This window comes from Amyelois transitella, chromosome 14, assembly GCF_032362555.1.
Source record: "Amyelois transitella isolate CPQ chromosome 14, ilAmyTran1.1, whole genome shotgun sequence".
NCBI classification, from domain to species: domain Eukaryota; kingdom Metazoa; phylum Arthropoda; class Insecta; order Lepidoptera; family Pyralidae; genus Amyelois; species Amyelois transitella.
The window spans coordinates 4442282-4514370 of NC_083517.1; the positions used below are offsets into that span (position 1 = coordinate 4442282).

The 72089-nt window shown below is 34.0% G+C and overlaps 1 protein-coding gene across 1 annotated transcript; it reads left to right on the top strand.

Annotated features, from left to right (window-relative positions):
- Positions 1-19221: 19221 nt before the first annotated feature.
- LOC106130880 (zwei Ig domain protein zig-8-like) lies at positions 19222-47780 on the top strand. Its single transcript, XM_013329816.2, has 7 exons — positions 19222-19319; positions 28773-28863; positions 37322-37521; positions 42433-42643; positions 44026-44153; positions 46445-46613; positions 47119-47780. The coding sequence occupies exons 2-7, from the start codon at positions 28791-28793 to the stop codon at positions 47244-47246; spliced, it is 909 nt and encodes a 302-aa protein (XP_013185270.2). The 5' UTR covers positions 19222-19319; positions 28773-28790; the 3' UTR covers positions 47247-47780.
- The last annotated feature ends 24309 nt before the right edge of the window (positions 47781-72089 follow it).

Genomic DNA, 72089 nt, shown 5'->3' on the forward strand with positions numbered 1-72089 from the left:
ATGTTACCCTATCGTCTCGAAGAAGTTTGTAAGTTTTTTCTCAACTATTCATCTTTTTAAGATAGGATGAAATGAAGGGTTTAATTAGAAGATGATCAACAAGTTCATTGTAATATCGAGGGATTGAATTCGGCAAATGGCGTACTCGTAACGTACGTGAGTTTCAATACTAACCGATGCTCTTATGGTGAGGGAAAACATCGTGACAACTTGTACTTCAGGCTAATTAACGTGTTACCATGATCCTAGTTGGGTTAGCTTCTATGTTATAAAACTCAGAAAAGTAAGTCGGAAACTATGGCATAAGGTCAGATCAAGAGTACCTGAAACCGCCGAGCTTCCGCATGAAGAGACTTTTATGAATGTCCATGAAGCGAATGAAGTATGCAGGGATCGTGGCAAATGGAAAAATGTAGTCTCTGACTACCCCTCCCGGAGATAGTCGTGGGTTTCGTTCGTAGAATCGTTATTATAAGTGCACCTCTTATTCTCTGAAATTATATGCACATAGGAATAAGATAATAATGATAATTATAAATAAAACAAAATTCTTAGATCATTTACAGAGACTAAGTCTACTAGACAATAGAGAATACACCGTCAGACTCCCACATGGTCGTGAATGTCTGAGGGAATTTACAATTAATCTCCTTAAGTTTGGATAAAAGTTGATTTATATGGCGTCCGTAATCAAATGTGTACTGGCTGGTATGGAGATCTGATGTGCTCTGTTTGCTGAAATTTCTTCTACATACCCATCAAAACATAAATCATGTCCTCAAACTTTACCTACGGTGAAAATACAACCAACGGTCATGAGACTACTACAAAGGCCACGTTTCAAATTTTAAAAATTTTAAAAAAAGATGGAAGGAATGAGGCTGCCGTGTGGTTCCCGGCACCAATACAAAAAAGAATAGGACCACTCCATCTCTTTCCCATGGATGTCGTAAAAGGCGACTAAGGGATAAGATTACAAACTTGGGATTCTTTTTTAGGCGATGGGCTAGCAACCTGTCACTATTTGAATCTCAATTCTATCATTAAGCCAAATAGCTGAACGTGGCCATTCAGTCTTTTCAAGACTGTTGGCTCTGTCTACAGCGCAAGGGATATAGACGTGACCATATGTATGTATGGAAAGAAAAGCGGCTTTTATTCACAATTGTTTTCCGCTACCAAATCAGCATGGGAACTTTACGTAAATCTTTGACATTATTCCGAAGATCAAACCCAGGAAGATCGGATCCAATAAGATATAATAAAATCGTGTTGTTTATTGTGGGTTATCCTTAAATTCAGAATTATGTAAGATATATTCCAATTTCTACATAGACTGGCCAGGCAATTATTAACTGCACCAAACTGAGTGTTAAACTATGACTTCTTTTAACTTCCAATCGCGTTCACGGGATGTGAATCGGAGTTCTGTTCAGAAATCTGAAATTCATGCAATTTTAGTAAAAAAAATTGCAATTTTTCATCAATTGGCATTATTTAAGTATTAATTAAAATAATTTTACATTCAATACATACATATACGTGAAAAACTAAACACTTCTTGCAGATGGATAAAACATACTCAATTATTCAGTGCAAGTTTAAAAATACGCAAAAATGTTTTTACCATACTTCATCACCCTTCACAATTCTCGAACAAAGCTAATATTTCACATGTCGTGGTATGATTTTTATATCATAAAGCTAATGTCAGACCCCTTGTGTAGAAGGCAGCGCCCCGCTGCGGTCTTGTAGCTAATATCATATTTATCGTTTAATATTTCGTCAAAGGAAATGTTGTACCACTTACTTCGCAAGTTTACGTCTTTTAAAAATAAGAAGTTTACAGGAAACTTACTTATTTTTATTTAATAAAGCAATTTCTCTTAAGATGTTGCTGCTGTAAGTTGAGATCATGTCTTTAAAACACTTAAACTCTGACACAATAAAGTTAAATAACTAGAACATACTGAATAATCAAATATATTTTCCAGCTGGCATTGCGCTTATCTGTGACACAGTAGGTTCGAAACCCGGCCAGGTCATGACGAATGTGAACTTTTCTGATTGACTGTTTATAGCTGGCTATAAGTATTTATTATAAAATATAGTATCATTGAGTTAGTATCTCGTTGCACAAGTCTCGATCTTACCACGGCTAACACAATCTGTGAAATTTGTCCCGTATATACATATTTATTTATGTATGGGTCACGCGTCCAATGTTTTACTATCACGGCATAATTAGAAATTATTGAATAGTCTTCATTCTGGGTAGTGTTGTGCATAGTTGGAATATGTTTCATGTGAAATGTAGAGCACGGTTGAGGCAGGAATTTAAATGAATTTATGCGTAGCACGTATCGCTACTTCACCAGTCACCTTGATTGCGTTCAGTACATATTATTTAAGCAAATAATGTTTATAACAAGCGTTCAGATTCCTTCACGTGTAATTTGTTGTGTATGCGGTTTTCATCCGATTCCATTCGTTACCTTAAAACATGACCGTGCATAAAATTAAATAGCGTATATAATTTTTTAAATATTTTTTTTTATTGTACTTCAACAAATCAGGTATTTATCCCTCACGGGGTAGACAGAAGCAATTGAATCGAAAAACTGAACGGCTATGTTTAACTGGACGGCTTTAAGTTGGAACTGAGATTCAGACAGTGGGACCCGTTGTTGCCCATCGCCTGAAAGAAAAATCCCAAATTTTTAAACCTTCATTTCCTTTGACGATCTGAAAGGGTAGATCAGCAGCTGGTACAAACTTATTTTTCTTTACTTACAGAATTGAAGCTTGAACTATGTCAATGTGCCTTTTCTCTAAGTCGTCTTTTATGACATTACAGGAACAGATAAAGTGGTTCGATTCCAAAGTGCTGAAAACCACACGGCACTACAAATCACTGAGTCTGGAACAGGAACGGAAAAATTTAAATTCATTCTCTAACTTGTTAAAATTTTTTACGGAACTCTGGTACGCAGGTCCGATTGTTTTTATTTTGGGTACATACGTTGTTATGAAAAGTGAATTTGAAATAATCAATTTCCTTTGTATGTATTTTTGAATTTTTCACAGATAATTGTATCTTTATAAAGGAAAGTCGACAACTTTTAAAAGCTCGATAGTTATTTCTAAGGAAAAAGTTGCAAGGTTAAGTTTGTGTGTGAACATCATGACACGCGAACACAATTTATTCACATCACGTGTTAACTTGGAGATGCTGTGCAAATGAGCAGATATTTATTCAAACTCGTGCCTTTTGTTATCAAAAGATGAGCTTAAGTTGCAAATTTGTTAAAACTGTCAGCAGCTGTAAACGTTGATGCAATTGTCTGATGGTCTAAAGAGGTAAATTTTTAAATTTTATATTTTGTATAGTTTCTACCGAGATCCTATAGTCACTAAATACTCCTGCGGTTCGACTGCATTGCATAGTGTTAAAAATCTCGCTGATTACTGTTTCCACTGAAATATTTCCGTACTAGCCCTCCCGATACCCCGAAATTTCAAATTTTTAGAAAGATTTGGATTGTGCTTTAATATGTCAGTCAAGTCATCAAACACTTGGGCTCTTCTTCTTCTTCTTTCATTTTTTATTTTACTTGCCCTAAAGCGATATGGCATTTTATATCAAATTTTATAAGTTAACACTTACCGTTACGTTTCTATCTATAAATATACAATAGATATAATGATAATGTGCCGTGTGGTTCCCGGCACCATTACAAAAAAGAATAGGACCACTCCATCTCTTTCCTACGGATGTCGTAAAAGGCGACAAAGGGATAGGCTTATAAACTTGGGATTCCTATTTTAGGCGATGGGCTAGCAACCTGTCACTATTTGAATGTCAATTCCATCTTAAAGCCAAATAGCTGAACGTGGCCTATCAGTCTTTACAAGACTATTGGCTCTGTCTACCCCGCAAGGGATATAGACGTGATTGTGTGTGTGTGTGTTATATGTATGTATGTACGAGTGATAATACTACTTATTACGTCATTCTACAAGGTTATATTCTACCCGTGTACCAAATTTGATCAAACCCGTCTAATAGATTTTGCGTAAAATAGCAACAAACAACTGCGCAGCTTTTTACCTTACAAATATTCGTATTAAAAATAATAGTACGATATTAGAAGATAGATTGTACTTGTCTAAGAAATTGTTATATAACATAATTTTCTATATTCCAACTGCCCATGTAGCAGGAAACAGCTCATTTACGATTCGTACAAGATACTAGGGTGGAGCGAAAAAACTTTTTTTTTATATTTGTTTTGGAATACCTGTAAAAAGTTGATGTTATTGCTCACAAATATACACACAAAATTTTATTTGCCACATGATAAATTTAGAGGTGCCCCCGACGTCCTGAAAATTAGAGAAAATCACAAAATTTTGTCTATAGACACCAAAGCCCAATATTGTCAAATTAACGCTTAAATATAATCTGTGTGTCTTCCCGTTAGCAACAGTTTAACCTTGAATAGTGCGCGAATAGTTGAGGGCGTGGGGAAGCGGGAGGGGTAATTTCACCGCACTTGTCTGTCGTTGTTTGGACGCCATTAAGTGTGCGCGACAGTGCGCGTGTTATTGTATTCTACTTGTTAGAAAAATTGATTTCAAACACTGCCGGCAAGAAAATAAGACTCATGTAAGTTATATTTTTAATTACTCGTTTACAGATTAACACTTTAAGTCGTATAATTAAATATTTTCAATGTAATTTATACCTATTATTTTCTTTTTATTACAGTAAAATGTCGCAAGTCAAAACGCGAAATACGACATGTTGTCCTGTGTTTGGTTTACCGGAGAAGTTACCATTGTCTCAATTACCGACTTATAATGCTGTAATGAAGAATTACTTATTTATTAAATATGAATTAAAGCCTGACAAAACAACAAAAGAACCGACAGTTCATGATATATCCGAAAGATTGACTACGGAAATTTTAGATATATGGCGTAAAGCATCGCTTCCTACTGTCAGCTTTAAGAGAGTTCTTAAACTTATTCGAACTTACCATGACAAATATAGAGGATTACTAAAACCTTATCAAGGCCGTAAAATGAATAAGAAATATCAACAGAAGATAGCTGAATTTGTAACTGAGTCCCAAAGGTTATTTGATGTTTGCAGTTGCAAATGTAAACTTATCTCAGAGTGTACTTGCTCAAAAGATAACCGTGTTCCCAGGGAAGAAGTGTCTTTTTTACTTGATCAAAGAACAACAAGAAAAATGATGATAGGCGGTGTAGATTTGGTTGCGACTGAAAAAAATATAAAAAAATTCAAAAGACATGAAAAAGAATTACTACGTAAGAAAGAAATAGTGGATACTAACCAACCGTCTTGTTCTCGTTCTTTACCTGATAACTTAACGATCGAAAGCGCCAGTTCAAGCAATAATAGCGTAGCTTCTAGTCCTTATCAATCGCCTAAACAAACAGCTGCTCCGCCAACAAAGAAAAAGAGATTAAATTTACCATCATTAGCCCTCGCCTGCGATCGTACGGGGGTCTCTGATAGAGCAGCTGCTATTATAGCTTCTTCAGTGTTAAAAGATGTTGGAATTATTACATCAAAGGATCCAAGTGCTGTTATTGATCGTTCAAAGTTACGACGTGAAAGAACGAAAGTCAGATCAGCTTTATACGATGCAGATCGCAATAAAAGTATACGCGGTATTTATTTTGATGGCAGAAAAGATAAGACTTTGGTTAATATTCAGAAGGAAGGCAAATTTTATAGAAAAAGAGTAATAGAAGATCATTATGTGATTTTATCAGAACCAGGAAGTGATTATTTCGGGCATGTTACGTGTGAGTTGGGAACTGCTAGAGGTATTGAAAGTAGCATAATAAACCATTTAAGAACAAAATCGGTGGAATTGGATAAAATAGTTGTTGTTGGTTGCGATGGTACAGTCGTGAATACAGGTTTCAAAGGAGGTGTTGTTCGTTTTATGGAAGAAGAGCTTAACAAACCATTACAATGGTTTGTCTGCCAGTTACATTCAAATGAGTTACCATTGCGACATCTTTTATTACATTTGGATGGAAAAACTACAGGGCCTAAATGCTTTTCAGGTCCTATTGGATCCGAATTACAAAAATGTGAATCAATGCCAATTGTTCAATTTACCACCATTCCCTCCATATTACCCGAAGTCACTAGAAATGAGTTGAGCACTGACCAAAAATATCTATACGATGTGATGACAGCTATCAGTACTGGCAGTTTTTCCCTTAATTTAGCTAATATTGCACCTGGACCTCTTAACCATTCTAGATGGCTTACAACAGCAAATAGAATCTTAAGATTATATGCTACCAAAACAGACCCCGAAGAAAACTTAGTGATATTAGCCACGTTCGTAATGAGAGTTTATGGTCCAATGTGGTTCACAATAAAATGTAATCCCTCATGTACAAACGGAGCTAAGCATCTGTGGCAAACTATTGCCCTTTCTCGGTATTTGAATGCACCTTTGAAGAAAATCCTAGATAAGGTAATCCAACGAAATGGATATTTTGGTCATCCAGAAAACATTCTTATTGCTATGCTTGGAGACAACAGAGAAATTATACGTAAACTAGCATATCAACGAATTTTAAAAGCAAGAGCAGAGAAAACTCTAAGGCTTCGAACATTTAAAGTGCCTTCTTTAAATTTCGATGCTAAAGATTACACCGACCTAATTACGTGGCAAGACTGTAAGATAACTGAGCCACCTCTGACTTCCAATTTATCTGATGAAGCCTTGAAAGAGATTGTTAAAAGCGGTTTGACTACATGTCAGGATATAAAAGATTTTCCATGCCACACCCAAGCCGTAGAGCGCTGTATCAAATTGGTGACAGAAGCTTCAAGTGCAGTTTGTGGAGAAAATAAACGAGACGGTTTCATAAGAGCAAGACTATTATCACGTCGGCAAATGCCTAATTTTGAAACAAAAAACCAATTTAATAATTGACTTCTTTCTGATTTTTTCATTGTTTTCTAGTATATATTTTTTAATTTTTCTTGATAAATAAACATAAAAATAACTAATCAGGCTTTTATTTAACTCATTACTATGTAGTTTGTTTTATAATAGATAAGAAATTTAGAGAAATACTATAATTAGAAATTAAAACAAAAATATTAAAAATTTTGAATTTTTCTTATTTTCAATTGGGTTGGGGCACCTCAAAACATCAAGACAAGTAAACAATATTTTGTATGCTTAATTAACAGTTTAAAAGGCAACTTTTTATCGCTATTCCATTTAAAAAAAATAAAATTTTTTTTTTTTTCATACATTATCACTCCACCCTAACAAGATACATTTGTTGGCCAGAATCGAAAGCAAGATGCCCATTAATCATCAGAATAAAGGCGATATAACCGCATTCGATGTGTATACAATTGTATTGATATTATTGTTTTGTATTTTCGGAATTTTCTTTACTATCGTTAGCCAGATTAGAGAAAAGAATGATTTCATTTCAATGTTGTTCATTACTAGTTCTTTTCCAGGACTTTACTTTCATGGGAGATTACTAAATCATACAAACATATTATCACTTGCGGGGTAGATAGAGACAACACTATTCAAAAACTGAAAGCCCACTTTCAGCTGTATGGCTGAATGATAGAATTGAGTGGTACAAACAATGACAGGTTGCTAGTGCAAGCCCATCGCCACAACCAAGTTCCAAGTTCATTAGCCGCCTTTTACGATATTCATGAGAAAGATATGAAGTGGTCCCATTCTTAAGCGCCGTTTAATCCTTTTATTTCCTACACGAATGTTCTAACAATGCAATTGTTAAAACATTCATAAAATTATACTTTATCGTTCCAAAATTTTGATCGAGTTGAAAAATTTTAAACTAGTTTATAACAAAATTTATTCAAACTGAAAATTTCAGTAGCATAGTAGAACATATACATCACTGTCCTGTTCAAGTAACTAAGATGACTTTATACCCTTCTCTACAAGACGAATGCGTCTAGGTAAGCTTGACAAATGACTTGCTACTACGTGACTATGTCGAGATTTTATACATTCATTCCAGAGGTAGATAGGGAAATATTGCTAAACATGATAATGATTTAATTTAAAATATCGGTAGTCGAATCGGTAAGGTGTTAAAATAATGCGCAGAAATGCTCAGACTCAAATGCCACCACATCAATGTACCAATGACTTTTTTCAAAATTATGTACATTAGTTTGAGTACTAACTGATCCTCTTACGGTGAGAGAAAACATCGTGAGGTAACCTGCACATTCAGGCAACTGGATGTGTAACAATGGATCCAATACGTGTTAAGCTTACCTGCAAAAGGTTTCGGAGGTCAGATGATGTTGCTTCGTGTAAAAATGTATGTAAATGGGAATTATTTCCTTTTATATTGTCACCTTCCATTTTCATTACAATTTTGGATAACCTATTGTCTATAGTCAACTATGAGTATTGTAATATGTATGTTAGAGGTATACACTTAATGTATTAAAAGATTCATTTGCACTTCCTCAAACTTCGTCCCATCTTATTAGGTCTTACATTGATAATAATGTTAAAATTAGCTAAGCATTAGAATTTTAAACACTTCTTTAAGCACCATATAAAGATATAACTTAAGATACTTTTAAATTTGTACATTTCTTGGCAGTTAAATGCGTTTCCGAGTCATTAAGTGCCTTTATAGACGTTCTTGAGTAAAAAGCTTAAGTTTTAATTAAGCTTCATCTTATGGCTTATTTTTGCTAAAATCGGAAAACAAGTGTAAATTATTTCGTAAAAACGATAAACTGACAGCAAATGAATCACAATAATTATTATTTTAACAATGCACGAAAGAAAAAACTTAATAACATTCTAGTACTTTTTTAAAGCTTCTGCAATCTTTTATCGTATCATACTTCAAATCCAGTGCCATGTGGTTCCCAGAACCAAATAAAATGAGAATAGAAAAGTATCGTAAAAGGCGATTAAGGGATAGACTCATAAAATTAGGATTCTTCATTTAGGCGATGGGATAGGAACCTGTCACTACTTATTTGAATCGCAATTCTATTAAGCCAAACAGCTGATCGTGGCCTATCAGTCTTTTCAAAACTATTGGCTCATTTTCGTCGCATACATATAATCACATCTATATATGTGATTATATGTATGAATGTACAAATCCATACAAATATTATAATAACGGAAGTCAATCTGTCTGTCAAAATTTTACGCTCTCTAGGTTAAACCATTGAATGGATTTTGATGAAATGATAAATGAATACCTGTTAATTACCCGAGGGCAAACAAAGGTTACTTTTTTCTGGCGAAGCCCTAGGAAAAATGGCGTTGGTAGTTCCAACTTTTAAACATAAAGTCGGCGACGGAAATGGGAAACTACCTACAGGTCGGGTGACCCACCCGACACACAGTTAACCATTTTGAGAAATTTTCTTTTATTCCTCTCTAATTACTCGAGAAACATGCCTAAATTCAGTTAACTACAACCATTTCACGGCTGAGCGTTTTCTGTCAGTAACTCGTTAACGTTTTTGTAAAGCTAATTCTTTTAGGCAGTATTTCTTTTTCTAAGAACGTCAATTCTGGTTTTTATTTTTATAGTAAAATATAATAGTATAAAATAACTATTTCATGCTAGGAATGTAACTATTCAAAAAAATATATCACAATTTGTTCCGTACTTAGCAGCGAAAAAAAAACGCGGGAAATTAAGTGACATTAACAATGACAATTGGAGCGATTTTTTTTTTCTTTACACTGGCTGGCACAACGCTTGTCGCCAATTGACATATATTTCGATAACACAATATAGGATATTCAGACTAATACAAGGATATATAGACCTACTTAGTAGGATATTATCATAGCCATTCAAATTTTCTGTCGATATATCGCCCTTATTTAGTAGACAATCCAGTATTGGTTTGTAACCATTACCAATTCATTATGTAGATCTGAGATCAAACATGGTTCCTGATATACGGCTATTGTATTGTGATGGTACTAATTACGCTCAGCGTGTGATACGTAATATTGGTTATTAGTTACAGTATTTATTACATTAGAGTATTTCTTTTACTTATTCTTAACGGCAGGGATATCTTGGTAACTACTTAGTATAGTTAGGTGTTATTTTAAAAACCTTTTGAAGTTAATATATCGTTTTTTATGTTAAGTTTTTGTGGAGCAGATGTAATTCTTTTAAGAAAAAATATAACAGTTTTTTGTGTCTTGGATTTTGTTTAATTAGTAAGGAATACAACCCATACATGAACTTCAAATATTTTGTATTACGAGTAGTTTTTAACCAAAGCATTCACCGTGTTAAACTTAAATTCCCGTTTTTCCATTACATATTTGTATGGAAAGTATGCATATGGTAGTATAGCGTGTATTATAATAATGCTCATCATTGGCGCGACACGTTTCTTATAAATAAAAAATTCAAACACTAAATGGCTTACTAAGTGTCTCTCATGATAATATCACCAATGACTTTAAGATGATCTAAGCCCCTCTACGAGACTTAGATGATCTTGTCTAAGAATGCGATCTAAGCCCATTCAATACCCTAATTGGCACAACACATTAAACCTAAAGGAAATTGTAAGCTCCAAGTACAGTGGCGTTTAATAATTTATATCCGCATTGTAAGTGTCTAAATATAGAGGGATCTTTCACAAATATACAGATATAGAGATCCTAAAAAAATGTCCTACTTCTAAGCAAAAAACGTTCTATCTATGAATCTCATTCATAGAATGCTAAGGCCATTCAGTAATGGGCACAACACATTAAACCCAAAAGAAATCGTGAGCTCCAAGTACAGTGGCGTTTATTACGTACTATATCCGCATTGTAAGCGTCCTAAATCTAGGGAGGTCTATCGCAAGTATACAGCTATAGAGTCTGACAAATGACGTCCGAATATGAGGGCAGTGTCGGATAATGATAATGTCGTCGGTAACAAATGGCGCTGTGAATGGCGGACGCCGTGATTTGAGAATTACGATATATTATTGCCAGACACTATCGCCAGCTGATGTCACGCTCGCTTTATGGAAAATTAGCGTTCTGTCTGCGGCACTATGATTGTGGAATAGGAAATTTAATGTTTGTTAGTCAATTTGTAACTGAAATTTTACTTTTATTTAGTTAATACCGGTGTTGTTACACTGCCGACTGGAATATTAATACAGACTGGTACATCATCAGAACCACTTGCATGCTTCCTACAGTACACTTCTTCTTGCTTCTAGTTTTAGTTCCGTTTGCATCCTCACCAATCTGTTGAGAAGCCCGGGATATCCCTTTGACCATTGATCCTGAATTGGGTGAGTCAGATTTTTACACGAAGCGACTCCCTACTGACCTCTGCAACCTATGCAGGTAACCTAATCCGTATGGGATCGATCATGGTTACACATCCAGTTGCCTGAATGTGCAAGTTTCCTCACGATGTTTTCCCTCACCGTAAGGGCATCGGTTAGTATTCAAACTAACAATATAACTAATGAACGTAACTTCGTAAAATATACATTGTGATGGGATTCGAACCTGTGCCTTTCAGCGCATTACGTATTTAAACCGGGCATCTTACCGATTCGACCACTGACGGTCTGGGCTTTCCACAATACACTTATGTGGTTTATAAAAGGATGTTTAATTTATCCTCCCATATTACCTATTAACCTTATTTTTCAGGAAAAGGATTTTCCAAAAATATATAGGTAATTCTATTAATAACTTGAGCCAAACAATAGAGAAGTTAACACAATATCTTACTTACTAACTCTAAACTACAGCTGTAAAGATAGGTATATGTACACATAATACAATAATATTACTAAGGAAACATGTTTGAGAGCAAATGTTACGTAAACTGATAACGAACATAATCTACAATAATCACCACAAGCGCATTTCGTTGAGTCAGGAAGTGCCGAATTTCCTGGCACTAAATAATGCAGTTGAGCTCAAGTCTTGTGAAGTTAACCGAGAGAAACATAGGTATTCTGTACAAATTCTAACTAGCTTTGTTCTGTTGCTTCAGTGTATTGCTAAGCAGCAACTTCTGAGTGGCTTAATTTAGACCTCGTATCTTGAATACGTCAAAAACTTATGCAATATGAGATTGTGATGCATTTCAAAAGTATAATACTTTAAGAGTTTTTCTGCCTTCTAACGCTTATCCCGGTTCAACTTTTTCCATTTTCTTCTACATTGAGCTCTCCGGATCCAATTTGAGCTATCTTCATCATTATCACGTCGTCTTTCCACCACATTTGTGGTCTTCCCTGAGGATGTTTTTGACCCCACGGCTTTCTTCCAGGCAACAACGTTCGTTCTGTCCCGTTTGCTTATTCCCTGGGTCGATATTAGGTTTCAAAACTTGGTTACCTTGGTAGCATATTTTTCACTCCTCCACCTACACTTTAAAAGTTCAAAACTAAACTATGCAGCAAAAATAGCCATCTCCGCTTCAGCAAAAACGGCTCATAGTGATATATAGGTTAGAACGTGTCCAATCTGGTTGATTTACAGTGCCAATAATCTTCACGTCACGCGACGCGACAGGTTACAGAGGGCCCGCATTGTCACGTAGACTTCGTAAAATATACAGGGAAAATTAGGGTGTATTGCTTGAAATGTCCTTCCGAAGAATGCTCGGTTCCTAACACGAGATTAAAATTGAACTCCTTTAAGTAGCGCAATAGCATTTTAAAAAATATCTTCAAGGGATCAATATTTCACAAAGTGACCGAATTTGTTTAGTTAACATACATACATACATATAGTCACGTCTATATCCCTTGCGGGGTAGACAGAGCCAACAGGCATGAAAAGACAAAAGCTTGAATGGCCACGTTCAGCTATTTGGCTTAATGATGGAATTGAAATTCAAATAGTGATAAGTTGCTAGCCCATCGCCTAACTAAGAATCCCAAGTTTGTAAGCCTATCCCTTAGTCGTCTTTTACGACATCCATGAGAAAGAGATGGAGTGGTCCTATTCTTTTTGTATTGGTGCCGGGAACAACACGGCAAAATGTTAAGTTAACATATAAGACTAATATAAAAAAGAAGTTTTAAATAACAACTCATACTTTACTATACCTAACGAAAATCCATAGACATTCGCATAACTTACCCTGATATAGCGAAAATACGATTTTCCAAAAACATTGATTTCATTTTTTATTTTAATCTCTCTAATAAGTTATTTTCGTTAGATTTCATTCGCTGTTCCTTTTAAACGATATTTTTGGCACCTCGAATGGTTTTTTTGTGAAAACGGCAAAAATTGTTTGATGCAAACTAAAAATGCTACAGTTTCTGAAAACGGCTTTTTTTAATTTGGTAGCGGTATGCATTCCACAACTCAGTTTCAGTTAGTTTTTAGGTAAAACAATGATGGCGATATTAAAATTAATATATTTTTGTGTGATCGACTTTCGGCAACTATTAGAACTTTGAAAAAATAATGTTAAGTCTTTACTAGAAGTTTTAACATGTTTTTTTTTATTCAAAAATACTTTTTCAAAATAAGTCTCAGTTAATGCTAATTCAGATACATACACTTCAGCCCTGTTTAAAATTTCATTCGATATTTTATGTCCCAAAAACTATCTCAAATATTTTTGTTATATTTTATTAAGTTCGTGATCCTCCATAAATAAGACCATCGTTTATTCGATCTAGGATAAAATTGTGACCCTCAGATATCTTTCTCAACTATACTTACATTCAAATAAATGTATTTCAAGGAAAATTATAGGTACATATATAATTAATTATAACAGAAATAGGCAGAGAGGACAAAAAATTCTATTTTCGTTTTCCTTAATGACAAATTACCATGACATAAGAATGGTAAATGCCAAAAAATATATTACACTTTTAAATGTTTGCCTTAAATTTCTCATTCATTGTGAGGAAAATACTCTTGAAAACGTCAATTTATATTTAACATCGAAACAAATATTTACACATCTGTCGTGCGCACGAAAACCTTTAAGTGATTCGGTTTTTATTCACCAATTTCCCGCAATTCATTCACAAAATTAACGGGCCACTCCAATTCCACAAAAATAAGGCTTAATAAAAGGAGGTCGCATTACTCGCATTTTAATACCCAGGACGATGAATAGTACAAATATTTGAGCAGTGAAAGCTCGTCACGTAGACGGCCTACCTCCCCGGAGCTTCGGGAAATGCCAAAGCGTGCGAGCCCGATATGAAATGCTTTCCACATAGATGTCATTGGAAATGGAAGATTCATGAAGTATTTTAGTATTGGTTCTTATAATATTTAAAAAGAAAAATTAAATTTTATTGGTGGTTTAACAAATAATAATTTAAATTAACTCAAATTAAAACTAAAGCTAAACCTAAGAAAAAAGAAAAAAATACAAACTAGAATTTAATTTTCAAATTTAATTTAAAAAGATATATATTGAATAATATGGCACCGTTTTTATTGAGGGAGCAAGAGACGAAAAACATGTATGTAAATAAATAAATAAATATATACGGGACAAATTACACAGATTGAGTTAGCCTCGAAGTAAGTTCGACACTTGTGTTACGAGATACTAACTCAACGATACTATATTTTATAATAAATACTTATATAGATAAACATCCAAGACCCAGGCCAATCAGAAAAAGTTATTTTCTCATCATGCCCTGGCCGGGATTCGAACCCGGGACCCCCGGTGTCACAGGCATGCGTACTACCGCTGCGCCACAGAGGCCGTCAGTGATAAGATTTCTTTCTGAAACGATGATTTTTCAACTGAGAGGCAACGTTCAGCTTGGCTTATTAATGGAATTAAGATTTAAATACGAGTAGATTGCATAGTCTATACAGTGCTTGATATGCATAAAGGCCCAGGTTGGCATGTCCATGTACCAATATCTATTTTCGAAGTTATGTACATTAGTTCAAATACTAACCGATGTTCTTACAGTGAGGGAAAATATAGTGAAAAAACCTGCACATTTAGGCAACTAGGTGTGCAATATGATCCAATACGGGTTAGGTTCCCGTGCAAAGTTCTATTGTAAAGTGCCGAGAACCACACGGCACCTTGATCAATATGTCAACGCTTATACCGCTTCCATTTTCTATATCACTTAAGCTATATAATGAGATACCTTTACCGTCGTCACGGAATACATTCGGGCGTGCGATTTTAACGGTGTCGTCTACCGGTGTGTCGGTTGAAATTGTGCATTTTATTCCCTATCTACATACTTCGATCGCTGACGTCTGCCGCGATAACACCTATGAGGTGTACATTGTAACATTTTTATAGTACCTTACGTAGTTAAGCAAATGGTCGTGTGGTTCCGACTACACCAAGCGACCAAGGGAATAGGTTCATTCATTATGGGTTAAATTCACCTGAAAAGGTTGCGGAGGTCAGACGGGAATAGCTTCGTATAAAAATCTGACTTTCATATTGAGAACCTTTTCTTTGATAAAGTCTGATAAAAATACATGATTCGATCGGGATTATAATTAAAATACACATTATAATTACATAACACTGAGCTAAGAAATACAGTAACCTTTCGGGTATAATTAATGCAATTACCCTATGGAATGCACATCACTAGATGATAGGAATCCATCCAGCAAATACATGGCAATCCCCAGCCTCGTATAAACTGTAATTGCATTCGTTATCACTAAACTCGCAAACAATTAGTAATTCCTCGAGCAATAACAAGTCGTAATGAGGTGTGTAACTATTCCCCATTATACTGCACTGTTGCACATAAAGTAACAATTTTACACATAAAGTTAAATTTTAGTTAATTTTATTTATACTTTACGTACACAATCCGTAGTGTTCGATAGGTGGCATACATCTAAAAATCTGCTATTATGTAATACAGTCCGAGTTTCTAAAAGGTATGAACAAACTTCCGAGTTTTAAGTGGTTAAAAGTAAGTACAGAAACGGTTATAAAAAGAAGGGTCATATTTTTTATGAAACGTTTTCCTGAAAATTGATTTAGTTAACAAAAAGGTGAACCTCGTTAGTAAATAATACACACACACACACATGAGCCATTGCTCACAAGATTCGAAAACCACGGTTGGTTCAATGGTTCTATGATGGAATTGAGAAACTCTAAAAGTAGGACTGATTTTAATCTATCTTTGGCACAGAAACTGACAACACTTTAGGAGTAACAAAGGCTACTTTTAATTTTTTTCCACAGAAGTACAGTCTCGCGAAAAACTAGTCCCAACTTATATCTATTAAGAAAGAAAAGTTGTTTGTTGCCTCTTAAGTTACTTTAACAATCATCTAGAAACTTTGCGCATATATAATTAAGAGTCTGGATAAGGACATGGGTTACCTTTCATCCCAGTAAAAGCTGTAGTTCCCGTGGGATTTGCGAAAAGCCTGTGTTCTTTTGTAGATACAAACCACGCAGGCGAAGCTGTAGAAGAAAGCAAGTGCGATAAAAAAATAACATATGCAATGAGCACTCAGCAGTACGTTATGGGCAATCATGAAACACGATATGAAATTGTTTTGTTTATGTACGTAAGTAAATACCCCTAAAATTTTATTGCTGCTTTTATGCGCAATAAATCATGGTCTTCAAAGTTAGTACCACTCCTGGTATTTTCTATACAAATTGTTATAATAAAAAAATTTTAACTTCACATTAATCTTAGATCATTTAATCTATATTGTACAAAATACAGGTTTATAACGACATTTAGGTATCTATATAAGAAGTTAGTGGCAAATATAACAAATGCATTTCCTACAACTTGCAACAAATAAAAACAGAATTTTCGTTTAGCGTTCGGAGTAAAAAACAGTGTGAAATAGGGAAGGTTCATTGGCAGTAAACACCGAACTTGGGCCGTTTCAGCGTAATTGCGAGCACACACAACCCGCGCCCAGGGACCTAGAGTAGGTAAATCGCATGGAAATGCTACGAAAATAATCTTGGCACGGAATTCACGTTCGTAGAAAAATCTAATTTACCAAACCTTACTTTCTACACACATATAGCTATCACGTATTTTCCCTCATGTGGTAGACAGCGATAATAGTGACATCCGCGAACAGGGACCTAGAGTTAGAAAATAATTTTTGCACGAAATTTGCGTTTATAGAAAATCTTCTCTACCAAACCTTACTTTCCATTGCACACATACGCATTACATATTCAATTTTTTATGGGATAGACGTGGAAGTCACATGACTATAGTCTTGATAATGGAATTAAATGATATTCAAGGTGTGACAGGTTGCTTAAAAAATCCTTTCGTATAACAATAGAATCACCTGTTTACCCAAGTCTTACTCCCGATTTATAATTTTTTTTAACACAATAAAAAATTTTCACAGTTAGTTTCTTACCTCTTTAAGTTTTAACTATTTGAGCAGAAGTCTAAAGTTTTGCATATATATTTACAAAAATTAATTGGATGGGATATTGAGTATCTTGATCGAATAGCCTTCTCTGAAAAACAAAACGCTTTTCTCTTAAGATTTACGAAACTAAACCGAATTTTGTATACCTATTATATATATTATCTTGTATATTCTTGTGTAACCAACAATCTCGAAAAGATAGAAAGGGCTTTAATATTTCTACATGGTGTTTCAAAAAATGAGGATTTGAAAAATTTTGTTAGACACCTGAGTATAAAGTATTTTATGTAAATTTATGTAAGTATCTTAAACCATACATCTGAGCTTAACCTTTCAGTCTTTTCAGGACTATTGGCTCTGTCTATGTCACAAGGGAAATGGACGTGACAACATGCATGTTTATATTGAAAAAGATTTTAAAAAATAAAATCCTATTATATTGAAGAGAGTAATGAATGATGATGAAGCGAAAGAAGTATCCAGAGATCGTGGTAAATGGAAAGATGTAGTCCCTTCCTGCCCCTCCACAAAAGAGGCGCGATTTTTGTATGTATGTAAAATTTTTATTTAATCCTCAACAAGCAAATTTAATTCGAAAAACAAATTAAAAGTTAAATCATGTTTTTTTATTCCAATTCAAGTGTTTAGTTGTACTACCGCGTGGTTGCACTGGGTTAGCGCAGTTTTGGCTAGTTTGAAGGCTAATTAGCTCGGGTTGGAACCATGTTTACTTTTGCTGCTGTATTTTGCTGTTATTTTTTTAGCTTTTCATTTATTTTACTCTTGATAATTTACGTGAATATGGATTAGGCAAAATGTTGTATGCGGAAAGTGGAAGTGGGGATGAAACATCCTAATTTCTTTCCGTGACGGATACATACAGTCATTGGTTTAAAAACTGGCCTGAAATGGATTGCATGGGATATGTTTAATGGTCCGCTAGGAAAACGGCAGACAAAGACAGATATATAATTGGGCATATTTAACTGAAACTCGAAAATCTATCACTAAAAATATAAAAGAACACTGCTTAGGTACTTTTCTATCTAAATAATTCATTGAACATTTCTTAGTACAAATAGGTATCTCGTTATTATCTGTGATTCAACAGCGACACAAAGTCCCAAGTCATTAAAATTTAAACTGATGAAAAGACAGACAGGGGCGGCTTGTTTAGAACTGACGAGTAGGACACTGCTGATAATATCGCACTTACAATTTATGAAATAATATATATATATATATATATAAATATATATATATTTATATAAAATATATATTTATATATATTTATATATTATATATAAATATATAATATATAAATATATATATATATATGACGATAAATGGTTCGCTAAAAGTAAATTGCTCATCTCATATTCCACCACTGCACATTCGACAATCATTTTCATTCATGAAACAAAGTATGAGCGCTTTTCTACTATAATTGAGAATACTCGTAATGCAAAAATATCTTTTGTCAAACTTCAAATGCAACTTTGAATTCCAACGCAATGCACTGCTGGTTCAATTGAGCGTCGTTGAGTCTAATAAAGAAATAATGTTACCGTGGATAACAAATTGAATAAAAAGCGGTTTCTTAAGAGTTGAATAGGGCGCTTGCGCGGTGCGTGGCGGTCTATCCTAGCCTCTTTCCCCGCAGTCTACCGCGCCCGTCCCCGCGATTAGCTCGCGCCAACGCGCCTTATACTCCCCCCTACCCCCTCACACGTCAAAATAATAAATTGATTTATACCCCAAAACACTCAAACGAACTTGGCTGAAACTTCTATGAACGTCTGACAAGTATCAAGATCATCGGTTCGTAATCGCAGCAGTTGTTTACAACTTATTAGTGATATGAAATAGGTAGGTCAAAAGTTTTTGAATTTCCAATCTAAATGGGAACCATCTATCTTCGCGAAGTGACACTAGATGAGTGATTGCAAATATTTCCAGACCTTTTGTAATATGACTGTAACTCGCTGAATCATCATGACAAATGTAAGTTAATGGCTCCCTCCGGAGAATGATCGTCGTAAATAAAATTAAGGACGCTGCGAATATTTACATATTCGCGGTTTTACATATGAAAGCAAATATCTCAGCCTATTTTTTGTTTTTACTTTTAAATAATTTATTTTTAAGGCTACGGTTGTTTCAATTTTGATATGTATCTTTCCATATTTTTAGGCAACAACATAAATAATAATTTATGTAGCAGAAAACTTAAAATTGTATTATTATTTAAATTGTTTTATAGTTTACAAGGTATATGTCACAAACTGGAAAGTAGCAGCTGACGTAGAGAATTACATCGAAAAAGTTGATGCGCAAGAAAGATATTACGACCAAAAATGTAACTTTTTCAGTTTGACCTACTTATTAACTCCAATTAGTTGAACCCACGATATCCACGCACAGCATAAGCCACAGCAAATTGTCATCGCTTTCTTCCATTAGCCAAATTAAATTACACTTGCTAAATATTAAACTCATTTGGGGTGGGACTTAATTTGTCATTCTGTCTTCATTATAAACTTCACGCGGGTGTTGTGTTAAATTAATTACAATTTAATTAAACCCGTGGTTTTGATCAACTGTACGCCTTTGAATTTGGTTTCTACTCTTCCGATTCCAACACAATCGTGTTTAATTATTATTTCATAATAATATGCCAGAATTACGCTCCACATACAAATTGCTTGTTGTTATTTATTTTTGATGAGACATTTTGAAAACGATTTCCTTTCTGCTTGTAGAATGTCGTAAAATTTTAACCCAGATAGAATTAAACATGGAAAGTTACTATAATTTTCACTCGCCACGATAACGTGGACAATAACATCATAATTGTTTAAGCTATAAACTATAAATCTTGACAGATCACAGAGAGCAACATAAAGATGATATTTCGCATGCTGTAAGATGTAATAAACGCTACACTGTTGATAGAACGTCAACGATTTCCTAATACATTTTTCTCAGGCTAGGGACTAACACAAACTTTATATGGGAAACCTTGAAACATTAGTTTTTGGTGCTGGTTCTTGAGCCATATTACAACTAAAGAAAAATAAATCAAAGAGATATCCACAGAAGTACTTTAAAACTTGAAAAAGAAGGGTTGCCATGTTGCGAACAATCTAGTGAACGATACAGACTTATCACTAAATACCTATTGCAGCCACGGTATGTCATCTTTATTTGACTATTAGATAGCATCAAAACTAAAAAAGACTCCTTTCTTTAATATACTAATTTTGAACTTAATCTAATAGATTATTAAGTATCAATATAACGAACAAAATAACCTAATAAATTATTAACTTATCAATTAACGAAAACCGAGCGACTAGTCTCTGCTCCAACCCGACCACTTTCTTGAAGTGTCACTCAGCACCGGCACATCAATCCATCATAATTCGGGCGTCACTCAATCAATATTGAACTAAATCCTTGAACCACGTAATAAAAAGTAGGGGTCGTCGGTTCTGACACGCTCTTTGGACATGTTTGCAGAAATATTACATTTTCATAAATAATGTTTCGGCATTGAGAATGAATTTTAACTTCAGGCTGTTAGTAAAAATGTATGCTGCTCTCTTCGTGATCTTTTATTGCGTATTTACATAATGTTTGTGCCATTCTTATAAATCATTATTAAATGAAAACTATTATTATCTTCCTTCATAAATTAATAGTCTAATATAAAGCTAGAAGACTATGAACCTTGAATCCCGAAGCTTAGCAGCGGAGCATGGGGCCATGCAAAAAAAGAAGGCCCTATAGAATTTTCTTTCCAAGAAAAGCAACATGAACATTTCTTTTTACGTTTTTCTTCAAGCAAGTAGGCTTATTGAGTGTAGGCGTTATGTGAGGCATCATAAGCGATTATGACATCGCCTATCAACACGTCTCATAAGATCGATTTCAGTATTGTGAACGAGATCACAAAAGAGGAAAGGCCTGGAAAAGTTGATCTGCAATTCACTTAAGTACCTCCTTATTTTCATTGGAGTCGCACAATAAAGATAAAGTTATCTCGTGATTGCTTTTGTCATATAAATAGAGATTGTACGTAATTGATTTTAGAAAAGGAGGGTATACAAGATAACTTAAAATTGATTATGGCTTGAATTTTTAATATGGGAATAAGATAAATATGGACACCATTTTTTCATAGATAAAGATACTCTAGTTAAGTTTCTAAGTCTACTTCAAAATGGTACAGTATTAATAAATTACTCACACGTTGTTATGAAACATACATACATAAAATCACGCCTCTACTCGTATCCCCGGAGGGGTAGGCAACTACTGCATCTTACTACTTGCCTCGATCCCTGCCGGCCATTCCTTATCATGAAGCATTTTTCTCAAATTTAAAACTTTGCGTTCTGAAGATAAAATTGTTTTTATATTTATATAATATAAATAGCTTAAAGCTCAAAACAAACAAATTACACTAAAGACATCCACAAATTGAAATAAAACAAATTCAATTCTTCAGTGAAATTATATTAGTCTCAAACAAAACTAATTACTAAAGAAGTACAATATAAGTTATTGCTATGTTTAAATTTCGTTTCCTTTAAATTAAGTTTGGTAACTTAGAAGCAAAATCAAATAACTTGAACTTAGCAAGTTATACTAACAAGAACTCTTGCTTAGTGCAATAAGATAAACATACATGAAGTAACTTTGAAGTTGGTAGGACTAAGCACTGTGTGTTTCTATTTAAATTAGGTATAAGATTTTAAGTTATGTTTATTTGGATAATAATGTAATCAGATATTATTATAGGATCAATTTTGTTAACATTGTGGGAGGCGACTAAAGAATAAGAGCTTTAATACCAAGTTTAGCAACCATGTGCGAATTTTTTTCTCAGCATACAACGTATCATGTTGTAACGTATAATTAATGTAGTATAAATCTATATTTACTACTAATTTTATCAAATAGAACATTTTACTAACGCCAGCAGCAAGAAGATAAAAGGTAAAACTGAAAACAATATAAGTTCACTGGAGCTTGGGGCATTAAAAATCGAGACTTAATAATATCTTGTACGAGTATACAATAGAAAGCATAGAAAGGTTTCCATTAATAACAAAATTTTACTTAATTTAAGGAAACATCAAAAGAGTGTGGTGTTTGTCTTTTTCCTTTGATAAATATATTCAATAAGAAATTAATATTATACGCATTAACTAAGTAGATACCTTAAATACCTTGTGGAAATTACCTGGTTCGATATATTATAGCACCAGTAATGGTATGATCATGAATTATATATAATAATGACAGAACAGAAACCTTCTCAAAGGTAGAGATATAATGTTAAACGTCATTAAAATTAACGAAAATAAATGTTTATTACTTTGATTCCTTTTAAAAGCAGTCTAGCAACCTTTCACTATATCTGAAACTAAATTCTAAGATTAAGCTATGTTTAACCAAACGTCTTGTGATAATTGGCTCTGTCTACCGCGCAAGGCATAAAAACCAGATGTGTATATCTATGCGATGAGCTAGCAATCATTAAGCCAAACAACTGAACGTGGCCAGTGGATCTTTTCAAGACTGTTGGCTCTATCTTCCTCCCAACAGATATAGACGTGATTGTATGTATGTGTGTCTATGCAACTAAATTTAGCGAATCCTCATTTTTATTTACTATGTATTTTTTTTCTGTTGACAGATTTTGTCTAATTTAATAAAATACCATATTGAGAGTAGTTGCTCAAATACCAACAAAATTATTGTCACCCTTACTTGAATTAGATGAAATATTTAACCTTAAGTTATTTGACATGACACAAATTGATTTGTACTCGACATGTAGACATAATGTAAATGTGTTTACGACAATCACCCTAAAACCAATATACACGAACACAAAGTATTGTACTATTCCCGCTTACAATGTCATGTCAATAAATACAATTCAGTACTGTACTATTTTGATCTTTATTCTGGATGATTTAGGACACATTTTTTATCGAGTGTTTATCAGGGACATAACCAAATTGAATAAGAGCGATACAGGAGCCGTAACGGACATTGATTGTTAACCAAAAGAGGCACAATGACTGACAATGGCCAGAAATTAACAATTCATGGTTTTGACAAGATTTTGTTTGGAATACTAGGTGAGGAAAAAATTATGAAAAAACAAAAGGTGAAGGTTTAATATCATAATTAACCTCCAGCTTTTGTTTCTTCATGATAATAATAAAATAAATAAATATATACGGGACAAATTACACTGACTGAGATAGCCTTGAAGTTAGTTTGGGAATTGTGTTACGAGATACTAACTCAACGATACTTTATTTTATAATAAATACTTAATAAACATCCCAGACCCAGGCCAATCAGAAAAAGTTCTTTTCTCATCTTGCCCTGGCCGGGATCCGAACCCGGGACTGGAATTGTAACCATGATCCAACCTTGGTTTAAATTCCCTGTAAGGGTGCAAAAATCGAATGTGAGTAGCTCCGTTTAAACCCTGACGTAAACAGGTACCTAGTACTCGTAGCGGAGTATAAGTGGGCAACACTTATCGCTGTGTTATGGTAACATTGAAACTCCCACGATTTTCTTGACCTAAGATCATGGGTTCACAAAAAAAGTTTCATTACTACATAACCTGGTGTTCTAGTTAACAAAACGATCTACTCTATATGTAATCACTAATGACCCAGTTTGTTTGGGTAGCATTTATCGATATAAACCTCAGAAGACCCTCATTCCAAAATTTCCAACACTTGCAAAATCCGTCCACAACTTTCCGTGGTTAGCGCATACATACAGACAGAGAAAATAGGGAGACCTCACTTGATTATATGTAGTATAGCTAAAGAACGATAAAAATTCCGACAGGTATTCAATATAAAATACCTACAATTCATTTCTTACTTACTTTGACTACATATTTTCTACATTTATGAAGTCGGGTAGAATTTCCGCAACCGCTATGTTAAATTACGCCTCGATTCCTGAGGTAGCCTTTTACAAAATTACTCCATTAATAGAATTTGGGACACAATGGAGAGAGAAGTACACCAGATGTTCAGACAATAGTATCTTTTAACAAAAAGTAATTATAAATGAGATAACACAGACATCTGAAAATAATCGGTACGAAGCAATAAAATTAACTTGTAGGTAATTAAAATGTCTCTTTCTACCCTGCTGAAAAAGAGAACTTATTTGATGTGTATTTTTATATGAAATTTAAAAATTCAATAGATATTTGATCATGTTTACACATCCAGTTGCCTGAATGTGCAAGGCAGGTTTCTTCACGAGAAATTATCTCGCCCTAAGAGATCGGTAGGCAATCGAACCAATTATATAAATAACTCAGAAGGTATTCATAGGCATAGATAGTAGACATGGCCCATAGGATGACATGAAAACCACATTCACCTATTTTAATAAAAAAATTTAGTTTACTTAATAAAAGCACAAAAACAAAGTCAAAAGCTGTTATAAACTAGTCCAAGTAAATCACAAGTCTAATAACTAAAAATCGTACATAGGTAAAATATAAAAGACAAATGGAATTGGAACACTAATGAACACTGAATGACGCAGCGTAAATTTAAGACCCTAATCTCGATACTCAATGATCGATTGCCAATTGACAGCCGATTGCGATGGATTAATAGATGGTTCAATCGAGTCTCTCGATTACAATGAGGATGTTTTCGTTAGGGAAAAATCTTATAGCCGTATTAAAATCAATTAAATACTGTTTTGTATTTTCTTCACATTCCAGTTGTACCTTTTATAATATGGTAGAGTGAAATGAGAATAAACGCGGTGAAAATCATAGCATTGTGGAATATGATTGAGGTGAAATATACGGAGAAGTTAAAGTGATAAGATTCCCATCTGAGATAAAAAGCGTAATTATGTGTTTAACTGTTTCATGTAACATGTTAATCAAGAAATGCTCCTTGATAAACTTACTTAACGTCGACAGTCAGAAAGGGGTATAAGGGAATGTAGGGACGCGTCAAAACCTTTGTTACCAGTATTAACAAAACAATCTAATTCAATTTCCTAAACTTCTGTTAAAGATTTCGTAAACACTATTGTTTACGAAATGTATGATGACACTGCTTGTTCATTGTATAATAATATTATAAAGAGAAAAAATACGTAGGACAAGGAATGAACTAACAAACATTTGGATGACCTAGAGCAAAAAAGGAAACGGCTTATGTAATGAACACGTTCTTGAGAAAATAGAAAAAACTTCTGAAGGCACATTTTTACTAAATTCTCACGGAAACGAATCCCGGACATACAACCTACTACAAGCAGTAAGTAGCTAGACAATGGTAGTAGATTAAAGTCACTCGGGTCATTGCCCACTCGAGCCATGATCGGTCGACCGTGAGTGATCCAATCTTTTCCGATACAGCACCAACCTGACCATTTATACTGACAAAGAAATATGTTATTTGAAATAAATGATCATGGTTATATCTATGTGGAATGCCTGCAAATATTGAATATGAAATTTCGAGTTACTTTCCTATTTCATTGATTTGTTTTTCTCGAGTAAGATTTAATTAGAATTACATATAATTCTCACCTTAAGCGTTACAAATTCTTTTACTTGGTTGTTTCTTAATAAATATATATATTTTTAATTTTGCGAAATTATTTATTGGTGCGCAATTATTGAAAACTGTTTACAAATTTATTTATTTTGTCGATGCACCTTTTCTTTTCCTGATAATTTTATGCAATATTATTTGGGGTTTCGTTTCGATTCTTTAAACCATTTTAATTAAATTCAGTACAGGCTCTCCGTTTTTTGAAGCATGTTACGTGTTGCTTTTATTGTAGAAGCAAAATATTTTAACCAGGAATTACAAACATAATACAAATAATGCAACTTATTTTCGTTAACAATCTGCATCGGAAATCCACTGCAAATCAAAGACCACAAACAAACTGAGTCTGGAAGACTGCATTCCCAACTGAGTAAGTCTTTGACAAAAACTTCTAGTAGTTCCAGCTCGGAAAACCTTTACAAGGATCTTGATTTATGCAAATCTGGCTTGAATATTTTTCCCAACAGACTGAAAAATTGCGCCAAAATTATCTGAGCTAATTTGAATCTTTTGATTGTTCTTCACCACATTTAAATAGTGTCGATGTTTGAAAAAGTTGTCTTTTTACTATTTTTCTTTCATGACAATAAAAATAATTGAAAATGTCAAGTCTATCGATAATTTTATCAATATTCCCTCAAAAAGAAATTGCAGTTTGTTTTTTAATTCGTTTATACAAAAAAACGAATACTCTTAAAATTAACAGTAAATTTATTGTAATTTATCTCAAAGTAGTTATAAGGTTATAACTCTAAATAATACCAAAATGTGGGAAAAATAATGTCGACGTTTCAGAAAGTTCTTAAAGATTCCGCGGTTGTACTGTCCATGCTCCCTTAATTAGTGAAGTGCGTGAATACCGCTAACACAAAAGTTTGCACGTCCCACAAATATTTCCTTCGTCATTAGGATTGTTATGAAATGAGTGACTGGTTAGTGATTTTTTTTAATAACTTGCTTTATTCTTTTTTGCATAAATTGAAGAAGAAGACTACTGTGCAATTGTTTGAATAATTTTAAATGACATCACTATTATTACAATCACTATTATTTGTAAAGTTTGCCTAATTTATTCCAGTAGGTACTGAAATCAAATTTGATATTATTCGTGTTGTTGCTTTTATCACTTTTACGACTTTTTTCCGTTTCCCATAACTAGGGAACTTTCTTTATAACCAACGAAAAAGATTGTCTTTTGCGGTGTAAACATACATATTATATACTTGTAAGTAGGTATACCATAGTATGTTATCCGCATACATTTGTTATGGTGGTTGACTGACCCAGATAAAATACTGCGATCTCTACTGGATATATGGGTTATGTATGTAAATTATGCATACTAGTTTATGTCTGTCTTGTCACAGAAAAGAAATTGTGCCGTATGTTTGGAAATATACGTTTTTTCTTCATTGGTTATTTTTTGGTTAAAATTTTTAAAAAAGTATATTTTTTTTAACAATTAACTTATTTTTAACAGGAATTAAAATATTTTGCCTTCCTTTCTGTTTAAATATGAACTCTATTAAAAATAAATTCCACTTTACCACTTCAAAGGAAATCTAATATGTATATATTTAGAGGCTCTATTCTTAAGCAATCTCAAGTTTGGACCAGTGCCAAATCTACCTGCTTGAAAACGACAAATCTGTAGAACAATTACGTCGATCGAATAGCTGCCAGTAACCTATGGCTTCGGCTCAGAAAGAAAATGCCTACTTTAAAAATATTTTACTTAATAAAATATGTAAAAGAACAACACTACACAATTGACGCTAGAAAACCAGTTTGCATAATTATTAAAGGTTTTCTACTTATAAACGTACTGAACTGCAATAATGTAATGAACATACTAACTTTTTTTTGTAAACCGGTTTAAAATATTATATAATTTTTTTTTATTCATAAATTCTTTTTATGATTAAAAAAATTAAGATATAATTGATAAAAAAAATAAGTAAACAAATAACTTTTGCATGCCAAATATCATCCCAATGAGCCCAATATTTTAAGATCATTTCCAAAAAAAAGTACAAATATTTCCTTTTTATAACACAATTATAAATGTTATACTCCTTGCCCAAGTAAGTATCTATATTCTTTAGCAGCAGTACTCTCTAATTTTGTTCTCGACTCAATTTTCATCTCCAGTCTAGTTAAGAAGCTCATTAAATCTAGAACTTCACTAGTTGGTAACTTGGATCGTAGTAATTTAAGTTCTGTAAAGACTAAGTTGTTTATTACTTTTTCCCATCTACATAAAGAGACTATCAAATTCGTACAGTCACCAAGCTTTTCCTTCCTTGCTATTTCCTTCCTACATCATTGGCATATTTATTTAAAAATTTACCCGTTTCATCTATGATACAGAACGGGCATCTTTTTAATTAATTTAAATATAATTGATTTATATATATGACTTCTGTTAACTTTATTTTGAGGCAAATATAGGGCAAAAAATTGTAAAATTAATAATTTTAACTTTTACGTTGCATGACATTAATGTATGGTGAAAACCGGTCGAAACGTCAAGAAAAAGTTAATTTCATAAAATATTCACTTATTGTATGAAGCCTATTCCCACCTCTCCAACAGTTTAAGTTTTAGGTACGGAACACTTCATGCTTCCGACTCGCACTTGGCCAGTTTTTATCTCATTCTAACCGTAAATTTGTTTCAGGTCATATTTTCTGGCGTTATGGGGCAGGCGATGTGTGACGTCAGAATCGCGTTGCTGCTATCTCTTCTACATGGATACCTCTTTCTCATCGGTAGGTGCCTATTCACTTCAATATTTAATTTCCTCATATTTTTTTCCGCCCTAACATCCATATCAATGCTGCACATACATGTGCCTCTGTAGGAGGCAAAGGTTACCTGCTTTAATTCAACCTCTCAATATTACCAAACCGTTTCTAGAGGCGTGATATCTGTGTTCCTTCATTTGACTTCACGCTATATCTGGTTGACCAATCTTTAATGAAATTTCATATACACATTCTTAGTAGTACCAATAATATGCGCGGTTAAACCATAGAGTTCAAGCTAGAAAATCTTTAAAAAATCATTTCTTGTAGGTATGTAATAATTTTTTTTTACCATGTTGGAATTTAGAACACAGATAGCGGATAGTTTTATAACTACGAGTTTGAACTGCTTATTAAATATACCCATATTTCTGTACAGCCTTTACTAAAAAGATGATGTAATATGTATGCAGAGATCGTGGCAAGTGGAAAGAGGTAGTCTCTGCCTACCCCTCCGGGAAAGAGGCGTGATTTTATGTATGTATGATGTAATAAGAAACTAAATTTAAAATTGTTCTTTTTTGATTCAATTAAAATCTTTTGAATTAATTGCTTAAGGTTATAAGACTTCTTCCATGTATTTACTCCTGTTGGAATATTCAAGAATAAAGAAGCATACGTTATACCTGCACCCGAAGCATGGCACGCGCAGCGACGCCGTTTTTATACTATCGCTGTTTCGCATTTTGCTTTGACGTTTAACGGGAGTTTAAACTCGTAGTTAGATTCAAGACAAAGGCTTAAGCATAAGATGTCAAGGATTTTTTTAAGGCGAAGAGCTAGTAACTGAGTAATCTGTCACTTTGTCTGAATCTCAACGCCATTATTAAGCCATTCAGCTAAATGTAGTCTTTAAGTCTTGTTAGTGCTGGCTATGTAGACAGATCCAACCCTGTGGTAGACTCCGTGAGAGATAAAGCTTCGTAATGTGTGTATATTAGTCTCCGTTTGTAGACTGAAATAAACGTAACTGAAATAAATTTGGAGATGTATAATCTAGGTCTTAGTGATTAAGATAATCTGTCTAACAGAGCCTAGAAAACAGAATATAAACAATCTAAGTAATGGTCCACACTAGATTGGTTATTTGCTCTGTGTGTTTGTATTGGATCAACTTGAACTTCCGTAATGAGAAGGGCCTGTTCCAAAGTGCTTTTATACTAGTAAGATTATGGAAAATAATACCTGGGCCCCGGGGATTCGTTCCTGTTGGAATTTCGGGATAAAATTCCAGGCCATATTCTATCTGTTTAAGTACTAAATTACACCAAAATTCGTCCAGTACATTTTGCGTGAATGTATGACATGCACACATTCTTACAAACCTAGAGTATTATTTTTTTATTTAAGTTTGAGTTAATATCCCATACGTCTTTCTTACTTCAAGGCTAGCACAAATTTGTCCGGTACATACTTATTTATTAACTTTTAGCCAGCCAGTCTAGTGGGACTCATGATCCTAATGACCCTACCCTAAATCCACGCATGTCTTTTCTTAGTAACTGCCATCCACGGAAATATATACAAAGAACCAAACTTAAAAAAACATTTATGTATACCTACATACAAGAAATCACTCCACTTTCCCGGAGGGGTCCTTACATAAACGTCTTTCGCTCTATTCACATTTATTAGGTACTCTCTTCATGCAAGCTCGTTGGTTTCGGTACTCTTGACCTAATCTTTGACCAATAAAAAAAATTAATATAAAAAATATACATTATATTACCATCTCTTTCTAATTACCTACGCAATTTAAAAAAGGAACACAAATTAAAGGAGAAGGGTATCGGAAACGCTGAAGTCTTTTAAAATTCGCAAAAGTGAGAGTGGCTCCAGTCAGTTTTATTCCATCTTTATAAAATTATCTTCGATGATTTGCTTACATTCTTTATTTTTCCTTCCGCAACAAATTATTCTCAATAAATATTTTATATAAAACAAACTGCACTTAGCACTCTCACAAAAACAGAAAAAAGAAATAAATTCAAAATATCAAATATTTATAAGCAACGCGAGTACAGAAGTGAAAGCCATTTATGAAAGTTTTGATAGAGGAAAATTCGATTGAGAGGATAAGATAGGACAAGGTTAAGGTGCGATCAGACTGCCGAACCTTAACCTTGTCCCTGCCTTAAATCTGTAAAGAAAATTTAACATCAAAATAATTAAAGTATTAACATATTCATTTTATAGAAACTTTGAGCAGTCTGCATAACATTTACTTTATTATATAAGTATATTAAGAGTGCAAATGTTATATTATTATGTACGAGTACAATTTTAATAGTACTTAGAAATTTTTCTTCAAAACAAATTCAGAAGGAAACTGACAAGAAAATCGTAAAAAAATATTATTCTATATATCAAATACGTTTCTATATACGCATAAAGTAACTAAGCGTCCGAATTCGTGATCAATCAAGCAAATGTGTCTGCGATCATTTGTCAAATGTAACTAATTAATTAACTTGCCCCGGTTTGCGTAGCGATACCTTTTCCTTTTTACAGATACAATGGTCGTTTTGGGGTGGACGAACGACTTAATAAAAACGTGTTAAAATTATTTTATGAAATAAAATACTCGTATAAAGTGATACAACAAAAGATTCAAAATCATTTTCTACGTGGTAGACGATAATAAAATAATACAGGCGTAAAAGTCAAAAATATTTCGAAATTCCCAAGGGAGCCACAACAAAAAAAGACATGATTACAATGACCTGAACACATGATTTACTTCTATGGGTTTACTCTAGCGCGCTTTTAAAAATGCAACTTCATATAGGAACCTACTCGTACTATGCTTTGGAATCTTAAGGTAACGGTTTATTGCTCTTGTGTACTCGCACCTTATTGTACCATTATTGAACCCCGACATAATTCGATGATTTAGAAGCAATCGATATTGACAGTGAACTTCTGAATGTGAGATAAAAGGAAAAGGAATGCTGAAATAAATGATAATCATAGGTATTTTTCGGAAGCCTATATATGTACACTAGCTTTTGCCCGCGGCTTCGCCCGCGCAAATGTATTTTTGATTATAAGGATATGCCATAAAATTTCACCCATTTTTTAATCCCGTATCGTGCGGGACTGTTTTAAGTTAATATTTGATTTAAATTCATAATGGCTTCTCCCGTCTTGTCCCGTCTCTTCTCGTTCTGTTCCGTCCCGTCCCAAACTGCTGTGTCTCGTCCTGCCCCGTCCAGTCCTATCCTGTCCCATCCCATCCTATTTAGTGCCATCCTGCTTTCCGCAACTGATACGATTTTTTTACTAACCAATATTTAAGACTTCTCGCACTTCGACGCCCATCAGAAAACGAAGTTTCATACAAACTTCCAACCCTCATTTTTCGCCCTTAAGATGCAGTTTTCAAAATCCAATGTTTTAATGATTATTTCATACTAACCAAAATTTAATTCTAAAATTTCATGTTCAAAAATACTAAAACTACCATACACATAAACATACCAAATTTCATCAAAATCGGTCTAGATAGGCTGTAAAAGCGGAACGATGATTCACCCCCCTTTAACTGTTTTGGAGGTTATTTTTTGAAAAAAAAAGTAGCCTATGTTTGAACGCGTATCTTAATCTATATGCATTTCAAATTTCATTAAAATCGGTTCAGCGGTTCAGGCGTGAAAGCCGAACGATGATTTTCATACAAACTTTCACCCCCCCATTTGACTTTTTTGGAGGTCGATTTTAGAAAAAAAGTAGCCTATGTTTGAACGCGTATCTTAATCTATATGCATTTCAAATTTCATTAAAATCGGTTCAGCGGTTCAGGCGTGAAAGCCGAACGATGATTTTCATACAAACTTTCACCCCCCATTTGACTTTTTTGGAGGTCGATTTTCGAAAAAAAGTAGCCTATGTTTGAACGCGATTCTTAAACTATATACATATTAAATTTCATCAAAATCAGTCCAGCGGTTCAGGTGTGAAAGCGGAACGATGATTTGGAATACTTTGGGGGTCGATTTTTGAAAAAAAAAATAGCCTATGTTTGAACGCGGGTCTTAAACTATATAAATACCAAATGTCATCAAAATCGGTTCAGCGGGTCAGGCGTGAAAGCGGAACGATGATTTTCATACAAACTTTCACCCCCCCCATTTGAGTAATTTGGGGGTCGATTTTTCAAAAAAAAAAAGTAGCCTATGTTTGAACGCGGGTTTTAAACTAAATACATACCAAATTTCATCAAAATTGGTTCAGTGGTTCAGGCGTGAAAGCGGAACGATGATTTTCATACAAACTTTCAATCCCCCATTTGACTATTTAGGGGGTCGATTTTTCAAAAAAAACGTAGCCTTTACTTGAACGCGGGTCTTTAACTATATAAATACCAAATTTCAACAAAATCGGTTCAGCGGGTCAGGCGTGAAAGCGGAACGATGATTTTCATACAGACTTTCAACCCCCCATTTGACTATTATGGGGGTCAATTTTTGAAAAAAAAAGTAGCCTATGTTTGAACGCGTATCTTAGTCTATATGCATTTCAAATTTCATTAAAATCGGTTCAGCGGTTCAGGCGTGAAAGCCGAACGATGATTTTCATACAAACTTTCACCCCCCCATTTGACTATTTTGGAGGTCGATTTTCCAAAAAAAGTAGCCTATGTTTGAACGCGATTCTTAAACTATATACATATTAAATTTCATCAAAATCAGTTCAGCGGTTCAGGCATGAAAGCGGAACGATGATTTTGAATACTTTGGGGGTAGATTTTTGAAAAACAAAAAAAGGCTATGTTTGAACGCGGATATTAAACTATATAAATACCAAATTTCATCATAATCGGTTCAGCGGGTCAGGCGTGAAAGCGGAACGATGATTTTCATACAAACTTTCATCCTCCCATTTGAGTATTTTGGGGGTCGATTTTTGAAAAAAAAACGTAGCCTATGTTTGAACGCGGGTTTTAAACTATATACATACCAAATTTCATCATAATCGGTTCAGCGGGTCAGGCGTGAAAGCGGAACGATGATTTTCATACAAACTTTCATCCCCCCATTTGAGTATTTTGGGGGTCGATTTTTGAAAAAAAACGTAGCCTATGTTTGAACGCGGGTTTTAAACTATATACATACCAAATTTCATCAAAATTGGTTCTGCGGTTCAGGCGTGAAAGCGGAACGATGATTTTCATACAAACTTTCATCCCCCCATTTGAGTATTTTGGGGGTCGAATTTTGAAAAAAAAACGTAGCCTATGTTTGAACGCGGGTTTTAAACTATATACATACCAAATATCATCAAAATTGGTTCAGCGGTTCAGGCGTGAAAGCGGAACGATGATTTTCATACAAACTTTCAATCCCCCATTTGACTATTTAGGGGGTCGATTTTTGAAAAAAAAAGTAGCCTATGTTTGAACGCGGGTCTTTAACTATATACATACCAAATTTCATTATAATCGGTTCAGCGGTTCAAGCGTGAAAGCGGAACGATGATTTTCATACAAACTTTCAACCCCCCATTTGACAATTTTGGGGGTCGATTTTTGAAAAAAAAAGTAGCCTATGTTTGAACGCGGGTTTTAAACTATATACATACCAAATTTCATCAAAATCGGTTCAGTGGTTCGGCCGTGAAAGAGGAACAGACAGACAGACAGACAGACAGACAGACAGACTTTCGCATTTATAATATTAGTACGGATACCAAATATCATCAAAATTGGTTCAGCGGTTCAGGCGTGAAAGCGGAACGATGATTTTCATACAAACTTTCAATCCCCCATTTGACTATTTAGGGGGTCGATTTTTGAAAAAAAAAGTAGCCTATGTTTGAACGCGGGTCTTTAACTATATACATACCAAATTTCATTATAATCGGTTCAGCGGTTCAAGCGTGAAAGCGGAACGATGATTTTCATACAAACTTTCAACCCCCCATTTGACAATTTTGGGGGTCGATTTTTGAAAAAAAAAGTAGCCTATGTTTGAACGCGGGTTTTAAACTATATACATACCAAATTTCATCAAAATCGATTCAGTGGTTCGGCCGTGAAAGAGGAACAGACAGACAGACAGACAGACAGACAGACAGACTTTCGCATTTATAATATTAGTACGGATATATAAGAATTATTCGCAGGGTACATTATTGCATTTATTAATCAAATTATACAAGTCTTTATTCGGGAATTCGTTTGCGTAAATCGTGAAATTCTTTGTTATCCCGTTACCGTGAAAGTTTCCAGAATTCCTCTATGTAAAGTCTTCTCCACGAACTCTGTTACTGACAGTGTTGAAAATAATTGACAATGCAAACCGAAACAACTGAGAATGCCGATAATTAAAATAATGGTTTCGTGGAAATTTAATGGGAACTTTCATAAAGGAATTTTTAAGACTGGTTATAATATCATGCGATTTAATTTTCGCACAAAAGCAAATTCTAACAAAAGCATCCTGCAAAAAATAGCAGCTTGTTCAAAAGAGTGAAACTCATAGACAAAGTTGAAACAAGTCTAAGAATTTGTGAGCGAAAAGAATAAAGAAAAACTTAAGATACACATTACTAATAAATTGTGACGAAACTATTAAAGCCTCATGAAGACAGAAGATTACCTATCAACTATTAACCCCGTCCACTGAAGCATTCTTGTACCGTTGCCAAATCCTTTGAACTCACTTTGAAGAATTATTTCATCGAACACTTGGGCTCTTTTATTTTACTTACCCTAAGGCGGTATGGTAATTTATTATTTATCAGATATTTTTATATTTTATATGTTCAGGCGTAGACGTTTAAAAAACTTTAGTTTACACTTTTATCATAGGAAATCATACATTACAAAATCTAATACTAGCTGCGCCCCGAGGCCTCCCTCACGTGAGAATTTCGGGATAAAAAGTACTTAGGTATTACTATATGATTCCACTTTACATTCTACCCGTGTTCCAAATTTCTACAAAATCTGTGCAGTATATTTTGTATGAAAAAGTAACAAACATACATATTTTATAAGCTTTCGCATTTATAATATTCGTAAAACAGTAGGATTATAAATAAGGAATTCTTTATGTCGATCTAAACTCCTAGACTGACGATGATGAACTTCAAGCACAGATTGAGAAATCTTGTTAGTCATCATCATCATCATTTTTGTCCATGTTGCGTTCCTTGGGAAAGCAATGGTGATCCGCCAATGGCCCACGAGTTGGGGAGTTAGGTAATAATGTATCTCTACTCCAGTGTGACCTTCGTGACTCTTAAAAGAGTAAACTTTTATTGTATTCTGAATATCAACCAATAAGTTCTAAATAAATAAACTGTAAGAGATTGCTTTAGAATTAAGTTCTCCTGTATACCATCTGGCTTACTTGTGCGGTTTTGTTTGTTTTAAGGTAAAATAAAGTACCTATATAATATATTGTATAAAATAGTAAATAAACAAGCACAATTTTAACAAAGAGAAACATCCCTTGGCTACATGTGTAGAACAAACAATGTACATAGTTTAAAATTTCATTGTAACTAGTTAATGGTGTATTGTATGTGATATAAATTAAAATAATTCATGTTGTGCACAGAAATCTGTGTGTCATTTATATTGAATTGCACATGTTTCACTACATGAAGTTCGTTTCCGTTGCTTCAAATAATACAAAGAAAAATGCTACTTATATGAAAATGCTTCTCACATTTCACAACCAAATACGAAAGCACTCTGTAAGTTTTTAAAGGAAATTGAGGAATCCTTCAACCTTTTAACGCGTAGTTCTGAACAATATTTGTTTATCACTACAAAGTCCCCTCTATTTTCTCTGTCTGTATATATGCGCTAATCTTGGAAAGCCGTGGACGGATTTTGTTCCTTTTTTAAACGTTGGAAAAAGGGTTTTCTGAGAAATGTTATATCTATAATTGCTACCCGTGTGTAGCCGGGGTGGAAACTCGTATTTTTGATGTTTAACGAATGTTTACTATTATTTTTATTATTCTATGCAGATTGCTTGCCTAAGAATCTCAGCACACTGGTCTAGCGGCAACATAGAAAACATATTACGAATGCGCTCATATATGTTTTACTAAAGAACGCCTGCTGAAATTTCGGGAAATCCTATAGCATAAGGAACACACATGCCTTTCAAATTTCTAGACTAAGCGGTTTGGGCAGTGCATGTCAGTTTGTCAGTCAATCAGTTTCCTCTATTACATTAAGACTACTTACAGGATGTCCGCGGGTTCGCCCGCGTAAAATTAAAAATCACCATACTTCCCATTCAATTTAATTTAGGGAAATCCTCTCTTAGACCATCTGCTACCAGCTTGTAGTTTCACACCAAACAAAGAAACTACACGCCAAATTTCAAATCCCTAAACACAGGGTCAGTCAGTCATTCACTGTCTTTTATATATTTAGATTTAAATAATTATACATTTTCAGCTGGCTCAGGAACACACTCTCCCTTGGAGGATACGACAATGGATATCTCATCACAGCAGTTTAGAGCTGAGTTCCTTCAGGAGTGGCACGGGTCTCCAGATGCCCCGTACTTCGACACTGCCATGTTTGGAAATGTCACCGCGTTGGTCGGCCATCCAGTAAAACTGATATGCCGAGTCAAAAATCTTCATAATAGAACTGTAAGTATTGAAATTCTTATAAGTATTGTTGACGTCACATAATTTTATCGTTATTTTAATTCAATACTTGTAGAAAAATACTTATTTACTACGTGGTTTCCTGCAGCCGGATAGTCAATCTTTATTCATCTGAGCAATTGAAGGTCAAATTCACTAACGGCAAATACACGAAAAATCCATACAAACTGTTTTTGAAAATATTTTGTAATGCAATTTTTTTAATAGTAAGGAAAACACCTTTACTTCTTTGAAACTAAAACGCATTGCAGTAAAATCGTTTACCATTTCAGTACATTCAACTTGAAGACAGGAATCGTATTTCGTGTTTTTAATTTGGCAATTTATGCCAAAATAAAGTCGAACTCAAACATAAACTTGTGATTGACTGGATCCAATTCAGGATCGTATATCCAAAAGGATCTGAGGATATGGGACTCGCAAAGGAAAGGCGTAGATTTATTTAAATCTTGCGTTTATGGTCGTATGTATGAGGCAGTTTCAATACAACCGTTTTAAGATAAATTGATCTTGAAATAGATTTATAATATGTTAACAGGATTGATGCTACTAATGAATTCTTGGGAGTTCTAGATTTTTCAAAAATGTAAACAAAGTATTTTAAATTTGTTTGGTGTACGTACCTATAAAATTATCAGCATTTTTTTTTTAAATGTCAAGTATAAAGTTCTTTTTTGTGTTAAATTAAAAGATTTTAATTCATTCATTCAGAGTATAGCACTTTATAAATGTTATTTTAGCACTTAATAATAAAATGAGATATAAAATAGACAAACAGAATACAGAGTAAAATTAGTTAGAGGCTATGCAATAAAATTCTGAACGAAAACATCGTCCCTCTGTTTGTGTATAGTTTAATAACTTTTTTTGTATCCAAAGATAAAAAGGGCTCAATCCGCATAGTCGGGGTATAATAAAATGCGTGTGTTTATAGAATAACATAAAACAACGTTGTTACAGCCACCGAGGGTCCATATTTATGATTAGCTTCCCTGATAGCGATCGTTACACCTTCGAAGTGGGCACTTAAGGCTTCTATTGATAATGCCAGCCAAACAGCCCGCAATTCATTGTAAAGAATTTAAGGCTGTTCGCGCGTTGAGCCGGTGAGATTTTAGTAAATGTCATTACTAAGTCGTTTATGTGGGTTCAAGTGCCACAAACCTGGGAATTCTGTGATCGAGCGAGCAAGCGATAGTTCTTCTTCTCTTGACTTCAATTTGATTTTAATTTATTTAATGCCTAGCATATTGTATATTTTTTTTTTTAATTTCCCTCTTTGTTAAACCCTGCTACTACTGCATACAACTGGATGTGAAACCATAATTCGATGACTTTGCTATTCATAAATAATACAGGTATTATATGCGCACGTAACGTAGGTACTTTTATTTATCTCGGACGTTCAAAAGGGATAATAATACGAGTACCTGCATTTTTATTTGTAGTATAATGCATTGCGAAAGTTTAAAATCTGACCACTTTGTCCATATACACAAATAAACGCTACACGATTTAGTTTTAAAGCCCGTTCAACCACACATCAACTTATGACGAACATACGAAATAGTTCAACGGTCTTACCGGCCAAATTAAATAACGACCTTACAAGTAACGGTCAACGATCCATTATAAGGAACCCATTCGGGGTTCGCGGAAATTGAACGCGTTTTTTAGTGCTCCTCGAGTTTTGTAGGTTTGAGGCTGAGGCATTTTTCATCACGGTTACTGGACGAAATTTCTTGTTATTATAAGGGATTCTTATAAATAAGCGATGGCAAAGCAATTTAGCTTTTTTATATGAAACATGAATTGGTAAAGTAAAACAGAATCGTTCGATCGCCACCAGAGCACGACGAGTCATGTATTGAGTTATTTTTGTCATGTATTCAGTAGATATCATGTTTTATTTATAGAATAAATAAGGTGATATATTGGGTATATATCACCTTATTTATTCTATAAATAAAACGGTTGCTACATATGTTTTACCAATGTTTAAAAATAAACAATAAATGTATTGTTTATTCATCATCGCTGTTGCCATCTACGTAATGCACCTGTATACTTTGATAAAAGATTTACATATTTTCCGCTAAATTTGTTTAAAATTAACATACTTATATAAAATGAATGAATTTGCCGTGTGGTTACCGGCACTAATACAAAAAAGAATATAACCACTCCATCTCTTTCCCATGGATGTTGTAAAAGGCGACTACGGGATAGGCTTACAAACTTTGAATTCTTTTTTAGGCGAGGGGCTAGCAACCAGAGTCACTACACAGTTTGAATCTCAATTCTATCATTAAGCCAAATAGCTGAACGTGGCCATTCAGTCTTTTCAAGACTGTTGGCTCTGTCTACCCCTCAAGGGATATAGACGTGACCATATGTATGGTATGTATGTATAAAATGAAACTTAAATCCATTATTTATTTCCAGACACTCCTTATAATTCTTATATTAAGATCGTCGGTGGTCGAATCGGTAAGGTACCCGATTAAAATGCGCGATGCATAGAAAGGCATAGGTTCAAATCCCACCTCGGCCATGTACCAATGACTTTTTTCAAAGTTATGTACATTAGTATGAACACTAATCGATGCTCTTACGGTGAGGTACAACATAGTGAGGAATCTTGCTATTCAGGCAACTGGATGTGTAACCATGGGTCAGTAGGTTTACCTGCCAAGGTTGCGGAGGTCAGATGGGTGTTGCTTCGTGTAAAAAACTGACTCACCAAATCCGAATCTAGGATCCATAGTCAAAGGCATACCACGGGCTCCTCTCCAGAGAGGTGAGAATGCAACCGGGACTAATAGCTAGGAGGGAGACTCCTAATTATTCTTGTAACAATTAGATACTATTTTTGTCATATGAATGAATAAGTACTTATCTCTTTGTCGCACACTAGAATAAAGCTTTAGAAAGTATTTAATTTTAAAGAACGAATTTAATTCCATTTAACTTCCGATGTCAAGAAAGAGGAAAGCCTTATAAAAAGTTGTTCCTTAACTATTAATTCAATGTCTCAGTCGTTTCTCGCTAAACGGAAGCGAGGCAGACTCATTACGATCAATTGATTTATAGGTTTTCATTGGGATTTTTCTTTAAGATCAAATTTTAAGCATGGAATTTTTTAAAGTTAGACATCAGGTGATTTAATATGATTTCTAGCTATTACCCGCAACTTCACCCGCGTGAATTCGACGCCACCTGCAAAAGAATACAGGTTTTTGCAGCTGCACTCTCCCTGGAACCCGAAAAGCCTACGGCCATTATTTTCCATCAGTATTTTAAAACTCTTTCATTACTGAGTGACTGACAGACAACTCATAGACCAAAATTTTAAGTGTAGCGACTTGAATTTTTTTATGTAACGAAGCCATTTAGTTACCAAAGAGAAATAGTTCAATTATTTTCATTGTCTATAATCGAAATTGAGAAGAACGAGATTCATTCGCCTTAACAGGCAATCACCAAATCACTGTACCTCTCCTTTAAAACCCTATCTATACAATGTAAACAACTAAATTCCTCCATTTATTTATTTAAGCATTTGAACCTTGAACCTTCGGATTGTTCTATCTCTTAGCCTTGGTTCAGTGAATCTGTTTAAGAGGTTCAGACAAGCATTACGAACATTACAATGTATTACAGCATCATGGATTTCTGGTGTATTCCCCTGTATGCAATGCAATTACTTTAATTTATGTCATAAAATAGAAAGACATATTGTCTTATGTATATACATATATATTGTCTTGCTCAAACTGAAAAGTACAAGCACCATTTCAATTTGACATTCAATTCATATATTGCTTATCAGTAACTATTATTAAACAGCACTACAAACTTACGAAACTTTTCAGGCACTGTATCCTTTTAAGACTAACTTCAATAAGAGCTTGGAATTTTTCTGGATAAATATTTGAGGATTTTAACTCCAATTTCAATAATATTTTCGAATATCTCGATACACAGGAAAACAAAGTTGTTTGTTTTAATTTGTTTGGACTTGAACAAACACCCGCTCAATTAACAAGAGACAGGGCGGAATATGAAGGCTCATTACTGCTTTTGTTGATTCTTGAAATTGTAGTCGTTCCCTCATTATTTGCCAAAAATGTCTTCATGTTTAAAGTCGATCCGTATAATTCGCCTATCATAGGATATATATTGATTATATCATTCTTATTTAAATTTTATTACACCGAAAATTATAAACCTATAATAGGTGGACTTAATGCTTTAGTGGTAATTTTCAGCTTTGGGCTTCATAGCTCTATATTTACAATATTACAGTAAAAACAACGAGCAGCAAAATGGCACAAAAGCAGTTATCACTAAAGCAATCTCTTTCAGTCGACTTACGGTGAATGGAAACCAAAGAGATCAAAGGCATACAATCATGTGTATACGTCCACTTGTACACATTGGTGATTACGTGCACAGCCCAGACAGACCACTTCAAATACTTGGCGACTGTACTTTGCACATCGTGGATATCGATTGCGACGTCGAAGCTAGGCATTTTGGTCAAAGTGGCGTAAGGTGATGCGTGTCATTTGTGAATTTGTGACCCCATAATTACAGTTAGCTTGACTTGAAGGGGCGTGACTGTAAATCTATCATACAACCTTATAAAAATATAAGTATCCAGAATTTAAACTAAAATGTAAAATCACAGCATCATGCCAATGACAACTTTTTGTAACTATGATTTTGATAGATTATAGCTTTTCTTATGCCTAGTAAGGGTTAAATATCGTGAGGAATACGTCCGTTACAATTGGATGTAACCATAATTAAATATGATCTAAGTTCTTCTGCGTGGTTTTAAAGACCGAGCAAATTTAACACCAAGATAATAATGATCTCTTCTGACAGGTATCATGGGTGCGTGACCGGGACATCCACTTGCTAACAGTCGGTCGTTACACGTACACCTCTGACCAGCGTTTCGAGGCGGAACACAGACCACGTTCTGAGGAGTGGGCGCTCAACATCCGCAGCCCACAGCGCCGCGACTCGGGGAAGTACGAGTGTCAGATCTCCACGACTCCGCCGATTGGCCATGCCGTCTATTTAGAAATTGTAGGTGAGTATCGCTTTAGTATAAGACTAGCGGTCCGCCAGCATCGCCTGTGGTAACACACACATTTGCTAACGCCAGAAGGAAGAGGATGACTTAAATTTCCGTTCCAATGAATATTTCTATATTTACATATTGCCGTGTGATTTCTGGCACATTAGAATAGATCCACTCAAAAACTCTCCTATGGATTTCATAAAAGGCGACTAAGGGATAGCTTCTGAAATCTGTTCTCTGAAATGGGCTAGCAATCTATCACTATTGAATCTCAATTTTATTACAAAGCCATACAGCTGAACGCAGCCTTCCAGTCTTGTCTCCATACTGTTGGCTCTGACTACCCCGCAAGGTATATAGACGTGACTATATGCATGTATGTATGAATATTATATATATCTAAGCTCTTTCATACGATATCACACTCAGGCATATTGGTACCTTACTTTATCTCTTCCCCGCAACAATAATGACCTAAACAAACACTGAAAATTTTTATAAAAGAACATATATCTCAGAGTAAATTACTCGTTCTACTTACTTAAAGTACTTCACAATACAGGTATGTGCTCACATTTATTGCACAAGATTTTCCGAACTTTTGAATACTAAATCCATTCGAACTCTTTCGATAATTCGAGCTTTGTGAAAATCCACCAATAAGCATCACTCGCCACTGCTGGGGATTAGAAACTTAAATCCGATTAAAAGAGTCTGTTACAAGTAGCAGACGTAACTGAGGTTTATCTAAATAGAAAAAGGTTAATGGTATTTATTTTTTAAACTCTAGTACACTAATGATTTAAAAAAATGTCTTTTACAAATTAAAGTTTACGTTTCTTCCGTTCCTATGAGAATAAAACGGCTACGGATAATAAACTATGTAAATACAACATTTTATTAAAATCTTTTGTTTTTAATGATGATTTAAAAGAAAAACCTTTTGCACATATAATATTAATTGGCCTGGAATAGTAAGGATGGATTAAAACCAAAAATAAATAGGTAGGTACGAGTAGTTATATAAACTAAGTAGAGTAGGTCTGCGGCGCACGTAAAAGGAAAAGTCAAGCTTATTAGTTCTAGAGGAAATTTCGGGGAATCCTTTTTCTTATCGGAAGCCTATTTTCTAGTAATTAGGTATATTAATCTAATAATAATCATGATAATTAACTAGCTTTTACCCGCAGCTTCGCCCGCATGATTATAGTATCATCTATTAATAGCGACAAATTAAGCACCACCTACAAAAGACTAGGTACATGTCTTTCGCAAATTTCACGGTAACTATAGTTTTTACCGGGATAAAAGGGAATTCAACAATAGTAAATATCGTGATATGTACAATGTACGTTATACACTTATTGACAATTCATTTTTTTCCGATATAGAACCAGAAACCATCATATCGAGTGGACCAGAGCTGTTCATCCAGGCCGGGTCCACCATCAACCTCACGTGCAACGTCCTCCACACTCCAGAACCACCCACCTCAATTACTTGGAAGCATGGCAATCAGGTAATTTTTAGTTTTTATTTTATTTTTTGCATTTTATATTATGCATCAGTAATCTAAATTTTCACTTCAAGAGTAGGACCACTCCATCTCTTTTCCATAGAAGTAGAAGAAAGCAAAAGGCGACTAAAAGAATGGGGACATTCGTCTAATGCTGATTTTATCATGATAAAATATGGGTCAGTTTTTCCCAATTAGGTTGTGGAATTAGACGGGAGTTGTTTCATGTAAAAACCTGACTCACCCAATTCATAGTCAAGACACACCGAAAATCTTACTTTAGAGCCAGCTCAATCTGTATAATTTTAAAGAGAATAGGCGTATAGATCCATAATTTACATTGAAATTTAGACATAATATATAAATCAGGCTATACGACACTGATTATGATAATAATTTTCAAGAAACATGTGTTTCATCAGCATCTTGTTCTTTAACTAAAATAAGACAATCATTTAAAGTTCTAACAATAGCACAGTTAGGCGAAACTGTTTGAAATATTAATCAAGTCGTATTTGCGGTTCAACGTAATTTTCTTGACTATTGTGTGGTCATTGGGAGAATCAGTTTCAAATTTGCTTCGTTATGGGAATTTCAACGAATAGATGTTATCTTCTCTAAACATTTCAAAGGATATGTTACTTTTACTTTAATCGCAGGTAATATTACAGTACTATACGATATTCACCTAGAAGAAAATTTAATTTTTAAAATATATATTTTGAAATTTTAGAATATCCTCCCATAATGATCTACTCCATATCAGCTCTACGCTGTATGATCTGACATGGCACTCTATTCCTGGATATATTTCATGCTTGATGCGTTAACTCTCATGGTGACTGTTTGTCGAATCGAGATAGAAACCAATCGCTGCAAAGGGATTTTCCTATAAACTATTTAGCTAAACAAACGTATTAATACAATAAAATAGCGTAGAGCAAGCGATTAAAAGTCATATCCATTTTCAAATTAAATGATTGCATGAAAGCTAAGCTTTAAAAGGATTGCGGGTAATCGCTTAATGGCAAAAGCAATAACGTATCAATGAATTAAAATATTTTGTTTCAAAACAAACGACAGTTGAAAGTGGTAAAAAACAAATTTAACTCCTTGGAATTATATTTGTTCCATTCTGGGATCATTATTATTAATTTTGCGAATATCATACATTATCATCATACACACGCAAATTACGTCTTTATCTCCTACCGGATGGACAAAGCCAATAGTCCGAAAGTGGTGACGAAACTGAGATTCAAAGATACTTAGTTAGTTACAGTACATAAAGAGTCCTTAGTTTTTCCTTGATTGTCCTTATCAATCTGCGTGAGAAGAGAAGCTTGCTTAAATCCTTCAATAAAATCGTCCCTTTCTGTTACCAACTTTTTTTTCTTATGCCTGCTTACGATATTTTAAAGCAAACATGCATGTACGTATAGTGGTAACACATTGACTTGACATGACCCCTTAATATACCAAAGAAATTTATTTTTTCATTTATCTATTTATTTAGCTCTACGTACATAAATAGCCTAGCTAATAATAATTCATCTGCCGTAACTCAGGACATCGTCAGGAATTAGTCAAGGCAGTTTATCAGATAGTCACAATAAGACCACGCCGTTCGAACTAGGCTTCGAACTTACACCTTTAAGACTTTAATCCACTCTGAACCGGTTTAATCCAGCTATTTTCGGATTTGTCGCCTGTCACTACTCTGAATTCCACAAATAAAACGTGGATCTATTTTGCCCGTTCGAAGCCGTATAACTTTGTTGCGCATTTTATATACTTGTAGGTACGTAGGTCACCTAGGATCTTCCTGAATTTGTACTGGTTGAAACCTTACTGGAGAGACTTGGGTCAAGCAGACCCATTGGGTCAAGCGTCTATGATGCTCGAGTAAGTCAAGTTGTTCTGAATCAACTACTGTGAATTTTTGTTATTTACTCACTCCTGGATCGTACCCACAGAAGTCCTGGGGCCAGAAGGATGATGACAGATATACATCGAAGACCTAGGCCAAGTTTATACTTACTGAATGATCTGAACAGCGAATCAAACAAAGCTTACAAGCGAAACAGCAGAAGTGGTAACACTGCGCCATAGAAACCATATAATTTGACTGCCTGTTAGGTGAAGTAGTTGTGTTTAAACTTATATGTTTATTTCTGATTGGCCTAGTTCTTTCTTGAACTTAATATCCAGTCTCAAATTTCCGTCGGGGCTCTATATATATGATTTGTTGATTATATATTTATTTATTTTATTAAAATACTTGTTCCCAACAGGCCATAAACTTTGACTCGGCTCGGGGTGGCATATCGCTGGTGACTGAAAAGGGCACGAAGAGTACAAGTCGACTTCTAGTGCAAAGGGCGCGCGGTGCCGACGCCGGCCCGTACACTTGCGAGCCTAACAACGCGCCCAGGGCAATCACTAGAGTGCACGTTTTGTCAGGTGAGAATTTTAAATAAAATCTCTTTCACAGAATAGTGGGCAGGGACTAAGACCCAATGGTAAACTGTTAAATAACGCTTTTATAAGTCCATCGATTGTTCTTTACAAATTGTAAATGTAATAAAGTAATACATAAATAAATATTTTATCACTTGCCAAGATCCCTGCACACAACTTTCGTTTCATTCCAAGCTAGTAAGTTATGGAAATTTGAAATTTGACAATATAATAACCTCAAAAATTAATAAATCACCATAAAAACTTTCGACTTTCTTTCATAAATTTTCAATAAAAAGAAAATGCATTTTTTTATCTATAAGAACCCATGAAGTTTGCGTGCGTAAAAATAAGTATGGACACACCTAGGTTGACGGGAACCACTGTCTTTTTGGGATAATTCAGCCATTGTTCATGTCATTGATAAAATGTGAAATATCTTCTATCTGTTGTAACTTTTTATTGATTTAAACATAATAAACGATAAATTTTCTTTTACTTGTTACAGGTGAACACCCAGCCGCCATGCAGCAGGGCTGTGCAAAATCAACATCAGACCAAACCGCCTCACTGTTATGTTGTTTATTAACTCTTTACGTGTCTAGAATAACGAACAATTTACAATTCGGTACCTGAACAAACCTAGTTGTTTAAAGAACTATGTCAATATGCATGTTGTAAATAAACACACAGGATTAATTGATGTTGAAGTTTGACGTTGAATTTTAGTCGGTTAAAATTGAATTTATATTCAGCAGATTATGTTTTTTGTAAATAAAAAACTGATTTTAGAAGAGAAAACAGTTCCTGTTGACTGTGCATTTAAAACTATTTTCATCTTGAGAGTTATGTCGCAAAAAAGGACGGATTGTATTAAGAAACCGCACCAAAAATAGGTAAATATCGTGTAAACATTACCCTTATGAGGCTCTCAACGATGTCATATTTTATTATGAAAACGTAATATAGAAAAACATCCAACATACAGGTTATTCCGAGAATGCTTTGAAACAGACCTTATTTATTTCTCTGCAAAGAGAAGACGAAAGATTGAAAGCAATCTCGGAATACATTCACGGTTTCTTTAATGAAAATGACGTTGTGGAAGGAATAATTTTCCTCGCTCTCGTTTTGTTCATTAATACAAGTTTTATTTTAAAATAACGGAATAATGACATAATTTAAATAACGATAAATATGCATGAGCTCAAACGAAAGTAGGTTACGGTTTCGACTACTGTTTTTGTTTGAAGACTGTTTAAAACCCTTTTTATCATACTTCAGACGAATCAATTATTTAATATATTTCACAAGGGAAAACTATTTTCATTTACTTATTAATAATCTTAGTTAATTTGTTCTGAAACCATTTTCTTATTAAACAAAATATGTACAAATCCTAGAGAAAATAATTTTCAATATTTATTATAAAAATTTTGAATTATTGATTTCATTGTAGTTAATAAAATTTTCATAACTAGTCAATTAACAGTTATTATTAATACCTACTAATATTGTTAACTTTTATTTTTAATATTTTTTACATATTAAGTGTTTAATTAACTATTGCTACCCCTTTTCACCGTACAGGTTTTGCCTCCAATTCTTTCGCCGTTGAAACTGTTAGACTTTGGAATTCACTTCCCGAGTTTTCAATTCCAGAGATTTCAAATCACGAGTAAACATGTTTCTCTTGAGTCGCGAGGGTATATAATACCTGTAAGGCTTTTCACTAATTTCGGTAATCGATGCACGTATTTGTTTATATACTGTTGATTTATGTATGTTTATTATAATTATTTTATTTTATATTTTGAGTAGGTATAAATATATTTATTTAGTTTGACCCCACATAAAGTTCTCTTTCAGACCCTATGGTTGACTGGTATATAATGCTTTTAACATTTAGTCCGCCTATTATATTTTGTACAATGAAGTTTAAATAAACAAATTAATAAATGCACCAATCACTGACAACCAACCATAGCCTTGGTTATAGATTACGTCAAACTGTAGCGGTAACACTAATAGTGTCAATAGTATTAAAATTTTAGGAAACTTATTCGGAGATTTGAACAGCTTGTTACTGTTTGGTTATTATTATATCGTGGTGCGGTGTGGTACCCACACTCCATTAATAATGCCGTTTGTTTTGTTATAAATTCTTACTTACTAGTACCGAAAGGTACTTTCATCTTTATTTAAATTTTCATTTAGATATAACTGATATCATATATGTAGAATTAATTACTTTTAGTCATCGTTTAGTTCAAAATTTAATTTATTTTATTAAAATGCATTTCAAGATTTTTACTTTTATCAGTAGGTATCTTAAGAAATAGATAAAAGGTAGGCATTTTCAATTTAACTGTGAAATGTTTTGGCAAAGCATTTTAAGTTGCCCGCCTGCTGTCACCGGATCTTTTTGGGCAGTTTTAATGCACTGTATATTTTTTTACATTATAGCATTAAGATAAGATTTTCCCCCATTCCCAAAGTTGCTAAGTTTGTGTACCAACTAGAGTTTTTAACCTTTATGAATTATTTAAACTAGATTTTCTGACAAATTAAAGGTTTCACTGGTAGAGAATGCCATATGGCATTAAGTCTACCTATTGTTTGTATTTTATTTAAGGTTCAATAAAATTTTAATACATAATTAAATAAAAACAAATGAAAAAATTATGTCATGATATGTATGTTTTGTTGTCTACAGGTACTTAACTTCTACTCTATAGGTACTTTGACCAAAATAAAATGCAGACTAAAGAATAAAATCGTGATAGTGGGACTTTTTACATGTCTTAATCGCTTGTGAGTCAAACAAAGCCCATTTTTGAGAAGCCTCTAAAACCACATTAAGCTAAATGGTATAGGAACTTGAAATTCAACTAAAACTGTACGGTACAAAAAATATTTTTTTGTATATTTTTATAAAGTTATCAAAATCTCCGCAGTATTATAATATGTTAAGCACAAGCAGACCTCTGTGCTCAAAGGAAAAGTGTATTTATAAAAAATTGTTTATTTTATGTGCGGGCGGAATCTATAATGGTTAAACTCTATATCACAAAGTTGGTCGGTAGGCATAAACGAAGGTTCATACATACATACATACATACATCAAATCACGCCTCTTGCCCGGAGGGGTAGGCAGAGACTACCTCTTTCCACTTGCCACGATCTCTGCATACTTCCTTCGCTTCATCCACATTCATAACGAAGGTTCATAGGTATATTATAAATATCATATTATGTTTGTCGATGGCAAAGCCAATTTAAATAACTTGAAGTACACTTAAATAATACAAACTATTTAAATTTTAAATAAGAAGTACATTTTGTAAATAGTTATTAAACATCGAAATTAAAGTTGTTTTGTACGTAAATTTGTTTTTATTTTCGTTATCTGAAAATCAATAAACTTTTTGCACTATTTGCTTGGAATATTAATCCTAGCATGAAAAATTACAAAAACTTATATTATTACTAAATTTCATCAAAATCGGTCTAGTAGTTTTCGAGTTTATTCACTCACTCACAAACAAAAATATAAATCTCTTTTCTTTTTTATATTAGTATGGATTTGCTAATGCATAGGCATCAGCGCCATTGCGCAAGAAATTAGCTCAGTAGAATTATCTGGCCATGCCTAGCTCTGGTTAATTCTTCCAATTAGCAAAAAACAAATACCCAGGGAAAAACGTTTTTCAAATCATTAACACCAGTGTCGACTCTATAGCGTTAGAGGTGAATGTCCTATCATTTGAGTATATATGAAACATAACTTATGGATGATTTTCTCTCTCTCTCTCTCTCTCTCATCTTTGCGTGTTCCCAATAGCATCTTCCGCTACAATGCTTGGGGGTCTGGGGTCCGCTTTTTGATATTTTTTTCCGGTTCGCAACGCCTTCAATTTTAAGACCATTGGCACGCAGCACGCTTTTGCGACACCAAGTCAGGATCTCTTCAGCCTTCTCCTTGTACCTGCATGGACCCGGCGGAGGCGGCATAGCCAGATATCTGTTCTATTATAGGAAAATCACACCGCCTCTTATTCACCTGTGGCATACACTAGTATTGGTGGTAGCATCGCTGTTTCTGACCTCGGACTAACAGACCTAAGGATTTGATCAAGTCTCTAGTTCTTTTGGAAGCTTTAAATTACGACCACGTAGAAGCAGATACAGAGAGCAGCAGAGTCGGGAAATCTAAGTAACTCTACGACAATCAAGATTAAGAATCCACGTTGTGATGACGGCTCGTCTGAGAAGTAAAACATGTTGTTTACTTGCTGTAAAGATATGCGTAGGAATGAGAGAAAAGGTCTGAGAAGAAAAATAACAGATAATGTGATTCTTATGAGTCTTATAATTTTTCTTGGTTTACATTTCTTTCATAAGCTGAAGGGATTTCACGTATTTAAAACATTTTGTTTTGATTTTTACACAAGTTCAAACTAACCATGTGGTTCCCGGCACGAAGAAAAAGACCACTCCATCTCTATCCCATGGTGTCGTAAAAGGCGACTGAGGATGGGCTGATGGGAGAAAAGGATAGGCTTATAAGCTAAGGATTCTTCTTTTAGTAGGCGATGGGCTAGCAACTTGTCACTATTTGAATCTCAATTCTATTATTAAGACTAACAACTGAACGTGGCCTATCAGTCTTTTAAGACTGCTGGTTCTGTCTAGGGATATAGACGTCCCCGCAAGGGATAAAGATGTCATTTTATGAATGCATGAATGAATAAAAATATTTTTATTTCCTTAAGTTGCTATTGTTACACTCCAGGAATATATAGTAAAAAAACATATGGTTTATTTTTGCAAATCCTTTACAGGTCATTCTCCTTGAACTTTGGAATCGAGGGATTCACAAAAAGGTTTGCAGTTCCGAAATAAAGTTTCACGCCGATTTCCCATATGATCGCACGAATCACTTCGTACCTCCGTTTCTTAAGTCAATAAAAGAATTGTGTTGCGAAGAATAAAAATTTATAGAACATGTTAGTCTTTGTGCGTATGGTTTATTTTGGTCTTAAATATCGGATGATTTATACCAACCGTGAGGAAATAAATTATAAAAGTGGGAAAATGGAGTAATAGTGAAAGTGCGTTGTATGTGACAAATGGATATAAATATAAATATACAGGTACGAGACTAATTACACAGCTTGAGTTAGCCTCGAAGTAAGTTCGAGACTTGTGTTACGAGATACTAACTCAACTATGCCATATTTTATAATAAATACTTATATACATAAACATCCAAGACTCAGGCCAATCAGAAATAGTCCTATTGTCATCATGTCTTGGACGGGATTCGAACCCGGGACCTCCGGTATCTCAGATAAACGTACTACCGCTGCGCCACAGAGGCCGTCGCGCGATATTCATGCAATTTATCCTGTTTCCCATAGAGGTAGGTATGGACTATAAATTTCCTCACTTGCTACGATTCTTTTAATTTTTTTTTTCATCAGTCTATTAATTGCATTTTCAACGTGCTCTTTTTATCTCTCTGTTATAGTGATTCGCAGTCCGGTCCCTGAAATCCCGTTGTTTTATCACATTTAATTAAATGGTTAAAGTTATTAGTATTCATTATATAAATTCCAAACGTCTAAACGTTTGGAGTTTCCCTCTTTTTATACACTATCTATATTTGAGACACAATTGCAAAAACAAAAATTTGGAAAATACAACGCCCAACATTCTTATTTTTTAATTATAGAATTTGCTGCCAATGATGATCTTAAAATATCTAAAATATATTAGAGGCTATTAACGACTTTACTTTCACAGTTTATAGCTGAATACCAACATAAACGAGGATAGAAGAATAGCCGTCATTCCAAGCTGAACAACGGAGTAGAGTGGTATCAATGATAAGCGAAGGCGATTTGATAGAATAACTTTAAAAAAAACCTATTGCAGAAAACTTTTTTGGTAAAAAAATTAATAAAAAAGATTTAAAAAAATTATTTAAGATTAAAAAAAAAACATAATAAAAATAGTTTTAAAAACTCCATCATCTACTCCGCAAAGGTTGCAGATGTGACTATGTTTGTATATGTAAAAAAAACGATAATAATTCCTAGTTTCATTGGACGCCCTCAATATTTAATACCAGTTATCATTTCCTTTTTTACAACATTATGATGTCAACCCAATTCCTTATCCAGATAATAAGTGTTCCAATTCCTTCCTTAAACCAGATAATAAGTGTTCAATTTCCACGCTTGTTCTTTTGTCATGCGCCTGAGCGTAAGCAATACACACAAATTGCGTAGTAAAATAAATTAAAGTACAGTCTCATTAACGGGCCCGTTCCGTACTAACATTCTGTAATTAATTACATTTGAAAATGTAAGCAAAGACCCCATATTTTAGTTTAGAAACATAACTTTTTGTCTGGCCACCCGAATAAATATTTCTCTGTACCAATTAACAAAGAATAATTGCCTCAAGATTTAATGTCTAACATACATACATACATACATAAAATCACGCCTCTTTCCCGGAGGGGTAGGCAGAGACTACCTCTTTCCACTTGCCACGATCTCTGCATACTTCTTTCGCTTCGTCCACATTCATAACTCTCTTCATACAAGCTCGGCGGTTTCGGGTACTTTTGACCTGACCCTTTACCAGGACGTCCTTAATTTGATCAAGATACGTTCGTCTAGGTCTTCCCACTCCGACCTTTCCCTCCACACTCTCCTTGTATATCTGCTTAGTCAACCTGCTTTCATTCATCCTCTCCACATGACCGAACCATCTTAACATACCCTTTTCTATTCCTGTAACTACATCTTCTTTCACATCACAACATTCCCTTATCACGCTGTTCCTTATCCTGTCACTCAATTTCACACCCATCATACTCCTTAACGCTCTCATTTCCACTGCATTTATTCTGCTTTCATGCTTCTTTTGCCATACCCAACTTTCACTCCCATACATTAATGTCGGGACCAACACGCCCCTGTGCACAGCCAGTCGAGCCTTTTTGGATAGTTTCTGACTGCTCATAAAGGCATGCAAAGCTCCATTCACCATGTTCCCCGCGTTCACTCTCCTTTCAATATCACTATCATACTTGCCATCTGATGTAAACTTTGATCCTAGATATACAAACTCTTTCACTTGCTCCACTTTTTCTCCTCCAATCAAAATATTACATGCTGTCATTTCTTTCTCCATTTCAAAAACCAGTGTTTTAGTTTTACTTACGTTCACTTTCATTCCTTTCTCTTTTAAAGCTTCATGCATACAGTTTACCATCTCCTGTAACTCCTCCTCTGATGACGCCAGTATAACCTGATCGTCGGCATAGAGCAGACATTTGACGAGTAACTCATTCATCCTTAATCCACTTTTAGACTCTTTCAAATCTGTCAAACAGCTATCCATAAATAGGTTGAACAGCCACGGTGACGCAACACATCCTTGCCTAACGCCTTTCTCAATCTTAAACCACTCAGTGTGCGCTCCGTTTATCCTGACACAAGCACTCGAATCCTCATATAAGGATTTCAGTGCTCGTATTAAGAGACTGCTCACCCCATGCATAGAAAGTGCTGACCACAATTCATTCCTCTCAACTCTGTCATAGGCCTTTTCCAGATCTACGAATGTGCAATAGACTTTTTGACTCTTGGCCAAAAACTTTTCGGCTATGCACCGCAAGGAAAAGACCTGATCAGTACATCCCATTCCCTTTCGAAATCCCGCTTGAGCATCCCATATTTTGTCATCAGTTTCATTCCTGACTCTATTAATCAATACCTTAGCATACAATTTGCCGACGACGCTAAGCAGGCTTATACCACGATAATTTTTGCAGTCCAGCTGTGACCCTTTTCCTTTGTAAAGTGGCACGATAACAGCCTTACACCAATCTTTTGGTACTCGGCCGCTTCTCCAACACAAATTGAAAAGGCAGTACAACTGACTAGCTACTACGCCTTTTCCTGCTTTAAGCATCTCGACCGACACTCTATCACACCCAGCAGCCTTTCCCGCTTTCATACTCTTAAGTGCTTCCACAATTTCGAACATTTCAATTTCGCCTTCCATCTCATTCTCTTTTTCTTCGCTATAGCAGAAATCTTTCTTATTTCCTTCCTTTTTTTCAAATAAACTTTCAAAATAGTCCTTCCATATCTTTAGTACACATTCTTCTCCTTTCACAACGCTACCATCCTGGCATCTGATCCTAGTCAGCTCTCTGGTTATAGTATTTCCTCGGGCTGACCTTACGGATTTCCAGAATACTTTCAGATTTGACTGAAAGTCTTCTGATAGCCTTTTATCAAAATCCTCTTTATACTCTTCTTTCTTTCTAATCACAGCTTTCTTAACCAAATCTTTCATTTTCTTATATTCCTTACGTGCTTCATTCACATCTTCATCAATAACCTCTTGCATTCTTAAGTTAGCTTTTGCTGCTAACAAATCCAGCCATGCTTTCTTCTTTAATCGCACAAGTTCTTGCACATCTTTACTCATCCACGCATTTTTGTGATTTTTTCCTTTCCTTCTTCTACTTACACCACACACTTCAACAGCTACTTTCACAATTCTTTCTTTAAATTCCTTCCATCCATCTTCAATATCGCTCATTTCCTCTAAATCTTCAAATTCATCCTTCAGTCTATTAATATACTTCTTACCTACATCCATATCTTGCAAATTTTCTACTTTTACTCTTTCCAAAGCGCTGGTTTGCTCCCTTACCCTGTGCCGCCAGCGATTGAAGATACCCCTTATCCGGGATATCACCAGTAAATGGTCCGAGTCAATGCCAGCACCGCGATATGCACGGGTATCCAGCACTTTGTTCTTCAATCTTTCATCTACAATCACAAAGTCTATCATACTTTTTAAAATACCTTCCACTCTTGTGTAGGTGTGGATCTCTTTATGTTGAAACATTGAGTTCGACACAAAAAGATCCCACTCTAGACAAATTTCTAATACACTTCTTCCATTATCATTCACCTTTTCGTCACCAAACGCACCAAGCACCTTTTCATATCCATCACGCTTTACACCCACCCATCCATTAAAATCACCTAACATAATAATCTTCTCATTTGGCTTGGTAACTTTCAATACTTCTCTTACACTATTCCAGAACTCCTCGTTTTCGCTTTTTGCTGATGTTGTACCCCTCGAACCCACATCCCAAGGAGCATAAACACCTAGAACGAAGATCCGAGTGATTCCAACTTTCAGCCTAATCCATAGAAGACGAGGGCTGACACACTCATACTCATTCACGCACTCAGCCATTCGTGCAGAAAAGTTAATGTCTAACCTTAATTATTATATTTAAATACCTAATGTAACTACTTTTGAAACTGATCAGTAGTTATAAGAAAATTTTGATATAATGGTGAAACTATAGTACCTACGCAGGGTTGATTCCCACACCCACAGGATTCCTATCCCGCGTCTATTATATATTTTCTCCGTGTGTTTGTGTGCGCTAATTTAGAAAAGTTGTGGATGGATTTTGTTTCTAAGTTTATTCTAATTTTAGAAACTTATTTATAATATTGGAAAGAGTTGTTTACATCTACCCGTGCGAAGCCGGGGCGTCGCTAATGATACTTAATGTGAGATGTATTACAACATTATTACATAGGTATTAAGGTATATAATATGTGTGTGGATGTTGTAAAAAAGCAATAAAATTTATACAAAGTCAAGGAAACAATCGCAATGAAAGTAATTGTAATAGAAATAGCAAATTCGTTGAATCCACAAGTAAACCCTTCTGAAGATTTAGACCGACCACCCATTAATTCCAAACTTGTAAAATTTGAATAATTTCCACTTAAGTACAGCCAATCAAGCAATGACAGAGTAAGTTGAACGCTTTGGCTACTAACGATAAGGATTATTACTTGATATAACTGTTGAACATTATCGTCTATTTTAACAAACTTCATATGTCACCGACAATTCCACTGCGCGTTTTATTAAAAAAATCTGAACGAGAACTTGTAAATTAAATTGCGAATCAGTCAATGGTATCAGATATGAAAAATTAAAATTGTGCCATGTGGTTCCCAGCGCTTTATAATAGTAACACTCTTTTTCTCCACGATGACAGACATAATAAATGAATCCAAACCCATTTGGTTTAAATTCCCCAGCAAAGGTGCAAAGGCCAAATGGGAGTCGCTTCTTGTCAAAATCTGACTTACCCAAACCCAATGGATCATCAATGTCAAGAGGCGCACCCGGGTGTACCAGAAAGGTAAGTAAATGTAATTGGAGGAAGAAAAACTAAATATCCATACTAATATAGACAATCCGGAATTGCTTTTGTTTGTCCGCTCTTAATGCTATAACTCGACCAATCTTCATAAAATTGGGCATAGATAAATTTTGGTGTAGATGCTAAGAAGATCATAGACTTGCCTTCCACTTTGCTACCTTTACTTACCTTTCATTATGAAGAAAAGAAAGATCCCGTGTAATTTGCAATAAAGGACAAATACGCGAGCATACTAGGCGCCGCAAATGCCCGTGGCTTTAATTTATTTTGCCTACAAAATTAAAAATACTATCTGCAAAATTTAAAAAAATCTGACTCTGTAAACATGTTCTTTGTACATTGTAGGTCGAAGCTAAGGGGATTAACCTGAAACAAGACAGGTTGAAGTAACTTCGCTAAGTCAATTTACGAGTATTCCAGTTGTGGCACATCGCGCCACAAAAATCTCGTTAAAACTTCTGAAGTTTATCAGACAGAGTCTCAAAGAAGATATGGATTTTTAAGTGCCAAAACAAGCCACTCTCTTGTTACATTGTCATTTAGTTTTGCATTTATGCTCGAGAATTTCCAGAAGATGGGAAACAAAAGAACCTTATTCCAATTTAATGTTCTTATATTCATTATTAAAAATGAGTAACGTGAAGGATGAAGTACAATTCACCTGTACATATAATATAATATGGTAATATGGATCTTTTGAAAAGCACCAGCAGTTAATATTTTTTTAGTTCCACAAATGATATTCCCATTAGATCCATCAAAACGACTGAATTTATGTTTTCTGGTTAAGAAAGTTTTATTAACAGGAGATTTAACCAAATCCAAACGTGTCTATTTTAATTATACAAATTAAAAAAAAAACAAAACATAGTTCCACGCGCACAAAATTAACAAAATCGTGATACTTTGCTAAACCACGCATATCTTTGGTCTGCCATACCTATTATTTAAACTATTTGCAAAGTGCATAACACCCATGATGATAACTAGGGAATTTGTATTTTGTTTATGAAATCGTGTATTTTATATCGACTTTGCCCAAACCGCGCAGTGGCTTTACTCAACTCTACCAGATTATTTAAATCGTTTACAAAGCCAGACGCAGTAGTAGGAGGGCCAATAAATCTAACTGACTAAGCTAACTAACTGCAGACTGTGACCGTTGTTGTGGTCTGACTTGAATGACTTTCCACTCTGAAATGTGAAATTCTAATTTGCAGTATCGTTTTAGATCATCAGATATTTCAGTTCAATGCCAATATTTTGGTTCGATTAGAATTTCATGCTAGCAACTTGTACACACTATGTTATTTATTCGCTACCAGACCATTATCAAATCTTAAATAACTAACTATAGTTTAATTTTGTTCCCATCTGCCTAAAACTAACTACTAGTAATTTCTTTCATATATCTAATTAACCGTGTCGTTATAATCCTTTTGTTTCGGATAATTCTTTTGCTCGCATGATGTATTTCAAAGCACTTCAAACTTTCCAGTCTTAATATAATAGACATTAATTTTCCATTGAAAGTTTTAATCTGTTTTGGATGATAATGGACTATTAGCAAGTTGAATCCTCCGTTTATATTGATCTTTCTGCCGTTATTCTTGTCGCTTTTATACTGGTATTTTCAAGGCGAAATTTTCCTTGTTACGAAGAAAACGAACTGTAATTCAAACTTTTTGTGATTTCAACGTCAAACCCTTAAAGTAGTGCTAACAATTGGCTAAGTAGGTATATTATTTTCCTAACCTAGCACTTTCACTTTTTTTTTAAATGCTTATTATAAACCGGCTCTTAACTTTTTCCAGTTATTTATGTAGCTTTTTATTCAATTATAAATAATTTGTATTGCAGACCGCGTTACGTTATATTCTGAACAAGTTTTCATAACTACATTTTTGTATTTTTTACTGCACATGCAAATCGAGATTTTTTAATATTTATTCTCTATTGCTCCTGATGCATCAAACACTACCAATGCATAGAGAGCAAAAAAATCAATATAAATGCTTTAACAAAGCCATAGCACAAGTAAACGTGGCATAAAAGGTCTGAAGCGAGGCGACGAAGGAAGTTCCCATTCAAAGAATATTATGGAGTACTCTCGTATCACATTCATAGATGTTGTACATGTGTACTTGTCATACGGTGACCTATTTCGTTTCGAGATGGATGAGTTCCTCTTCGGAGTTTATTTTTCGACGAAGGCTTTCTGAGTACTATCGCGGAGCTACGGATAGAAAGCAGACTTTGAGAACAAAACTAAATACTATGATGAATTAGAGCATTTTACATCGTAGTATTTAGTTATAAGCAGAATAATGGCTTAGACAAGTTAAGATGAGGGTAAGATATACTAAGTTGACAAGTATTTAGTGCGAGTAGATTAGATTGTATGCAGTTAAAATAGACTCGAATAAAAGAAACACGTTTTTATTAATATTCGTTTCACGTCATAATAAAAAGCGAAACGGATGCCCATTAGTGAATTTACAATAGCTATCTGTGACCTTTTTTTGTTATAAATATATACATATTCAGGAAATTATTTGGAACTAATTATTTGGAATTAAATAAAATAGTTAGCCAAAATTTAGTTCCAAATAATTTCCTGAGCTTTCGAGCCTAAAGAAATCTACTATCAAAGATCTCGGTACCAGAAACATCAATCAAAGGGCTTTACCTTAAGCTGATAATCCACTTTGAAATGGAGTAGTTCTGCAATCTATAGCCAACTTTACGTGAACCTTTTAGTGTTGAGACAGGATATAAAATTAATTGGGGATATTTCTTTGTAAAGTTTAGTTGTCTTAGGTCTTTACGATCGTTTTAAAGTAATTCCAGACGAAACGATATGCTTAGTTAAAAAGGCACTTTAAAGTCAATTATAGAACTTTATTTTCAAAAAACAATACAATCAAAATAAATCCATGAACGTTTACTCATACTGATACAAAAAATATACGAATACACTTTAATATATGTGTCATGTCTTAATCCCTTATAAGGTAGTCAGAGTTAATAGCTATGTAGTGAAACTTAAATTCAGATACACATATTATTATGTTAGTTGTAACACGCCTCAAAGCAGAATTCCAAGTATATAAGCCAACCGAATTCCTTAAATTCATCTTATAACCACTGCCACAACAATGTACATTAACACATGTAAATTTGACATACATACGTATACAAAGTCGCGGAAAAAAGGTGTACGTGTTTTAAATACGTGAAAATACTACTACAATTTTAAAGTAAATAAAATGATTTAACATTAAAAAGGGCTCCGGTGTACAGAATGAAATATTCGAGGTCGAAATGGAAAAAATATACCAATTTAATATATCCAGTTTGCGGTACAGTGGCTCTTCATTTGCGGGTTTTTGCCTGGGCAGTGTGCGGGGAAATTATGTAATTTATCATGTTGCCCAGTTCAATATAATAAGTAGAATAGATGTAGATTTTTTGCGAACGCCGTTACGAATAATATTTTAGAAACATGACCGAGCATTATATAGGTTAATTTCTGAGTAGGTACTATACAAAGCTTCCATGCTTGCTGCTCTGGTCGAGCCAGCTGCCTTCTCTTCTAGGTCATATATGTAATCATGGGAATAGCTTATATACTTGGGATTCTTCTTTTATGCGATTATTTAGACTGAAAACATCTGGGTTAGTTACTATGTCTGAATCTCACTTCAACCGTTAAGGGGACAACGAAAATAAACTTGGACTTTGAATCATGTGATGAATAAAAACATAATATGTATATTTATTCAAAATATTATACTCATTTTACCTTAATAATTTAAATCAAGATAACAGAAGAGAATAACTGAGTGACAACGCACAGGCCAAATGACTGGGTCTAGAGTCTATGATGAAAGTCTTTGAGAAACAGACATAACTTATTTGCTACCACAAAAGGTCTCGCCACTCAATTTTTCTACCGTAAAAAGTTGGAGACCCACGTACCACTAAGTCGGTTAATTTATTTAGTTATGGGAAAGGTCCTAAGTTACTACGAAAATTATTATCATATCAATGAAAACACAGTTACAATTTATCCTATTGAACGAGAAATATTTATAAAAACCGGCCAAGTGCGAGCCGGATTCGCGCAGAAAGAATTCCGTATCATTATCACATTTGTTACTTAAATATTGATTTTTCATATTCACGTTTCACGTGTTTATAAAAATCGATTACATCATGAAGCCGATCAACGCATCCTTTCAGTCTTATCGAGGCTGTTGGCTCTGTCTACCTCGCACGTAACTACATATATGTATTAAACCTGTGGGAATGTGCCTCGTACTTCATCCGCCCTTCTTGACATTATGTTGATTGCTCCACAAGTACTGTGAACATCCCAGAGGGGTGTCGTCAAGCAAGTGATTGTAAATATTGCCAGTATAATTCCCTCGGGAACTGACTGTCGTATGTAAGCCAAGTAAATACCGGCTTTTACTGTGAGCTCTGCTCTCAAAGGACTTCGGTGAAGTTCGGTGTATCGATCTTATCTAGGTCTTTTTACATGTATCCTTTTTTCTTTGCTATGTTTGTTTTTTTATACTTCTTTCCTAGGTCTTCCTATTCATTTTCTCTTTATCGCAGTAAATCCTTTTAAAATATGCTATGTTTGTTTTTTTATACTTCTTTCCTTGGTCTTCCTATTCATTTTCTCTTTATCGCAGTAAATCCTTTTACAATAGTTAAAAATACTTTATAAGTGTAAATGTGGTTACATATTATTTTAATAATTCGTAAAAACAACACATCACTTTTCGTAGGCGTTGGACTGCAACCTGTCATAATTTTAATCTCAAATCCATCATTAAGCCATAATGCTGAATAAGTATGATTGTATGTATGTATGTACTATATATATATTACCACGCCGTCAGAGGATTGGTAATAAATGTCAAATTAATGTTAAGTGCTGGAAACCACACGGCACATATAATGTTACATATACTCTTACAATGTAATGTCAAACACATTGTGTGTCGAGTGTCATTCAACAAAACCACACAAGTCCTAAGCCCAATTGTACCACTGTACTTTGAGGCATTGCGCGAGTGTACGGCTGCAAGTGACGTTGATTAATTAACTTTAACAGTACATTTCATACACAGATTTAATATTATGATGTATAACCGTACAATAGACCTTTGAATAAGATGTCTTTGAGTAACAGAGGACAAGTGTTTTAGATATCAGACATGTAATGGTACCATGGGGCATTTCAAAGGATTCCAATCTAATAGCGGTATATACCAATGTTTATGATACACGTTCGTTAGTTAGACCTCTTGTTCTTGTTTTGCGTATTGGGAACTAGAAGTTTTAGAAAACATGATTCAAATTAAAGAATGTGAGCGACAGAAAATAATAATGCGTGGATGAAGGCTAGTGAACAGATGTTGCATCGGCCTACCCTCCGAAAAAGAAGGCTTACGAGTATATTTGTACAGTGGGTCCCCAAAAAAAGGAAAAACCGACAAAACGACCACGCTACGAAAGTGGTATAGATTTCTATGTGGTCCATTTTACTGAAAGATTCCCTCACAAGCAAACCTGACTCGCACTGCTTGTTTTAACAATTCAAAAACAGTGTCTACATATCGTTTTTATCCGTTACGGGGTAGACAGAGCCGGCAGTCTTGCAAAGACTAAAAGGCCACGTTCAGCTGTATGGCTTAAAGATCTAAATGAGATTCATATAATAACAGGTTGCTAGCCTATCGTCTAAAGAAGAATCTCAAGTTTATTAGCATATCCTATAATCGCCTTTTACGACAACCTTGGGAAAAAGATTGAGTCATCCTAATCCAAAGTACCGGAAACCACACGGCACTTAGTAGCACCTAAACACTTTAAGTATTCAATTAATGGTTATTTACGCGGAAAGAATTGCGTTCGCAAGCATACCTACGAAATATATTAACAAAATACTATTCAGCACAAACCGAACAAACTTGGAGTACACACTAAACCCAAGATAGTTTCTGTTTTGTTTGTGCCAAGTTGAGAGATGGTAATGGAAGCTCGGGAAGCGGGAGGGAACTTAGGTACTATCTTAGATCTGAAAATTAGAATCGTATTTTTGTCTGTATTTGAGCGTATCCGAGTTTTTTTTTTCTTAAGACTTCGTGCCCTTGTTTTATTTTATTTTAATCTGATATAAACCTTAAATGTTGTTTGTGTTCCCTTAGCAAAATATGTATTTTTAGTAATAAAAAATTCTTACAGAGTATGTATGATGAGGGTTAAAATGTAATTTCTTGTCAGATACAAGTATTTTACTTTTCAGACTCAGAATATACACATTTCAAATCCTAATCTTTACGGTGTATTTAATCAATAAGTACAAAATTCAAAGGTCACGCTTAGCTACTAGATGGCTGAATGATGGAATTGAAATTAAAAGATAGTGTTTGATTAATAACCCATTGCCTTAAAATTATAAGCGCAGGTTTATAATCCTTTAATATTTATTTAAATACTTAATACTTTTCATTAATTTCAAGTGGACTCAACTATAATTTGACCGTTTCGTTCAAGTGAAGAACTGCACAGAGACTGACTTCACTCAAATGAAATTTCTTTGCCTCCTTAATCCAAAACAGTTCTTGGAAAACTAGAGGCAATCGTTCTTTGCATAATATTTCAACTTTGATTTTACTGCAAATTTTACGGTATCTTTTTTATTCATTTTTAACGGCCCCAAACTATCCCAAATAACGTTGCTTGATTTTATATACGTATAAATACGTCAACCGATAATGTGTCTTATTATGTGAATTACCAACTATAATTCAAAAAAGTAGGTGAATGTACTAGTAGATCACTGCGGAACAATTACAAGTTGTCGATCCCAGCACATCGGCTGGCTGGGAAATCATTTCTTATTAATTGTATAAGATTTTATAATAAATTACCAAAAAGTGTTCTTGAAATGAATGATAGAAAATTCAAACAGTATATTAAAGTTGAGCTTTGTAGGAAAGCCTATTACAGCACGGATGATTATATTAATGATAAACATGTGTGGCCCGAGCTGGACATAATGGCCTCTTAAATGCTTGTGTATTTTTGACATGATCTGGACATAATTTGTACAGTATGTACATATTTTATTTTATATTTATTTTATTTGACGAAATATTCGTATTGACATAATCAGTTCTACATTCATACATGTTTTTTAATGTAGACAATGTGCATTCGTCCACGATTTAGATTTAAGAGATCTATATTTGTAAATTGACGTCCTATGAAAATGCTGCAGTGTAGTTTGTTCCGCCGCTTCTTCTACACATGCGCTTTGGAAGCGGTAGTAGTTATAATTAGATTTAAGTTATGTGACGTCAATAAGTGATACCTTGTATCCAATTTTGAAAATAAATCTATTCAATTCTATTCTATTCTATTCTATTCTATTCTATTCTATTCTATTCTATTCTATTCTATTCTATTCTATTCTATTCTATTCTATTCTATTCTATTCTATTCTATTCTATTCTATTCTATTCTATTCTATTCTATTCTATTCTATTCTATTCTATTCTATTCTATTCTATTCTATTCTATTCTATTCTATTCTATTCTATTCTATTCTATTCTATTCTATTCTATTCTATTCTATTCTATTCTATTCTATTCTATTCTATTCTATTCTATTCTATTCTATTCTATTCTATTCTATTCTATTCTATTCTATTCTATTCTATTCTATTCTATTCTATTCTATTCTATTCTATTCTATTCTATTCTATTCTATTCTATTCTATTCTATTCTATTCTATTCTATTCTATTCTATTCTATTCTATTCTATTCTATTCTATTCTATTCTATTCTATTCTATTCTATTCTATTCTATTCTATTCTATTCTATTCTATTCTATTCTATTCTATTCTATTCTATTCTATTCTATTCTATTCTATTCTATTCTATTCTATTCTATTCTATTCTATTCTATTCTATTCTATTCTATTCTATTCTATTCTATTCTATTCTATTCTATTCTATTAGTCAACTAACTGATAATATATTACAAAATTTTTAAACAAAATTCATTATTTTATCAAACTCGTTCAAAACCCTCGGACTATTTAAGAATGTCGAAAAAATTTACAAAATCTTTTAACAGCTCCAAACAAAAATATAAGCAGTCAAAAACACAATTCTTCACTGTTTTGTTTCGTAATTGAATAAAAGAGTTAGTCGAGTTGAAAGGTTTGAGGACATATTTCACGCCCAGTCAGTCTTATTCTCCTCATTTTCCGCCGTAATAACTTTAAATTGTTGCGGTTCTTTTGCTGACGATCTTTTTGGTAATATCTAATGTGTAATAGATTTTTGTTCTGCGTAATAGGTATAAAGGGAATATCTATTTCTTGAGGTACTGAAATAAAGGTAAACAATCTTAGTGCTTTTCTTCTTTGTAAAAATACATTAAAAATTTTATTTATAGCCATTAGAAGATAAAGCAATAACGATTTTTATTTTGTTGTGTTCAGATTGTTTTTTGCTGCAGATTTGATTATAGGTTTAGATTATTTAAACTAACTCAATGATACTATCGTTGAGTTAGCACGCTATACAAATAATTTGTGGCATATATTTTTGATTCCTATTATTAACTCAAATGCTTTCTTCTAACTTCTGCCCATGAATATAAAACCCATCCCGGCAAAGTTTAGCCAATTGTTAAAATAAACAACTATATATTTCATGACGACTTTGCGACTGCTTTTATTACCCATTACTTACAAAGAGCCCGTAAATTCTTACAAAGGTGTTATGGCCTTTTTGAATTGTTTATTTCAAGGGTTGCTAAGTTTAGTACCTTCACCAGTATAATTTAGTTATAATCTTACAAGATCAAATGAATGTAAACCGTCTTATCTTAAATGTAACGCATTTTAATTTTATCTGATAATTTTTCTTACAAACTTATGTAAAAAAAATTATAAGTAGGTCATATACCATAATAGGTGACCGATACCTACAATTTTTTGTTGAAACCAGAGAAAAAAGAAGGGAACGTCGGACCACGCAAAAAAATCGATTTTTATCTTATTTTTCGAACCTGTTTCTTAAATTTTACGGAGATCGGTCCAGACCTCTAGAGATTAACAAGGTACGAAAGCATTTCAAGACCAGCTTAAAATCAATAATTACGATTAGTATTAAAGCAGCAGTAATCACATGAACCGTACTACAACCATAGGGAAGACTTTCCGCCAGGCAGCGTGTTCCCCGAGGAAAACACGTATCTTCGACGTGTTAAGTGGGTTTTATCGGTACATTTACAATATGATTCGATATTTCGTCGCACGGATGGATTGTGAGAATGTTCTTTAAATAAAGTTTTTCAACAAAACATAGAGCTTTTTTATTACTGAACTTTTAGAAAATTATAGATTTCTTTGGAAAGTCCAATATTTGGGAAAAGATAATGGATAAACACAATAAAAGTTTATCTAGCTACGTTTATATCTTATTAATTATGTACACAAGGAATGCCTTTCTTTACAATTTCCTGTCGTGGGCCTACTGAAACTTTTTTTTCTTAGAAATTAATAGTGTCTTTATACTAAATTTCTCCTTAGTCTAAGTTTTTGTTGTATTTTTTTCCTTAATGTACAAATAAATAAATAACTACATGAAACAAAAGAGAAACGCTACCGTCGTTAATTTTTGATCAAAACAAGCAATCAAAGGACCTATTTAGACTGTAAACTCTTAAAATATTCTTCTTAGAGTGTCGACATCCTTCCAACGATAAATTTCTTTAAATAAACAGATGATTAAGCGAAGTTTAAAATGAAAATCACGCAACCAAATTAAGCTTCAAAAGTTCCTAATTGATCATCCATTTTTGGCATTTATAAAGTAAAGTTAACAAAATTATTATCCACCTTCACCTTACAAAGTTTTACTTAAAACGGCACAGAATTGGCAACTAAAGGCTGATAAAAAAAATTAAGCTCCTATTTGCGTGAGAGGCCATGCAATTATGCCAAACGATAAGACTAAAGCCGTTTTAGACAACGCCAAGCCTCATTTGCATGAATTAATTTCAGTCAACACAACGAAAAAGTGGAAAGACAGACGTGATACGCAAACAAATGGCAAATCTTAGCATTAGGAATAATATTTTTTAATTAATTTGTGTAACTAGATACCTTTAAAAGAAAGTATATATTTTTTTTATCACAAAACGGTTGTTTGAAGTATAATCTTCTCCTTCCCCCTGGCGTTAATCCCATTTTCATTCCCATTTCTCTAAAGAAGAGCCCGAGGTTCACTTTTTGACTTTTTTTGTATTCTCATTTACTACAGTATGTCGCCATTAAGTAGTTGAACATTGAGTAGTTTTTTGGTTGGTATCTGTCATGACATGCTCGGCATGTGACCTGTGCCAATCCTACTTTACTTCAACACTGATTGTCCTGGGATATTTTCTGTTTCAGTCTACGACTCGTTTGCGATTTTTCCATCATTGTTATGTCAAGTTATTTGGATGGTTAGAGATTATTTTCTTGTAGGAATATGTGAATTGAATAATTTCTTGTCTAACTGAATTCACTTGTAAGTCGTGATGCTACTGTTAGTTTGTGACGTACCAGGGGGCATTAGTTTTAACGTTGTTATTATAATAAATAAAAATATATATCTTCATTCGCGTCCACAAAATAAATGTTTTTCATTAATCAAGGATCTTACGTAATTCTTTGCTCGCATATCGCGAGGCTAAGAAAAACGTATGAAGAGGATTAGTGGGCGCCACTTCCAAAGATTATCTGGTCAATTTAAATCAAGTAGCGGAAAAAATACTCAGTTAATAGAAAATTTGCTAGGCTTAAAAATATATCCACGGAATTTGTTTGTTCTATAAACTTAGATTTTATTATTGTGAAATTTATAATAACGCCTCTTTCCCGTAGGGGTAGGTAGGCACTACATCTTTTTACATGCCATGAAACTTCTTTTGATTTATTCCCATTTATCAATATTTTCATGTCTCTAATTTGATCTAGGTAGGTATCTACGAAAGTAAAATTCATTTTATATTAAGTTATCATATACGATTTTTTAAATCTGAATGATGATAATACATTTTCTGCTAGAAAAATATAAACTAAGAACTTTATTAATGTTTAAGATTTTTCAATGCAAATTTATTGTAAAATGTTTATCACAAATCAAAATTTGAATTTTAAAGTTAACCCCGTTTCAATGAACCGCAATAAATTGGAGTTTGTATATTCTTTAGATTTAATTTTGCTATTTGACTTGACATCGTAAATCAAGCCCAACTTTTGGTTTGGGAAATACTAAGCCGTTCTATGTTAAATTGTTTCATTCGAAATTAGTAGCATAATAACGAACCTTTTGCTGGCTTACGAATAAACAAGTTAATCTTTTAATGGACAGTGCACATACCCGCACAATTATTCTGAGACTCTAAATACAAGAATAAGTATCTTTTTATGCATATACTTAACTTAGTATATGGTGCGGTGGCTTTTACGTGTATAGCGATAATAAGTGATAATATACCTTCATTTTAATACATACATACATACATACATATGATCACGTCTTTATCCCTTACGGGGTAGACAGAGCCAACAGTCTTGAAAAGACTGATAGGCCACGTTCAGCTGTTTGGCTTAATGATAGAATTGAGATTCAAATAGTGACGGGTTGCTATCCCATCGCCTAAAAGAAGAATCCCAAGTTTATAAGCCTATCCCTTAGTCGCCTTTTACGACATCCATGGGAACGAGATGGAGTGGTCCTTATTTTCTTTTTTTATTGGTGCCGGTAACCACACGTTATTTCATTTTGATATTAAGCCTTATATATAAAGCTTAGTTTAATACTTTTAATAACATTTTAAATCATTATATCACTGTTTGACTTCATCCGCCTCAAATCTCTATAAGTTAAAACTTATTATGTTACTCCAATGTCTAAGCTTTAGTACTGCAATTTTTCGTCAACCTCCGTTCAGTACTTTTAGCGTGAAAGAGTAACACTCATGTCCATACATCATATAAACTTTGGCATTGATAATATTAGTAGAAAGCAGAATTACGTGTCTAAATACTAAGTCACATAAAATACTAAGACAGGCGATTGATATCATTAGAATTACGTTTCTTCTTGGGAGCCATAAAATTGCTTAATTAAAAAAAAAATATTTTCCCTAAAAGTTTGTTTCTCTCATCTATGCTTAACATATTCCCATGTAATCTTATAAATATAAAAGTCTTTTCGGCGCTCACTTCGCAATGGTTATCTGAAAACTTTTTTAATAAGGAAGGTGCGAAGTGGCGAACGACCGCCGTTACGTTGCCGCAGGTTATAAATACATAACACCCTCCACTTAATATATACAAGATTCGTTAAGTACTGATATTTGTAGCGTTAGCTTAGTATTTTTTCGTTTCAAAAATATACAAGTGATTTATATGTAATAGCATATTATCCTAACTTATCATTTATTATTCTTGTGGATTAGCGAACAACTTGTCTTTCTTTATTCCCTCCATAGTCCATTATTTCTATGACATTATAGGTGGCGTTTAAAAGCCGCAGGTGAAGATGTGGGTATAAGCTAGTTTTAAAAAATATTACTATCTATGCTACTCATATTCAGCAGTAAAGATTTTAGAAGGCAATCACAGTAAATGCTCAAACTATGGGATTCTCTAAGGGAATGTGCGATATCTTAGTCTTACTTCCAACATAAAACTTAAAAAAATTCAGATATAACCTGGAACTGACTACCTATCTGGCTCGGTCTAGCTTCTAAGGAATGAAGACGTAACAATGTACTTACGTTCCAAATCTAAACGCTCTTACTGGTTATTCTGACGACATTATCTTTTATTATTATAATCCAAAATCATTCAAGCCTATAAAATTCAAAACATCTAACTTACCTACAATAAAGTTAGTACACGAACAACTTGTAACACAATCAACACATGCCTTTTAACATGCAAATCTATTTACCTCCAGGCTTATGGGGCCGAGTAAAGGCTGATATACCTAAAATAATTCTTGTACATAAAATCATGCCTCTTTCCCGGAGGGGTAGGCAGAGACTACCTCTTTCCACTTGCCACGATTCCTGCATACTTCCTTTGCTTCATCCACATTCATAACTCTCTTCATGCAAGCTCGGCGGTTTCGGGTACTTTTGACCTGACCCTTTACCAGGACGTCCTTAATTTGATCAAGATATGTTCGTCTAGGTCTTCCCACCCCGACCTTTCCCTCCACACTCTCCATGTACATCTGCTTAGTCAACCTGTTTTCATTCATCCTCTCCACATGACCGAACCATCTCAACATACCCTTTTCTATTCCTCTAACTACATCTTCTTTCACATCACAACATTCCCTTATCACGCTGTTCCTTATCCGGTCACTCAATTTCACACCCAACATACTCCTTAACGCTCTCATTTCCACTGCATTTATTCTGCTTTCGTGCTTCTTTTGCCATACCCAACTTTCACTCCCATACATTAATGTCGGGACCAACACGCCCCTGTGCACAGCTAATAATAATAATATAATTCTTGTTTATTTTTATTTTTATACATTTACACCAAAACACCCTTAACTAAACCGGTTAAGGGTGTTTTGGTGTAAATGTATAAAAATAAAAATTAAAAAATAATCAATTGTATACACGTAGATGTTGAAGCTAAGTACATACATCTACCTACGTGGGAAACGAACCCTACACCGACCGGGTTTAAACACCTTTTCCTTCAGCTATGGCGACGCCGCCAAACCACTTTAAGTATTTTAACTTGCTACCAACATAAACATGGTTTGGTAGAATTTCGCAATTAAGTTTCAATGTGATGGCAGTACACTTCAAATTTCACAAAATATATTTATAATAAAAAGACAAGAAGATGAAAACCTACAACAGGTTATAGAAAAATAACTTGCTATTTAAGTTAATAATAAAGAAGGTATTTACTTACTCTAACTTACATAACTGTTGTAGTTTTTCATTGCTTAAATGAGGATTGATATTAATTTAACCTCTGGCGTTTTATTTACATATGCTCTCTAGTAAAGTAAAAAATAAAGAACTCAATGGTAAAGCAACCATTAAAAATAATATTATCAATATTTTTTTTATTTTAAGGTGTATTAGAAAGTAAGTTGAATGAATGATGATCAACTAACCATTCACCAAGTACTCCATTCTAGTGTTGCCAGGCATAAGAAGAAAAATTCTGAAATTTTAACAGATATTCTAATTTCTATTGTAGCCTTAAAAGAAATGAAAAAAGTCAGTAAAACAATAACACGTGCGCTTTGCCATAATCTAGCCGAAAAAGTTCCAAAACAGGTATGATTTACTCTACTCGTGTAATTCTACTGGCCTTCCAAACTACCATTCATTAGGCATAGTTTTCGTTGAGAAGTTGAAGCGATTATTAATATTTGAATTAAATTTGCTTGAAGAGAGTTGTGAATGCGGATAAAGAGAAAGGATCGAAGTAAGTGGAATGATGTAGTCTTTGTCAAACTTTTCGGGAAAGATGCGTTATATATTTGTGTTTTAATGAATAAACTCAAGTACTTTCTACAAAACCAATTTTGATGAAATTTGGATTTCAATTAAAACAATGTCAAATTTAATTTGTCCTACGATTAAAATGCCACAAAAAGAAAAACAGATACGTCATAACGTCTCACTGTTTGCCATTTTCTAAAGAGAGTATGATTTTAGCATTAACTTCACCTATTAAGGCTAAATGAAATTTGAAATAAATAAAACGCTCCTTTTATATAAAAAAAATTAACACAGTAATAAAAACAAAAGTCGCTGTCGCCTATGAATGGACCGGTAAACAAACATCGCTTCGCCAAACTTGCTGGTATAAATATCAAAAACATTTACATGGTCGTTAGAATTCGTCCCTCGTAGAAACTTCAGCTACATTTCACTGAGTAAGACACTTGGCTCCGACTAAATCATGCCTTCGATGATATGGGTTCTTACCAGTGCCCACTTGTGAATATCGCGCGGCACGATGTAGGATTTTACTGATATTTTCAATTTTACCTGAAAATCGAGATATGCTCTCGGAAAGGGAAATTCATATTCGTCTTTATTTA

What these genes read in the sequence shown, in the direction of transcription:
- LOC106130880 (XM_013329816.2), top strand. Translation starts at nt 28,791, where the DNA reads ATGGGGCAGGCGATGTGTGACGTCAGAATCGCGTTGCTGCTATCTCTT. An exon ending in TGGATACCTCTTTCTCATCG is followed by an intron (nt 28,864 to 37,321) that starts GTAGGTGCCTAT and finishes ATACATTTTCAG; the next exon opens with CTGGCTCAGGAACACACTCT. An exon ending in CTTGGAAGCATGGCAATCAG is followed by an intron (nt 44,154 to 46,444) that starts GTAATTTTTAGT and finishes TGTTCCCAACAG; the next exon opens with GCCATAAACTTTGACTCGGC.